This window comes from Myotis yumanensis, unplaced genomic scaffold (assembly GCF_028538775.1).
Source record: "Myotis yumanensis isolate MYYU_CA2020_CCGP unplaced genomic scaffold, mMyoYum1.0.hap1 SCAF_5, whole genome shotgun sequence".
NCBI lineage: Eukaryota > Metazoa > Chordata > Mammalia > Chiroptera > Vespertilionidae > Myotis > Myotis yumanensis.
In genome coordinates, this window is record NW_027223756.1 from 93,560,306 (window position 1) to 93,632,030 (window position 71,725).

At 42.0% G+C, this 71,725-nt stretch overlaps 2 protein-coding genes across 6 annotated transcripts in view; both read left to right on the plus strand.

Annotated features, from left to right (window-relative positions):
* Positions 1-10,851: 10,851 nt before the first annotated feature.
* Positions 10,852-50,182, plus strand: XPO7 (exportin 7). Of its 3 annotated transcripts, none has more exons than XM_070416543.1 (28): positions 10,852-10,953; positions 11,534-11,680; positions 13,991-14,084; positions 14,870-15,036; positions 16,321-16,413; positions 19,243-19,347; positions 21,360-21,525; positions 22,112-22,185; positions 23,732-23,851; positions 25,193-25,339; positions 26,097-26,269; positions 28,655-28,848; positions 29,293-29,398; positions 31,356-31,491; positions 31,997-32,070; positions 33,215-33,295; positions 34,092-34,155; positions 34,491-34,599; positions 35,540-35,646; positions 39,847-39,935; positions 40,673-40,780; positions 43,091-43,173; positions 43,411-43,625; positions 43,837-43,975; positions 45,625-45,785; positions 46,482-46,580; positions 47,025-47,152; positions 48,607-50,182. In XM_070416543.1, exons 1-28 carry the CDS (start codon positions 10,933-10,935, stop codon positions 48,698-48,700), a joined length of 3,294 nt encoding a protein of 1,097 aa, XP_070272644.1. In that variant the 5' UTR covers positions 10,852-10,932; the 3' UTR covers positions 48,701-50,182. The 3 variants fall into 3 exon arrangements, with proteins under 3 accessions (XP_070272644.1, XP_070272645.1, XP_070272647.1); XM_070416544.1 differs by having other exon boundaries at positions 16,321-16,386; XM_070416546.1 differs by lacking the exons at positions 47,025-47,152; positions 48,607-50,182 and having other exon boundaries at positions 46,444-46,580.
* A 10,752-nt stretch (positions 50,183-60,934) lies between these two features.
* The window catches only part of NPM2 (nucleophosmin/nucleoplasmin 2), a 21,498-nt gene continuing 10,707 nt past the window's right edge, over positions 60,935-71,725 (plus strand). The window contains exons 1-4 of one of the 3 annotated variants that reach the window (XM_070414077.1): positions 60,935-61,099; positions 62,422-62,512; positions 62,599-62,684; positions 62,832-62,957. In XM_070414077.1, the coding sequence (XP_070270178.1) occupies positions 61,067-61,099; positions 62,422-62,512; positions 62,599-62,684; positions 62,832-62,957 (336 nt within the window). In that variant the 5' untranslated portion in view covers positions 60,935-61,066. Of the gene's footprint in view, positions 61,100-62,081; positions 62,513-62,598; positions 62,685-62,831; positions 62,958-71,725 lie in introns of those variants that run through there. The other 2 variants (XM_070414079.1, XM_070414078.1) reach the window with 2 other exon arrangements.

The following is a 71,725-nucleotide window of genomic DNA, read 5'->3' on the forward strand; positions in this document are numbered from 1 at the left end:
CCTTTAGAAGTCAATTGTTTGATCATGCTTGCTATGTGGTTAAAATCATTATTAACTTTGTAAGGAAAAAATCTGAGAATAGCAGTAGACAGTATATTCCAATTTAAATTGTTAGAGATGTGGCTTAACACTTGTAACAGGAGTGTTGAACAATTATAGGATTGTACAGATGTGCTTTTAAAAACAAGGTTTCAGGGCAATGGTAATATAGCAGAGAAGTTTATTTACACATATGATTGTTTCAAACTGCAAATTCGTGTTCCCAAGTGTCTGTGTGTTGGATTCCGTTCCTAAGAACTAAAGAACGTCAGTTGTCAAAATGAAAGGGTCTACCGAATGCTTAACACAAACAGATGAAAATTCCTGCTTGGCCTCCATGGTCTGCTCTCTTACCATTTTGCCTTGGTCTTTTAATACTGTCAGCATGACAGAATCAAGTTTCATAAAAGGCATTGCAGAGACAAACTTCTTTTACCAAGAAAGTAGAGGTGACAAAAACCAACTTTATTGTTTTATTTTTTCTAGTTGGAACCCCATAGGGTACAAAAATGTTATGCCTAAAGCTTATTACAGCCTTTAAATGCAGTATTAATTTCAAAGTCATCCTTTAATGTTGCACAACTGCCTTTATCTTTAGAATGTTAGCTTTAAATGATTATGCAGATCTATAGAAAAACTTTCCAAAGTTTAAGGTGAGTTAGTTGAGAGCTTTTCTGTGAACTTCAACATGGATTAAGGTGAAAACTTCTTAACATAAGAACTCTCACCCAGGTATTCTGCCCTGGATGGCATCAGGCATCTTGGTGATGCCTTTCGTGCGTGACTTGTCCCTCAGGCCACTTTGCTTGGACAGGGCCTGGCTCCTCTGGATGAATAGCACACGGTTGTCATCTCCCTTCACCACCCTCCCAGGGATCCCTGATGTTCCTCTCCTGTTTTGTAGTTCTTTCCTGCATCCCATGCTTACATTTTTATGAGATTGCTCCTATTTTGGTGTGAAGCACGGGTGTAGATTCTTGTGGCCTTCCATGCCTGAAATAGCTTGATTAGTTCTTGGCCTGCGTATAGCATTCAGTGTTGATCATTTTCCTTCAGAATCTTGCAGACATTGATTGTTATGTTGGCTTATTTTCAGTGTTGCTTTTGTGTTGTCCAGAGCCATCTGATCTCTCATCATTTATGTGTTACCTGGCTTGGATTTTATTTTTGTTTTTTGTCCAGTACAGCTTATAGAATCTTCTTTTTGTCCCTCAGGTTTCTCAGGTTTCACAGTAAGAGCCTGAGTGTGACTTGATTTTCATCTATTGTGCTAAAAGCATTCGGTAGACAACTTTCTGATATTTTGTCTCTATTGTATTTTTAATTTCTGAGATCTCTTTTATGTTTTTTAAATGTGTATGTTGTTATTGTTGTTTCCTTTTTTGTTTTGTTTTTTCTTTTCAGAGCTTCTTATTATTCCACTGTTGAAATATGTTTTCTTATCTTTTGGTGAGGTTAATATTCCCTCTCCCCCCAATTTATTTTTTTATTTTTTCAAGTTTCCTTCTTCCTGCAGTTTCTCTTTGCTCCTGGTAGGTTGCTTTTGGTGTGTTTGTTTAGATTCAAATTGTTAAAAGATAAGCTGAAGTGTATTTTTAAAAAATTTGATGTTTATTTGAGCAAATATCTATTTCAGTTGGGCAGCATCCAGTCTGGCAGATAGAAAGCTCTGCGGAGCTGTGTAAAACGAAAGACAGACGGAAGAGCAGGAACAAGGAAGTTGTACTAGGCAAAAAGGAAGGTTGGTTAGTGTCAAGTTACTTTCCTGATTGACTGGTTTATGGTTCCATTTCTGGGAGAGCTGAAACTAAGTGTCTCGGTTTGGTGACATGGGGGTTGGCATAAGCAATTTCATTTTGGGTCTGTTGTCTTGTTTTTAACACTATCTTGCATATTAAAGGCTTTCTTCAGATTCCTGGTAATCCTTGATTATTTGCTTAAAATCAAGATTAAGAGACTACAAAGCTGATTGGAAACTCTGAAGTATGGGGGTGAGGCTTGCCTGTTTGAGGCATCAAGCAGATAAGTAGGGTAATTGGACTGTGCCATTTATTGGGTAACCCCTATGTTAGTGCATCTTTTTTAGGTGTTTCCTTTATGACTAATGAGACTCTCAGGGGAAAATCTTCCAAACTCCTGTCTAGATAATAGTCTAGACCCGGGCATTTCTGGGTGGAAGGAACAGAGTAAGGAGAGACTCGGCAGCATGGGATGCTCACGTGGCCACTTAATCAACCTGTTAGCTTATATGATGTCCACGTCCTCAAGTGTGCTTTTGACTGCTGTGGTGAATCCCAGGCCAGAGAAAGTGGGACAGCCATTCAGAGGCGTAGAGTAAGGGAAGATATCTGGGCATCTGCTTCTCAAAAATACTTTCACCCTGTTTTTCTTTGCTTTGGTCACCCCACTTCACCTTAACACCTGAGCATGGAGTGTAAATCGGGTTGATTTTCCCCACCACTGGCAAGGGATTTGGCTTTCTTGAGTCAGTTAAGTCAGTTACTACTGATTTTTCTGGATTCTAAAATTTTGTTGCTATTGACCCCTCTCCTGTCATAATCCTTGTGAGTTTATGACTTTTAAAGAAATTCCTTTAGTGTTGTCTCAGTTAAGTTTGGGAGGGAACAAAATTAGATGTGTGGTCAGTGTGTCATTTTAACACAGAGTCCTTTTAGAAGCTTGTTAAGAGTTAGACTTACCTATTTTTGCAAAACATCTTAATGCAGCTCCTACTGTGTGCCAGACACCAAAGCACACTTCTGTCCTTACATGTATGTGTGCATTAGTGCTCATGACCTAAAATCACAATACATAATCAACATAAATAGCAACGTCAGCAGACATTTGAGTCAGTTGTGCAAGAATTCAAGTATTATGGCCCTAACTGATAAATTCAGTGGTTAGAGCATCAACGTTCGATTCCAGGTCAGGGGCAGGTACCTGGGTTGCAGGTTCAATCTCTGGCCCTGGTTGGGGTGAGAGCGGAAGGTAACTGATCAATGTGTCTCTCACATCCGTGTTTCTGTCTCTCTCTCTCCACCTTTCACTTTCTTTCTAAAAAAAAAAAAATCAATGGAAAATAATATTATTGGGTAACAACTGACCAAAAATAACAAAGAATGTTAGTATTATGGACATTAATATGAAAGTTATATAAGTTAACAAATACCTGTTTGAACAATGCCTGTAATAGTGGCAATATAATCAATTTCTTTGCGGAAATATGTACTAAATACCACCTAGTGATGCCAGAAATACAATTGATCCTCATTATTCTTGGTGTTTGTGTTCTATAAAGTTGTCAAGGAATACTGAATTAGCAAATACTGAACCATTGCCTAGAGCAGTAGTTCTCAACCTTCTGGCCCTTTAAATACAGTTCCTCATGTTGTGACCCAACCATAAAATTATTTTCGTTGCTACTTCATAACTGTAATGTTGCTACTGTTATGAATCATAATGTAAATATCTGATATGCAGGATGGTCTTAGGCGACCCCTGTGAAAGGGTCATTCGACCGCCAAAGGGGTCACGACCCACAGGTTGAGAACCGCTGGCCTAGAGGATATACAGGGTTAGGTTCCTGCCAACCTCTGGTCATAACATTTTCATCAACTAAACTACAACCTTGCCTTATTTAATATTCCTGAATGAAGCTTATCTAATGTATTTCCACACAGCCTTCTTGTTTCTAGGAACACTAGACAGCACTTCAGCACCATGCTTGGAGGCCATTTTTTTTTAAATATATATTTTTATTGATTTCAGAGAGGAAGGGAGAGGGAGAGAAAGATAGAAACATCAATGATGAGAGAGAATCATTGATTGGCTGCCTCCTGCACACCCCCTACTGGGGATCGAGCCCACAACCCATGCAGGTGCCCTTGACTGGAATTGAACCTGGGACCCTTCAGTCCACAGGCCAATGTTGGAGGCCATTTTAAACAGCGAAATTGGCAACGAAAAGCACAAAATCATAAAAACATGGCACTAAATAAAACACAGAAGGATACTTAGACGAGTATGGTATGAGGCCTAAAATGAAAAGGCAAAGCTTTGCCTTATGTACCACAGCTGGGAATGTGTGTGTCAGGCTCCTCAAGCTTTTCACCATTCTGTGCATGTCCACAAATGACCATAATATTGCTGCAAATATTGACTTTGGGGTTACAAATAAATTTTAGCAAGTAGGTAAATTTACAGATAAGGAATTATCCAAGAATAAGGATCAATTGTATATTGTATCCCCAACCCTCTAGCCCTACAGGGAAAGGCATTTATAACCCCTCTAGAAGAAACTGTGGATTCTTATACGCATTTATGTTGTTCTCCAGTTTTTAGTAGCCAATGTAATCGATAACAGCCAGTAATAAAGTCAGTAATTAACACTTTACATACGTTGCCTCATTGACTTTTCCAACCTTGTGAAGTAGATGTTATTTCTATTTAAAAGAAATGAATGCTAGGTTGAAAGATTTGAGTAATTAATCATATTTCCACAGCTAGTAAATAGAGGAGTAGGGATTTGTCTGACATCTGAGGTCTTAACTATTACACTGTACTGACCCTCCACGCCAAAGAAATCCTGTTCCTGCTGCTGGGTCACTAAAGTTGTGAGTAAGCTGCTATGCTACAGTGAGTATTGCCTGATTTCTTTTTTAGTGTGATTCTCTCTTCTAAAAAATTTGCCCTATTGTTTTCATGATTATTTTAATTTTGCTTGTCTTTAAATCTGATTTACTTATATAATTAAAGTAGGAAGAACAGTATATTGCAATCATAGCATTTTAGAATTGGGGGTGTCTTTTAAAAACAATATAATAATACCCATTTATTTTACACATGAGAGAACTAAAGCTCAAGGAAATTAACTTGCCCAAAGTCACCCAGTTAATTACTAAGACCAGTATCCAATTGCTTAATTCTCCATCTAATTCTTTTCTCTGCCTAAATTTTATGTAGCCCCTTGTACTCAAAAGTTCACATTTGGCACAAAGTTAGTACCCAAAGTTAAGCCAAAGTCTGTTGTACTGCCATATGCTCACTGTTTAACTTTGACTTCCCGGAGTAAACCACTGGTTTGAGACAAAATTCCATTCAAGCGAGAAACTCAGATGTCTGCAGTGTCCAGGTGCTTAGGGACTGTGGTGACCTAGAGCAGCCTGCCCAGAGCACTGCCTTGGTGTCATCTGATTAGTGACACTCGAAAATGCAGGTCCAGTACTATAAGATCTTCTCATTTTTAATGGGAAGCTAGAAAACCAGGTGTTAATATGAAATATTGGTAACTATGTTAAACTTTAAATCCAAAGTTTTAAACCAGATGAAAAACAGAAACATGGACCAGTTTGAGGCCACCAGTTTGACACCAGTGCTTCAGAAAATTCAGCTTTCACTACAGCTTGTATTTCTCTGCACCACTAGTGACTATGAGCAGGGACCAAAACCGGTTTCTAGGGACATGTTAAGTGAAACTGTTGAATTAAATTTATAAGTCAATAAACCACTAAGTGACCAGGCATAGTTAGTCTGGCAGTATATATGTGTTTACATGTGTCTTGGTTGCCTATTACCCACAATGCAAAATCATGTGTTTATTACAAATTAGAATTGATTAGTAGTTTGAAAGGTGAATTTTGCAGTCTCATATGTTCGCAGACTTGCCATCCTTATCTAATGCATGCAAGGCTCTTGCATAGCATTATCACTTGCCAAAAATATGTGTTTTATCTTGTTTTACAGCAATACACATTACACAGCATCTGCAACCAAAAAGTTTTACTCACCCTCTTAGTACTCTCAGAAACAGAATGCATCCAAAAGTCCTACCTTATTTATTTATTGCGAAAATAATGGGACTTGTGGTTCTAAACATTCTAAATCTAAAGTGCAGTTGTTGGTTATTGATGAACTTCTTTTCCAAAGTATCAGAAAGAAATAGATGAGAGTAAATACCTGGGGAATGTGGGGAAAACGGTGGCATTCATTCATCCATCTGTTTTTTAAAGCTTCCTATTGAAATAAAATATACAGAAAAATACTCTAATTATAAATGTACAATTAATGGATTGTGAAACCAGCACGCAGATTAAGAAATGAAATATTGCCCTAGCTGGTTTGGCTCAGTGGATAGAGCATCAGCCTGGAGACTGAAGGGTCCTGGGTTCAATTGGGTCAAGGGCACATGCCTGAGTTGTGGGCTGGATCCCTCGGCGGGGGGGGGGGGGGGGGCGTGCAGGAGGCAGCTGATCAATGATTCTCTCCCATCATTGATGTTTCTATTTCTCTCCCTTTCCCTTCCTCTCTGAAATCAATAAAAATATATTTTTAAAAAATGAAATATTGCCCTAGCTGGTTTGGCTCAGTGGATAGAGCGTCAGCCTGCGGACTGAAGGGTCCCAGGTTCGATTCCAGTCAAGGGCATGTACCTTGGTTGCGGGCACATCCCCAGTGGGGAGTGTGCAGGAGGCGGCTGATCAATGTTTCTCTCCCATCGATCTTTCTCAATCTCTATCCCTCTCCCTTCCTCTCTGTAAAAAATCAATAAAATACTTTTTTTTAAAAATGAAATATGTATTCATACTACTATGATGGCTTTCTGTTTGGGAACTATTACATTTAGTGCTGCCATGAACATTCTTGTACATGTTTTTTTGGTGAATTTAGCAAATACATCTACCGGGTGTGTAACTGGGAGTGGAATGGTTGGGTCATAGGGTATCCATATGTTTAGCTTTCATAGATGGCTGCCAGTTTTCCAGTGTGTTTGAACCAACTCAGACTCCGCTAGTAGTGTATGAGTTCCAGTTTCTTAGCCACTTGATCTGGGCATTTTCATTTTAGTCATTCTAATGGATAGCTCATTGTGGTTTGAGTTTCCATTTCCTGATGATAGTTGAGCTGAAGCACCTTTCATTTGTTGTTGGGCATTCGGATATTCTCCTGCAAAGTAGAGATTCAAATCTTGTGCACTGGCTTCATAAACTTTTTTCTTTAACTTTTAAAAATAAACAGTTTATATATGTAAACATTCTCATTCAGAGAGCCATCTACTTTCCCCCTCTGGCCCCACTGCAGTAACATCCTAGAGATCTAATATATGTATAAAACCAAAATAGCTTTGACCTACAAGATTGCTGTCAAAATTACTTGATAAACAAGAGGAAACTTTGCATGGAATGTTATTTTCAGGCCCTTTAAACCATCAACATTTATTAATGGTAACAAAGAACAAAATAAAAGTGGTAATAAACAGACATATTTTTAAAAATTTAGCCTTTTGCCTTTTTGGTTTTATGAATTCTGATTGGAAACAGAGTAAGTTGTTAATTAGAGTTACTTTAGAAGAAGAATGTAACTTAAATTTGCTCAATCTGTATACAGTTGTTGGGTGTGTTTTTTCCTGCTTATAAGTAGTATATGGTTGTGATAAAAAATTACGAAAATATATATAACATAAAAATTAAGTCTCCCATAATCTCACCTCCAGTGATAATTGTTTGGTTTGTATTCATCCACATTTTCATCTGTGAATTTGATAACATATATCACACATGATATACTCTACATACTGTTTTGCCACTTTTTTTTTAACCTCTCAATAATTATTGTTACTGAATTTTTAGGAGTTTTAGTATATCACCTTTTAAACATTACTTGTAGATCTTTAACATGCTTTGTTTTCTGACAGGTTCAGTATACATCTTTTAATTTATTTAACACAGTGTTCTCTAGAACACAGAAAAACTCCAACTAAAGATCTAAATTGATGGAGTTTATAAACAGATTGAAAATGGCTTGATTTTATTTCCCGGCAATTCTTTTTATATTTAAGGCATCCTAATCATGAAAATTCAGCTATTAGATTGGTAATTCTACTCTATACTCTTCATGAGAACTTCTCTGGGTTGAGCCTGCCTTTACACTTTGTGGCTTCTGATCATTCCAGGTGGTTCCGGTAGATGTGCCCTGCAGAGCACCTGCACAGTCACTAGCCATCCAAGGATTGTGCTTGTTTTCTAGTTCAGTAGTTGGCATTAGTGGGAATGTCATCAAATCCTTTTTCAAAGAAAGTAGCCTCGTCTCTTGTAAACCTCCAAGTGGATATTTTTTAAAGCAGTGAGACTAATTTAAAAGTATATACTGTTAGGCTGTTTTAGAAAGCATGTTTTACAAATTAATAAAAATAAATTCCAAGGTATTCTACTTTGTGGGATAGTACATAGCATCTAATGTACAAACAAAATTTTCATTTTCTTCTAATCTAGAGGCAACTCTTCAGATAAATCATTATATTCTGAGGTTCATAGTCTGAACTGGTAGCACCTTATATTGAAAAGAGAGTAATTGAGCTACATTTTCTCTATCCGGGTTTAAAAGACTATATTAAAAAATAATGTTGCTAAACATTGAGGAAGATATATTCTCTTTTTAAAAAAATATATTTTTATTGATTTCAGAGAGGAAGGAATAAGGAGAGAGAGATAGAAACATCAATGATGAGAAAGAATCATTGACTGGCTGCCTCCTGCAAAGCCCCCTACTGGGGATTGAGCCTGCAACCCAGTCATGTGCCCTTGACTGGAATCGAACCCGGGACCCTTTAGTCTACAAGCTGATGCTCTATCCACTGAGCCAAACCAGCTAGGGCAAGAAGATATGTTCTCTTAATACCTTCATTGTAACTATTGCTGGTGAATCGTGTGGTCTAGGCTTGGGGGTTTGATCGCCTTGCGTTTTTTACTAAAGCAATACTTTGTTAGTTGAAGATTGCCTTCCAGTTCTGTAAAGTATTTCACCCCAACCCAACGGACTTTTCTGTTGCAGTGGGACCAGATGGAAGCTTCTCTGTGGATTATAGGTTTGGCCATCTCAGGAATAGAAAATAGGCATTTTTCTCTGGGGGCTTCTGTGTGACTGAACTGGCATCATGTGGTAGCCATCCTTAATAAGACATGGTGAATGGGAGGAGGTTTCATACAGGTGTGACCAAGCAAAAGGGGAAGATGCTGGGTTTGTATCATTGCTACCCTAAATGTAAGGTACTAGTCTTAATAGCTAATCAAATAAGATAAATTATTTTATTCTGTGACCAGAAAAAGGTGATTCAGAATAATCTACTAGGTTTACTTTGGGAACATGAGGATCCAAAACAAAATAATGTAAATGTCTCAGCCCCTCCTTCTATGGGGAGTATGGGCAAATATAATGACTCTCAACCCTGTGGATTTTAGATGTTTCTACTAATTGGGAAAACAAAATTGTTCCCTATTTGTTCTTCTGGAAACAAAGAAGTAAAAGCTCTAGTTCTCCAAACTGTTTGTGTAAATAGTCAAATTACTTTTGTTTTTTAAACATTCTTGTTTCCTGAGCTGAAAACTCATTACCAGACTTACCCTGCAGTATGTTTTTTCTCTGCTAAATTAAAGCAAAACAACAACAAAATGCCCACCATAACCTGCATGTCTGTTGTTAGCAGTAAGGAACTACTGGTGACAGATGCTTAGCCGTTGTGTGAACAACTTTGTTGTAATGAACATAAACAAGAGTTGCACTGGAGGTGCTACCAGGAACTGATTGATCAGACTTTAAGGATATCATTATACCTTAAGCAGCAGGACTGTTTAGGGAATCTGCTCGGGGTGTGGTGGCTGTGTAAGTTATGAGGCTGCTGCTAATAACCAATACCAGATTTTACAGCTGTCTTCCCATTTAGTTAAAATAGTTTTTCCCGTTTAGTTAAAATAATGTGTTTCCTTTCTTTTAAGTGAACCATTTTATAGATGGAGGGAGGAAAAACTTGCCTGCCAGGTTGAAACAAAAACTTTGCAAGGGAGATTTAATCCCTTGCTTAGATGTGGGAATTTATAATTAAACTGATTTGTCGGTAGGGTCTTGGACCAATATTGGCAAGCAGATCACTGCCTTTCATATGTGTTTTATGGAATATTTGTAATTAATTCTTTGTGTTTATAAGCTTTGTGAAAAAAATCCAGATACTACTTACAGAGCTTTATTCCTTGAGATCTTTGCAAGCACAGTTTTCTCTGTGCTTCTGAATTGAAGAAGGTATTAAGTGTAAGTCAGAGAGGAACCAATTAAACACAGGCCTAGTCAGAGCCGAGATGTTGTGACGGGTGATTGGTTTGTTTTATTGTTTTGCTGTGTTCTTAGGGGTCGGGGGACTCTCTGACGTGAAACTGGTGATCTTGGAGTGTCAGTATTTGTCTTTCTGGTTTTCTTTAGGTTAATGTTTGAAATTTATTAATCATGTTGAGTAAAATAGGTATCCTGCCCTGAGAGCTTTCCTGCTTAGTGGGAAAACTGATTTATAGTCACAGCCTAGTGAAATAACGTGGTAATAAGTCTCGGGCAGACTGTGGCTGTGCAATATTATTTTAGGCTATTCACCCAGGTTGGTTTGTTAAAATATTTTTTTTCTTATCAGAATTGTCAATTCTAGTAGTGAGATTCTTCGAACTGTTTAAACCACATCGTGCTTGCTACTGTAGAAAATAGGCATAGATTCCTTTTTAAAGTCCAAACCATTCCTTTAAACACTAACAGATGTTTTTGCCTCCTCTCTAGTTAGGGCAGGGTGATATTAAGTCAACTCTTACTAGTTCTTTCCTCTGCTTTTTAACACCGAATTAAGTGGAAGTAGATTTGTTTCCCTCTGGGGTTTGACCAAAGCACACGCCCATCCCCTTCCTGCTTGTTTGGAACTGGTTCAAGATTTGGAGAGAAGGGTTTATTTGGGGGCGTTCCCCTTGTCTTATCTCTGTGTGAGCATATGCGAGGGTTGAATTTATTTTGACCCTGCCATTTAAATTTGGAACCGAAGCAGGAGTTTAAAGTACAGCAGAAAAGACTCCTGGCTGCGGAACTTTAGCCATGAGGGACCCAGGGAGGAAGGTGCGTATGTACATACATTCTGAAGTTTTCTTAGAGCGGTTGGTATCTGTATGCATGCACATAACTGTAAGCTAATAACTACTTGGCAAAGGGAAAATATGTAAAACTATGTAAAGATATATGTGACATTTATAGTATGTGTTTATGTGCCTCATTTTACAGCAGTGACTCTAGTATTCATAATTTTGGCAAATACTAAATTTTTATTTGAAAGCTTTTGGGTAAAGCTTAGGAGAATGGGTATTTTCAAGGAAAAAAGGTATCATTTGTGATTGATTTTTAACAGTAACTGAAAAAAATATATAGATTGATTAGGCATTCTATCATTTTGTCTTCTAAAGCATCAAATAAAGAGCTATAAATTATATATATATATGTATGTGTGTGTGTGTGTGTATATATATTTATATATTATATATTATATATTATATATTATTAGATAAAGGTCACCTGGCTTCTCCTCAGAGTTGAGAAGCAAGTCTCTCTTCATTGATTATTTCTTTTTGTCCAGTAATTTCAAGTATGGTTTCTTGTTTATATAGTAGGCTGTACTGATTTCTTTCTTGATGATCTTTTCCAGAGCCTGGCCCAGTTAGAGAATCTGTGCAAACAGCTGTATGAAACCACAGATACAACCACTCGGCTCCAGGCAGAGAAAGCCTTGGTTGAATTCACCAACAGCCCCGATTGCCTGAGCAAGTGCCAGCTACTCCTCGAAAGAGGAAGTGTACGTAAGATTTGAAAAATCCTAAAGGATAACATGTTTAAGAAAATACATTCTTGTTTAGGGGTGGATTGGGATTCTTCTAGGTGCCTTTGCCTCCTTAATTTTACTTTTAAAAAGCACCATACCTGCCAGATTAGCCAAAAAAAAAAAAGAAGAAGAAGAAGGAAGGCCATATAGCCTTTTCAGTAAAATTTCATTGAACATACCGAACATATATATTTTGTCCTGTCATTTTTTATGTTGTCTAGTTCCTGGGACTCCTTTTCTGTTTTTTACTCTTAAGTACTACCTCCTTGCAAAGAAGAAAGGGCTGTATATAAATGACTTCTTATCCACAGAGTCCATGTCACCTTACAAGTTCCCCAGTTTGTTTTCCTCCTCTGTGCTATAGCTGCTGCTTCTTGCCTTAGAAATATAGGGGAAATGGTCTTGACAATGAAAATTATTGGAAGTTACAGTTTTAAAAATGGAATTAGAACCTCTTCCAGCTAAAAATAGCAGTGCAGTGATCAAAATAATACTTTTAATGAGACATAGTTTGATAAATATTTTTGGCAAGAAGGGGGTTTGAGGAAAGGTAAAAATCCAACCATCATGAAAGGGCATTGAGAGAGTCAGAATCCCAACCAGACTTAGCAGCCAGTACTATACTTAAGACTGGAAGGAAATGTGAAAAGAACGAAAGAAACTAATTTGTTGAGAGGGTAGAATTCTGGGTGACTCCATTTTTACATTTTCATTAGCAGTGTTACAGTATTATTCAGTAAACAGAACAAATTACAGTCTAAAAATTATCCTTCAGTAGTTGGAGAAGCTAACTCTTTTTGCAAGTATCTGAAGGTTACAGAGTCATGGTCAGAGATTGCATGGTGCTCTGTTCTGTTTTCATATGTATTGTTTTATATACTTCCTTTCAGTCACTTGATCTTAGGATTGACCCACTTAGATTTGTGCTGTGGAAGATGCACAACTAGCTTTTCCACTTGACTCCCTCTCTGACACTATGCTAACTGGAGACGCTCCTACTGACAGTGAGCAGGCTGCAGTAGAACAGGAACTCTGCAATACTAAAAACACTTCATCATAGTGGATTCTTCCCTGTTAATCTATATTGACTTCTTAGTGACTTAACAGATTTATTGGAATTATGTGTAGAGACCGTTTGCGTGTTTTGTAGTGTATAGTTATACACCATGTTACAGTAGCCTCTCTTACATTATTAGTGATTTGACACACCCACTGTAATCAGTTTAAAACATGTTCAGGGGTGTTGAATAAAAGTCACATGTCAAAGTCACTTTTATAGATTTTTTTCTTAAGCTTAAATTTTTTTTATAACTGGTGGTATAATATAATGCCTGTAGATAGCCTACTGTCTTAAGGACTTTTAGTTTTATAGACAATTTTCCTTGATCCTTGATTAAATTATTTTAATGGTTCTGGGTCTGTCTCTGTTTATGACGTTATGTAATACAGTCACATGGAGGAATTCGCACATGGCTCCTTCTTGCACATTATGATCAGATAGATAATTCTGATTCTGTATAAGGTTAAAATTCATTAAAATCCACACTTGAGAATATGATAATGCTACTCCATTTCTGTGGCCATAATTTCTCTTTCTCATAAATAATTGTAATGAATTTACTTTAAAACTAGCATATATTCTCCAAAGCTGTAGCTGATTGATAGCTGTGCTGGTGAAAAGACATACTAGTAATTTGGGGGTTAACTGTACAGTATAATGTGGATATTGGAGTATTGGAGATAGTGGATTCAGTTTGATCAGGCCTTTTACTTGCTTTTCTTTCTTTCTTTCTTCCTTTCTTTCTTTCTTTCTTTCCTCATTTCTTTCTTTCTTTCTACCATACTAAATAAATATCTTGAGGTGACTTTGGGAATATTTTTGAGGTGACACTTTTTGAGACATCACTTTAACAAGGCTGTTGATGGAAGGAGAGTTCTTGGTTTAAATGAAAAGAGATTTGTCTTCTGAAAACCTTAGTACCTTTCTGAAAAGACCCCTTCTCCCATGTGCCCCCTTGAAGTAATGGAAATACTGGATTCAGTTTGATCAGGCCATTTACTTGATCTTGCCCCTTGTTCCTGACTGAAATCAGCCAAATTGAGCACATGCTATATTGGCCTCTTTTTCTTAGAATGATAGACGCTCTAAAATCTAGAAGATTTAATATAGCAAAACAATTTTTTCTTGAATCTGAGCACATATCTCCAAATGAAAAAATCTTATGACTGACTAACTCAATAAAATCTAATTCGACGTTTCCCTCCACCCCCCTCTTTTCACAGTCATCGTACTCCCAGTTACTGGCAGCTACATGCCTTACAAAGCTTGTATCACGCACAAACAACCCTCTACCATTGGAGCAACGAATAGATATTCGTAAGTAAAGAATTGTCTATTCTCTCTTAAAGAAATTAGTTTGCTTAGTAACGTGCTGGTGGTAATAGTTAAATTTATATTGCTTGTTTGATAATGTCCTGAAATTGCTAAGCATACAGAATATCTGGAATCTAGGTTTCCCCCCACCCCCAGAATTTTGAGCTTATGAAAGTGAAGAAGGCCCAGAATAATTACTTCTAAATAAGCCTAAGTAACCCCTTTTGTTGTCAGAAGGTTTCTTTAATTCAGTCTTTTTTTTTATTTTTATATTTTATTGATTTTTTACAGAGAAGAAGGGAGAGGGATAGAGATTTAGAAACATCGATGAGAGAGATCGATCAGCTGCCTCCTGCACGCCCCCCACTGGGGATGTGCCCGCAACCAGGGTACATGCCCTTGACTGGAATCGAACCCGGGACCCTTGAGTCCGCAGGCCGACGCTCTATCCACTGAGCCAAACCGGTTTGGCTTTAATTCAGTCTTTACTGCCACTAATAACTAAGAAAAACATTGTTAAGGATTTTGAATTCTGTGCAGACTGTGTGATTTAACCATCTAGGAGTAGATTCAAGGCTGCCATACTTCGGGTTCCTCATTGTGACAGGTATAACATTCTCAATTAGAAAGCCTAGTCATCTTACACTCAAAGTCCCATTTCTCAGTAGCGTGAAGAAGTAAGGGAGTTTAGAGTCAATCGCATAATTTTGCCATTTCTTGGACATTTAGTACATTTAAAGATGTATGCCCTTCCCTGACAAAGCCTTATGTCATGTGTTACGTTATAGGGAACTATGTGCTCAACTACCTTGCCACTCGGCCAAAGTTGGCTACTTTCGTGACACAAGCACTTATTCAGTTGTATGCCAGAATCACAAAGCTGGGCTGGTTTGACTGTCAGAAGGATGACTATGTCTTCAGAAATGCAATCACAGATGTCACAAGGTTTTTACAGGTATGATGTATATATTTAATGTAATAAGAATGGGAGAAGCAACATGCATATACTTACTTATATACAGTTCTACTCTCTAGAAAGTACACAAAATAGAATTATTTGATATGTTCTTGTCTGTGTCTTTTTTACCCTTAATGTGTCTTGGCTTTGTATGTTTACATCAGCACAAACAAACCCTCCTTCATTCTTTCTAATGCCTACATACTATTCTGATCTAAAATACCATACTTTAATTAACTGATCTCTTAGGGGTAGGCATTAAGTTTGCTTCTATATTTGACTGTTAAATAAACACTTCAATGACTATCCAAATAGGTAGGTAGGTAGATCAATTTACATATATATCTATCTTGTCATACTTTGAATAAGTGTATAGGGATTATTGGAATTATTCAAGCAAACGGATATGTGTATTTTGGCTTTTAAAGATATTTCCAAATCGCCCCCCAAAATAGTTTCTTCCTCCAACAATTAGAAGGTGCCTATTTCCCTGTGCCTCCACCCTGAGAGCTCAGCTGTTGTATTTTTCCAATTTAATAGGTAAAAAGAATTGGTATCTCAGCATTTGAGTTATGAATAGGACAGAACAATTTCTCATAGGTTAATTTACTACTTAATTTTTGTTTTTCTATGAACTTCCTGCTTATATCTTATGTACATTTTTAAGTCGGTTTCTTTGCCTTTTTCTTGTTGTATACAGTTTCTTTGAAAATTGTTACACATTCATTTGTAATTTATCTTTTTTTATATATATATATATATTTTATTGATTTTTTTACAGAGAAGAAGGGAGAGGGATAGAGAGTTAGAAACACTGATGAGAAGATCGATCAGCTGCCTCCTGCACGCCCCCCACTGGGGACGTGCCTGCCCCCCCACTGGGGACGTGCCTGCAACCAGGGTACATGCCCTTGACCAGAATCGAACCCGGGACCTTGAGTCCGCAGGCCAACGCTCTATCCACTGAGCCAAACCGGTTCGGCTGTAATTTATCTTGTGTGTTTTGCCACTTTCTCTCTTTATAATGAGCGTGGTATAATGCTTACGGTTATTTTTAAATTATGAAAGGTTTCAATTTTGATGAAGTCAGATTCAGCAGTCTTTCTTATGGCAGTTAGGTTTTATGTCCTGCAAAGCAGCAGTTTTGAACTACAGTTCCTTGCTACCTTGTCTAGGCAGTGTTAATAGCAACCCATGATTCTGTCATTTCCAAAGTGTGACTGCATTTCCAGTGCTGAAATCAAACTGCACACACCAACTCTTTTTTTTTTTTTAAACCAGGATAGTGTTGAATACTGCATCATTGGCGTCACAATTTTATCTCAGCTAACCAATGAAATTAATCAAGTAAGTGCTACAGCCTTCCTCATTGAAGTAAGTGCCATATTTTTCTTAGTATTGGTGTTTTCTGCTCTGTGTGGGATGATCGTTTTGGCAGTTGTGTGCTTTCGCGGTAAGTGATTAATGCCCTTTTGAAACAAAATAATTGCATTGGGTTTTCCTCTGTAAGTACAACCTACCTTGCTCTTCTTGTCGTGGTCCCCTTCTATCTCCAGAATATTTTACCCCATCTCAGCTTTCCTCACTGGTATTAATGTTCACTATTAGAGATACGAGCAATGGTCCTAAGTCAAAAGCTTAATGAAATAGTTTATTTATTTATTTATTTATATTATTTTTTTATTTTTTGAAATAGTTTATTTATTAATGAAAAAGAATGAGTTTTAAAAAAGGAATCACAAAAGTGGAACCAGCATCATTTGTGTGCCCCTTCTGCTGCATACATTAATACATGTTTATAATCATTTAAAAATAAGTTACCACGTCCGATTATTAAAGATTTTGCTGGCAATCTTTTCAGAATGCATAAAACATTCTACTAAATAACAAACGTTTTAAATAGTCGTTGATGATACAGATCACTACAGAGGAAACACCAGTGGCTTTCTTTTGCTCTGGCTGTTATTTTTTCAGTCATTTACTTTTGTATCCAGCTAAAATTTATAATTACTAAACAGGCCAGTATTAATATTAGTTATAATATCTCACCCTTCAGTTGTCAGCTAATAATTACATTGGCATCACTTTTGCTGTTGCTCATAATTGTACAGACATTTTTATTAACCCATGAGAGTTTTAACTGTATTGTTACTATTATAAATACACTTGCTTAGCCTATTAAAATCTGGAGGCTGTACGTGTTCTCCGTCACATACAATCCTCATTGTGGTCGATAATTATCAAAATAATAGCTTATACCTTTGAGTGATTTTACTGTGTGATAGGCGCTATTCTGAGCACTTTACTTGTATTAACTTATTTCATTCTCACAATAGTCCTAGAAAGGTACTGTGGTTATCCCATTTTCTAGAAAAGGAAACTGAGGCTAAATAAGTTGTCTAAGGCAGTGGTTCTCAACCTTCTGGCCCTTTAAATACAGTTCCTCATGTTGTGACCCAACCATAAAATTATTTTCGTTGCTTCTTCATAACTGTAATGTTGCTACTGTTATGAATCGTAATGTAAATATCTGATATGCATGATGGTCTTAGGCAACCTCTGTGAAAGGGCCGTTTGACCGCCAAAGGGGTCGCGACCCACAGGTTGAGAACCGCTGGTCTACGGTGTCACAGTTAGCAGGCAACAGTATCTGAATTCAAATCCACAGTCTTATTCCAAAGACTGTGCTTTAATAACTTTTTTAAAAAATATATTTTTATTGATTTCAGAGAGGAAGGGAGAGAGATAGAAACGTCAATGATGAAAGAGAATATCATTGATCGGCTGCCTTCTGCACGCCCCCCACTGGGGACTGAGCCCACAACCTGGGCATGTGCCCTTGAGCAGAATCGAACGCGGGACCCTTCAGTCCGCAGGCCAACACTCCATCCACTGAGCCAAACCAGCTAGGGCTAACTACTTGTTTAACTACTGTTACCTTTGTAGTCGGAAAGCGAGCATTAACTAAGTGCAAAGATTGTGGGATTCATGTTCTCTCCTTGTGAAGCTTGGCCTCACAAAATACATCAGTGTTGGTATAAAAAACACTTAAATTTTACTTGTCTTTCTTAAGAAAACAATAGAAATGTGTAACATACTTAATGTAATTATTCTTGGTATTAGGATCAGCATAATAGATTATATGTGTTATAGGATGTATAATCCAGCAGTAGCTTATTTATCTAGGACACTTATGCTAACACAGTGACATTGAAGCTGGAAATGAGGAATATTTTGAACCTCTATATAACTTAATTTGCTGTGGGGCTTTTTAGTTAGGGAGTTGTCAGATTCAAATCAGAAAGTGTATTTCTGTTACCATTCCTATCTGAGCTTAGAAATAAAATCAGGAGGGCCCATAACTTGGCTGTCTGTCAGAAATCTTGCCTCATTATTCTTTAATGTCCCAAAAGCAAAATGAGCTTCCTCTTGGATGAATTGGTCAGTGCATAGAAAGATTTAAGCTTTCTGGTGGAAAAAATGCCCTGACAACCTTAACATTTTTTTATTCCTCTTATTGAGTACCACCTACTTATTGAGCAGTGGCAGGAATAGAGGACATACTAAAGAAGTAAAAGATTTAATCCTTAACCACAAAAACCTTTAAAATGTGGCTGAAAAGACGAAAAAGAGGAATAAGTGAACAATACAACCATTTAATTAAAGTGTTCACTCCTGGGGTCTGGACTCCACGTAGAAACAAATAGGTTAGAGAAGGAGGAAAGTATTTGCAGGCTTTTGTCATTCATCTGAAGTCCATGGCTGCTGGTTAATGACTGTTTTTGGAAATTCTGCAGTAACTTCAGCCCAGTGGATTGTTTACCAAAACCCAAGCCATGCTACTATGTGTTTTTGAAACTAAACCACAGGGCAACATAATAATAATTTTTAGCAGTATCTGCCAAAAATTTGTTAAATTTTACCTAGGTGTAGCGGAAATTAAAACTTTGCAATGGAGATATTCATTCCTCCTTCTGTCTTCCCTCTGTAAACCTTGGAGACATGATATTCTGGCTGTTAGCAGCTTATTGTCCTTTGCATCCTCTCACTTTATATGATTTTATAGTAATTTAAGTGTTTAAAATGTATTTTGTATTTATGTTGCTTTTATTGGAAATCTTTCTACTTTATTTGAAGTCTGCATGGAAAAAAAATTTCTTTCCATTTAATTCTAAAACCTGCATTGTTTATTTTTCTGCACAGGCAGACACCACCCATCCTTTAACCAAGCACAGAAAAATTGCCTCTTCTTTCCGAGATTCATCATTATTTGACATCTTCACACTTTCCTGCAATTTACTAAAACAGGTGAGATGGTAGGCTGGATCCTGCTTCCCTGTTTATTTTGAAAGGGTGACAGATGAGTGACCCCATAGTATTTATGCATCTCTTTAATCACCATCAACACCTCTCACATAATACCCCTCTCCAAGATGCTGAAGAAACTTGCCAGCCTGAGCACTGGTGTTGGAGAAAGGATGATGATTCCCTACGGAAGAGCAGTGAGAGAATGTTATCCTATGCTCCTATCTTCAAGGAATCAAGTTTACCACAAAGTTTGAGATTCTGTTGTTTGTTCTTTTTATACCCACATAAAATTTTCCTGTGTGGAGCAAAGGCATGTTAACTATAGTGCTCTGAGAGCAGACGCAGACAACATTGTTAGCACACTAAAACTCTGACTCCCTGTCCCCTGCTGAGCTAAAAGCAGCCAATAAACAAGCAACATCTGTAAGGAAAAGCAGATTTTGGAATTTTAACATCCATTTAGATTTCATAACCTGAAGGGGTAGACAGTATCACATAAGGAAATTACCTGTTTTAAAATAAAATAGTTGGTGTTTCCATTCATTTATTGATAGAGTTGAACTAAGAAATGTTAACTTACATGTTCTACACATTTATAACAATGTTTGGCTGCTTTGTCCCTATAGAAAGATAAATGGGATTAGTCTCTGGCTCTTTGTTCATTTGGGGGACTTGGGGGTTTTTTGTTCTAATTCTCATTTTCCAGTATATCCAGTTTTAGTTTTATTATTATTTGTTGTTATTGTTAATCCTCACCCGAGGATTGATTTTTAGGGAGAATGGAAGAGAGAGGGAAAGACAGAGAGAAACATCAGTGTGAGAGAAACACATCGGTTAGTTGCTTCCTGCACGAGCCCTAACCAGGGCCCGAGCCGGGGAGGAGCCTGCAACTGAGGTGCGTGCCATTAACCGGAATTGAACCCGGGACCCTTTGATCTGCAGGCTGATGCTCTATCCACTGAGCCAAACTGGCTAGGGCCAAGTTTTAGTTTGAAACAAGTTTGGATTCTTTGTCATTCCACTTAATGATGTCCATCTTTTTCCTCAATTTCCCGCTTATCTCGGAATTCCCAGACAGTCCTCAGGTTGGGTGAGCTGCCCAGAAAAAACTGTTGTACCCCTAGAGGGGAAAAGCTTTTGTGAAAACTAAGGTTTGAATCCTCCTCACTGATACTATCAAAAACAACTAGCTTCCTGCCGGTGTGGCTCAGTGGTTGAGCATGGACCTGTGAACCAGGAGGTCATGGTTCAATTCCCAATCAGGGCACATTCCTGTATTGCAGGCTCGATCCCCAGTGTGTGGCATGCAGGAGGCAGCCGATCAATGATTCTCTCATCATTGTTGCTTCTGTCTCTCTCCCTTTCCCTTCCTCTCTGAAATCAATAAAAATATATTAAAAAATAAAAACAATTAGCCAGCTCTCACCGAGTTCATAGCTGGTATGAACTTTGAACATGAGAATCCCAGGAGCTATGGACCAGTATTGAGCTACATACAGGCAGGTAAACTGCCAGTGAATAAATAAAATTAAGTGGTGATTTGTTTTAGGTTTGGTTTGAAAGATTTTTGTTGATTCTGATGATAGTAATATTAAAAAGAGGAAGGAAGGTAGGACAGGATATAAAACTTACTAGAACTCCCTCCCAGAATTTAATTCTAGCCCTGCCTAGACATAGCTAGAATTTCACATGCAAATGAAGTAACCACACATATTGCTTCAGGACTCCCTGTGGCCACCATGTCTACATGGAAAGAATAAGTGTCAAAGGGGGGATTTCTTTAAATACCGGCTTCATGTTTTATGGTAAATGTGTTGTAATAGTAATGAGGAGCTAGGGTTTTCATCGTGGCATTAAGGTAATAGAAGTGCAGCATCTTGTGGCAAGGGAAACATCACTTTTCTGTGTTGAAATGTAGTCCTCCCTTTCTGGCTCAACAGCCTGCTTGTGAGTCTAGTAGCAAGCTTGGAAGAGGAGTGGTTGCTTGGGGCTCATTATGGTAATTTTTACAGGCTTCTGGAAAGAATCTAAACTTGAATGATGAAAGTCAACATGGTTTGCTCATGCAACTGCTCAAACTCACTCATAACTGCCTAAACTTTGATTTCATCGGCACATCTACTGATGAGTCCTCAGATGACCTGTGCACAGTACAGATTCCCACCAGCTGGAGATCAGGTAAGAGCATCGCCCCACCTGAAACAGGCTGCTGCTCAGCTCTGCGCAGTATCTGTAGGATGGTCTACAGGACCCCTGGCGTCCCTGTTTATTGTACAAGAGCATTTATCATTTCAGCATCTGTCTCTATAAAGTGAGGGAAGGTTCTTGGAGACCTTATGGATCGCCCAGCCTGGAAGAACTCTTAATTACTGACAAGTGTGACTTTGACCTTCTTACATTAACCACCTAGAGACTTCCATTAGGTTATTCATTTGAGGTAATGTCTAGCTTTAAAAACAAAATCAAGCAAGAGAACATGTGCTTATGTTTGTATGTTCCTAAGGATAAAAATTCTTGCTATGAACAGAGTCCTATTGTCTTAAGTTTCTGAGAATCAGAAGAATGAATCTATTTCTCAGAAGAGCTAAAAACTACACCTTAAAAAGGAAAACAAAAGGCCCTTATTAGCTTATCACTTTCAAAGGACATAAGCAGCGTGTAAGTGAAGAAAGCTGGAAGATATGCTCCAAAACGTAGTGCCAGCACTCAGCCAGTGGCAGTGTGCAGACATGCTCAGTGAAGTGCTTTTGTGTCTTTCTTTCAGCATTCTTAGATTCTTCAACTCTGCAGCTGTTTTTTGACCTGTATCATTCCATCCCTCCTACATTTTCACCTCTGGTGAGTCAGTTTCTAAAGCAAACCTATTTCTGGAAAATAGCAATGGTGAATGAGCCTTATGTTCACTTTGTTGTACAAAATCATAGAACTAACGCATGGAAATACTAGGGTTCGTTATCTAGCCAAGGTCAAACTTATAGCTTGAAAGTTCTTGCAATAAAGTCTTAATTATTTTAAAATTATTCCTGTTTAATGACAAATTGCTGCAGATGTCAAGCTCTTTTGGTCTCATCTTTACTTTTTACCTCAAATTGTCAAGCTGAAGGTTGTCCTGACTGAGAAGTTTTAAAAATCCCTCAAACATAAGTGATAAATGGAAGCTGTAATAAGAAGGCAAATTTGCATACTTATTTCTAAATAGCATTTGAAAGCTTTTGGGAATGATGCATTTCTCCTTTAAAGCAATAAACTCCTCAAATCACAGAACTCATTCAAGTCCTAAAAGATGTTGGCCTGGTATTTCAGATGGTTGGGGTAAAATACCATTGTGCAAAACATAAAGAAGACACAGCATAGTAATGGGTATTTGGTGTAGTGTTTCTACAGTGGACTACTTTCCTGGTCATTGTACTTTTCCAAATTAATGTAGACCTTTCTTTGCTTTAGCGAAATATGAAATCAGTGTTGTTTGTATCAAGTTAGGAAAAGGTAATATACTCAATAAGGGTAATTAATGAAAAGACTGTTTATAAAGGTGTGGGCCAAATGAAGGGAATCTAACAAGAGGTGATGACTGTACCCCCTGGGGTGAGCAGTTGTGGGAAGCTTCAAGGGGCAAGGTAGGAGCTCAGGAGAAGCTGAAGCTGTGGCCTAGGGCAAGGCTGTACAGCAGAGGTAGAGACTGCCAACCGTGGGCCAGCAGGAGGTGGCACTTCTTTCCTCCTGCCCTGATCTCCTTGCTGGTACTTTCCAATGGTTGAAGCCAACTAGAAGCAAGAGGGCAAGGGAGCTGGGCTGCTGTTAGTCACAGAGGTCAGCCTCCCAGGGAACAGCAGGGTGGTGAAGGGTAGAAAATAGATCTGGTTGGGCAGAGAGTATAAATACCTCGCACAGTAGGGAAAGGGTAAAATGCTTTCAGCATAAACGCTGGTTTTTTCATGGCCCAGATATTTCATTGTAGCACTACATACAAAGCCTGATTAGCCAAAAGGTCTTAATAAAACAGAAAAAACAAAATCTAAAACTTTATTTAAACTATGAATTGCCTGGTGTTTTCAAGCCTTAAATATGTATGTTAACAAGAATGAAGGAAGCCATTGGGGTGGTCAGAGAATATGCCTAAGTTTAGGAATTTCCATAGTGTGAATTTAAGTAGTTGTTATGATCAGATTGGATGTAATGCTCTTTTTTTTCTTTTAATAAAGTTGTTTTAGATATCGTAAGCTGTATCCTCTTTGATCTTTCTATATTATAATTGTAGCAGGGGTTGAAAGAACAGAATTAGAGGCATATGTAAAGAAGAATATTATAGGAGTGGAAAAGATCATGAAAATAGCTGGACAATCTTTTTAATATGAGCTGTGTTTGGGTTGTGCCCTGTTTTTAGGTATTATCTTGCTTAGTACAGATCGCCTCCGTTAGAAGATCCCTGTTTAACAATGCAGAGAGGGCCAAGTTTCTCTCTCATCTTGTTGATGGTGTTAAACGAATACTGGAAAATCCACAGGTAAAATTTGAGGATTTGTATTTATTTGAATAAATATATGATTGCTATCTATATATGTATATGTGATATATATGATTCTGTGTATGTGTGTGTGTGTGTGTGCGCGCGCGCGCGCGCGTGCACGCACCTATCTGTTACAAGTCAGAAGGATCCCTTTGCTCAGGAAAATAAGGTTAGAGCTAGAGTCATTTCCCCCCAAGAAATTAAGAATTTAAATTTGTTTTTGTTTCCATTTTTTTGAATGTACGTTGTTTATTTAACTACTAGAAGCCCAGTGCACGAGAATCATGCACTTGGTGGGGGGGTGGTCCCTCAGCCTAGCCTGCGCCCTCTCGCAGTCAGAAAGCCCTTGGGGGATGTCCTACTGACAACTTAGGCCTATGGGGAGCGGGCCTAAGCCGGTGGTTGGACATCCTTAGTGCTGCCGCAGCTGCGCTCACCAGCCATGAGCCCAGTTTCCCACCAGGGGACAGCTCCTGCATTGAGCGTCTGCCCCCTGATGGTCAGTGCGCATCACAGCAACTGGTCATTCCACCATTTGGTCAGTTTACATATTAACCTTTTATTATATAGGATATAGAACAGCTTTTAGGTGGGAAGGGAGAGATTTCTCATTCAAATATTGTTCCATAACTCAGTAGTCCTTTTTGTCTTTTTCAGTCCCCAAGATTTTGTAAACACCTATTTTTTTTAAAGTATCACTTCTCTACACTAGGACATATCATAAAAACAGTTCATAGTTCATTCATTCAACAAATTTTATGAAACACCTACCATGTACCAGGGATACCGTGGTGAACAAAACAAGATCTGTCCCCCTATGCCAATAGAGGACGACATATATAAGGAAAATAAATATGCTGGTATTATATGCGAATAAATCAAAAGTTTGATATAAGTATAAAATATATAAACATAGGAATAGATAAATGTATTTTTTATTATTAAATGTTTAAATATATAAAACATTTGCATAACTTTGCTGCCGTGGTTTATTGTACTTGATAAATTTGACAAATGTGAGGATGAAAATTTCTTTTATCTTTCTTTTAATTGATGAGAAGCAAGCAGACTAGTTACACCTTAGATCACGCCCTTTTTTTTTGCCATTTATCAGCTTTACAACCTTAGGGTCATAGTGTGATCCTTCCGGCTTCCGTTTTAGACTCTGTCAGTTGAGGCTGATGCCACAGGTGAATGTTTGAACATTACACAGACGTGTCCTGAATGAGGATTCGCGTCTTACAAGTTTAAGTAGATTCCCCCTCCCCTGAAGCCATCCCTGTCATTCAGAGTGAGTGAGTCGCATTTCACATTCTATTCCCCCTGTGCTGCCCCCAGAGCTTGTCAGACCCGAACAACTACCACGAGTTTTGCAGACTGCTGGCCCGACTGAAGAGTAACTATCAACTGGGAGAACTAGTCAAGGTGGAGAACTACCCTGAGGTTATCCGATTGATAGCTAACTTCACGGTGACCAGCTTACAGGTTTGTCTTTGGTAGCTTGACTCTTTCTTCCTAGACATTGGAACCGCTTCTCTTGCTCTCTGGGTTTAGCCTTCTAAGAATTTTTTTTCCCCCTTGGCAAAAGTGAATTATAAATACATGTATGGTAACCTTGCAGAGTAATTACTGTGGTCGTCTACTCAATGTGTATTACAAAAGTGCAAGGAGTATTGGGAGAAGAACATGCGGTAATTGCAAGGCAAAGAGAATCCCCTCAGAATCACACACACACACCCAATAGGCAAGAGTGGAACAGGGAACTAGACAGAAGAGTAAAGGGTGAGTCAATGCCCTCTCTTATTCATGTAGTAGAGGGCTCTGGCTCTCAAACGGTATGGCTTGCATCAAAATCATCTGAGGAGCTTAATGAAAAAGGCAGGTGCTTGGATCTTACCCCCGTAATTTCTGGTTCACTAGGTTCAGGGTGGAGGCCTGGTGTCTCTATTTCTAACATGCTCTCTAAATGATTCTCATGCATACTAATGTTTGAGAACCACTTATGCAAGGTTTTTGTTGTGGCAAGGTTTACTCATCCAGCATAGAACAGCTCTTCTCATTAGATGCATAGTCTCTGAAATACTAATAAACATATTAGACTAGTTGCCATACACAGAACAAAGCCCATAAAAGATTTTCATCTTTTTTTTAAAGTCTTTATCCTTTGTGTCGAGTGGCATGGGACTAGTGTATTGTGTACAAAAATAAGAAGTATGCCTCCTGCTCTTTTGGTTTTCCTTAGCACTGGGAATTTGCCCCAAATAGTGTGCACTATCTCCTGAGCCTATGGCAGCGTCTGGCAGCCTCTGTGCCATATGTGAAAGCCACAGAGCCCCATATGCTGGAAACTTATACTCCTGAAGTCACCAAAGCCTACATTACATCCCGTTTGGAGTCTGTGCACATCATACTGAGGTAAGGACATTGGGACAACCTTCCCCCAGTAGCCTGGTGTTAGACTTGCCAGAGATCAGACACCCCATTGGCAAAAAAAAATTTGATAGTAGTCTTTGATAGGGGTATTTGATAAGAGTCTTATTGGAGCTGATACTGTTAATGGTCATTCTTTTATGTCAGCAGAATAGCATAACATCTGAAAGAATAGTCTTTAACATCCTATTCGTGTCCTATTATTTCCATCGGTAGCAATATCTTTGAATACAAAACATAATGTTTGTCCTTGCCACTGATTTTCCTTATATAGGAGAGAAACATTTATAGACTATAGATTATAAGAATTATAATGTGTAAGTTATAGGTGCTTAATGTGAACTCCTAAAATATTAAATAGATAAAAGGGATTACACAATTCAGAGTTGACTAGAAGAAATAAGAATTCTAGGCAACTGATCACTGATTGTATTACATTAACACATGGTTTCTGTCTACCCTGTTAACTGTACCAGAAACATATAGCTAAAGGAATGTCAGACCCCTGCAAAAATGACCTGTTTGGAGTTAAGTTATTTGGTTTAGGAACCTTTCTTGCTTGTGGTTTGGGTTGTTGTTTGTTTTTCCTCACAGTTTTGGAGGCTAGAAGTCTGAGATCCAGGTGCCAGCAGGGTTGGTTTCTGGTGATGCCTTTCTCCTTGGCCTGCAGATGAACATCTTCTCTCTGTGTCTCACAGGGTTTTTTCTGTGTGTGTGCACGCACATATATGTATGTTATAAGGACACCAGTCCTATTGGACTAGGCTTCCACCTTTAAGATCTCATTTAACCATTTTTTTTTTGGAGGTATAATTGACATAAAGCATTCTATTACTTTCAGGTGTACAACATAGTGCTTCAGTATTTGTATATATTGCAAGATGATCACAATAAGTATGGTTAACATCCATCACTATACATAGTTAAAATATTTTCTTGTGATGAGAACTTTTAAGACTACTCTTGTATATTTTTTCTTTGGCTATCTTTTTTTTTTAATTTTTTAAAATATATTGTTTATTGATTTCAGAGAGGAAGGGAAAGGGAGAGAGAGAGATAGAAACATCAATGATGAGAGAGAATCATTGATTGGCTGCCTCCTGCACGCCCCCTGCTGGGGATCGAGCCTACAACCTGGGCATGTGGCCTTGACTGGAATCGAGCCCAGGACTCTTCAGTCCTCAGGCCGACGCTCTATCCACTGAGCAAAACCAGCTAGGGCTTTCATTGGCTATTTCTCAGGAGAATTTACTTGGACTCTGAAGATCTGGGTTTTTTGAGTTGGATTTTTAATTTGCTTAGAGTCAAATGCATTTACTTATCATAACAGTTCATTGTCTTAACTGTTAATGACTTTGAATCATTTCAGAATTTGAGTATTTTTGAAGTCCACAGGGAGGAGTTATTTTATTAGCTGCTTAGTTTCTGTTCTTGAGGAGTCAGCTGGTGTCAGTGAGACCATGTGGGGGAGTGGTTACATGGGTGGGCCCTGGGCCCAGAGAGCTAGTTAATGGCTGTGTACTCTTGGGTGAGGTTATTATAGGGAGTAATTTACTGTGTCTCCTGGCCCACTGTGTGGACCACAGTAAACACACAACTATGAGCTGCTAGTGGTAGTGATGGTGCTGCTGCTGCTGGGTTGTCATTCTGTGATGTAACAGTAGATAGCTTGTAATATGACAAGATTTTCAAATGTATGAAATAGTAGAGAAGGTAAGACCTGGTATAAATCCACAGAGCCCCATCTGTAGTTCTGAAATCCAAGATGTGAAAACTAAATTTTCTCATAAGTTTGGCACCAAAATTCATTTGGTGGCAAAATGAGACATGCACTGATATGAGACCCTTTATGGTCTTTTTAAATTCTACTTGGTGTGACTATTCATAATATTCTGCTATAGGAATATTGTATTTGCCACACCACAGAGCCCGTTGAGGGTTTATATTACATGGCAGAAATACCATATTGTCTCCCTAAAACCTCAAGATTTCTGAATTCCAAAACACATCTGGTCACAATGGCCTCACTCAGGAGACAGGATACTTATCATACCAAAGTTTACTATGGTCGAGAACAAACGAGAGGCTAAGAGGCTGGGGTGGAGAAACATAGGAATGAGAGGATCAAGGCCAACAAATGTTAAGAACTGGAAATCCAGATTGAAAGATTGGACACCAACAAGCAAAATATTCCTAAGGGAGACTGGTGCTTAGGTTGAAGGTGTCTGCCTTCCAATTTTTTATATTCCTTCCTTGATTAAAAGTAGTGTTGAGATATGGGCCTCTACTGTTGGAAACAGTGGGTAAATGAAGAAGAAGGAGCTGCTCGGATGGGGAAATCAATAGGCATATTTCTTCCCTTGGGAGTAGAGATGGAATGGAAGATCCTCTGGAGGACACAGGTCTGGTCCAGCAGCAATTGGACCAGCTGTCTACAATCGGGCGTTGTGAATACGAGAAGACATGTGCGCTCCTTGTGCAGTTGTTTGACCAGTCGGCCCAGTCCTATCAGGAGCTGCTGCAGAGTGCCAGCGCAAGCCCAATGGATATTGCCGTGCAGGAGGGTGAGTGGACAGTGGACCAGGCCTGTACGGAGGTGATGTCAGTACCCTTCCACCCATTGCCACTTCTATCCTCTCTTTCCTTCAGAAGGATTCTTCCATCATCAGTTTCCTCTGTGCATGCAAAAGAGTGTTTGTTAAGTGCCACAGGGGACTAGGGAAGAGTAACTGAAATAATTTGTAGTGGTTATGTGTAAGTTCTGCACTCTAAAAATAATGACCTTGTCTGGTAGGGGAAACTTGGTTATCTGGTGAGTTTTCCCCTTGCCATCACCCTTACCAGAGCAGAGTAGTAGCTATACACTATAAGCAAAGTAAGGCTTTGTGGCTTCTCCATGGTGTTCTTAAGATAAAGGAAGCTCCTGTTAAGAAGTGATCCTCCCAGTGAGCGATTTCTTTGTGAAATTATTACTGGAGGTGACATTAATGGGTTTTCTCCTGTTGCAGGAAGGCTGACATGGCTGGTTTACATCATTGGGGCAGTGATTGGTGGCCGGGTCTCTTTTGCCAGCACTGATGAGCAGGATGCTATGGATGGTGAGCTTGTCTGTCGGTAAGTGCTCCCACGGGGGCTTCCTGTTTCACAGCTGCAACCCTTTTGGGTTCTGAGACCACAGGAACCTGACATGCTTCTGTTAATGCTTTTCTCCCTATTAATGGAATATAATCTCATGAAGCTGATTGCCCATGAGAATGAAGGACTGTTACAGGTCCAATTTCAAACCTTTTATACGTATAGCAAGAACTCTGACTATCAACCTTACTTGAATTCGGCAAGGAATTGGTGAATACAGAATTAGGAAAATTAGACTGAGGAGTCGCTTTTAGTTCTGTTTAAGGACAATCCCTGAAAGTTAATAAAATGTGGACTGCTTTTGCCGTACCAGAGCAAGTCTAGTAGAGAACTGTGGTTCTTCCAATATCCTCCAAAGATAGAATTATATAGTTTCTGCAGCCTTTCAGATCTCTTCACCATATACTTCTCCACCTACAGGACTTCAGGTTATTTGTATCTGTGTGATTCTTATATTACTAAAGCCCATAAATAAGCATTTAGTGATTTCTAAAAATTTACCATAGAAATAAAATGGTGGGCTATTTTAATACCCTACAGCAGAGGTTCTCAAACCTTGAGAACCTCAGAGAGCCTTTGTTTAATGTGAGACACATCTGTCAGTGTTTATCATATTAGAAATAAAACAAAAAAATTTTATAATTCATTTTAAAGTAGCAGTAAGCCAAATTACATCTCAGCATAAATAATATTTTTAATAACTTTTTCCAAAAAAAACTAATGAGAAGAGTGGCTTTGTTCTAATGTCTGGCATAGAAGTCAGCTGGATTCTCAGACCTGCTTCGGCGTTCAGTCTTGTGATCCCATGGTCTTGTAGCCCCTAGGAAACCGCACCTCACCCTCCCATGAAAATTTGAGCAAAAGGGCAAATAGTGTGGTAGTATTTTTATGAAAATGGGTTATTGACCTTTCAGAGAACTGCTACCCTGAAGGGTTCTAAACTTTCTGATGTCTCCTTAGAGATAAATACATTTTAACAGGGTGCCTTAGAATTTATTGCTCCCCAGATATTTTAATCCATAATCCTTATTCAGATTCTGAAAATCCCCGTTTGTCTCTTTCTACCCCCATTTTGTTTGTCAGATGACCACATCACATCTTGTCACACTGGCATTTTTTGACGAGTCGAACAAAGGTTTACTCAGGATGACATCTAATACTTCTTTGAGTTTGCAGCCTGGTGTGATACTGTGTGTGCCACATGTAAATTGAGTTCAGACAGTCTCTTCTATACCAGTTCTAGCTGCGTGTTGCTCCACAATGGCTGAATCTAATTCACTCATGACATGTCACACATAGTTTGTTACTTATTCTCACAGTATCAAAGTGTCGGATGAGTCACTTGTAATAACATTATTCTTATTCGTTCACATTCATGCACTTGCATTCCAGTATGCTTTCTTTGGTGAGGATGGGTCCAGGGAAAAGGGATGAAGTCACAGGTAGTATTTCTGCTTTTGGTCCCTGGAAGTGTTGCCACCTGTGACCATTGTCCTTCATGTGTCTTCATTTTTTTCTTGGCTCTGTGAGAAAAATGATTGAGAACCATTGGTTTCGTCCAGTCTCCCTCATTTTTATAAATGAGGAACAGAGACTCAAAATAAATTGCTTTACTCAAGGTCTCACAGAAGTTTCAAGGAAAACCATTACTGTAGTACAAGATGGGCTTTTTCCCCCACCATCGTTAAGCTGATTACAAGTTCTGCCTCAATCTACAGTCTCAGTGGACTGGAACTTTTAAACATCTCACTAGTCATTCATATTTATTCCTTGGCTGTGGTTCCTGTGGGGCAGACTTCTTAGTCCCTCCCCAGCACTTAGAGCCTGCGGAGAATGCCTTTCAGATAGTATGGGGAGGAGAGGAGACTTGTACGACTCTTTCTAGAGTGACTGAGATATCCTGCTGTTGAGAGAACCATTGCTCTTCTTCTTCTAGGGTGCTCCAGCTGATGAACCTAACAGATTCTCGCTTGGCTCAGGCAGGCAACGAGAAGCTAGAGCTGGCCATGCTGAGCTTTTTTGAACAGTTTCGTAAGATCTACATTGGGGACCAGGTGCAAAAATCCTCTAAGGTAACAGACTCTCTGTTGGCTCCATTGGTTCTCCCTTCTGTTTGTGGAATTGCTGTTCAAGGAAACAGCTGCTAACAGTCCCACAGTCTCCAGGTTTTATGTATCAGGATAGTCCAACTGTCTCCTCTTAGTTTATAGAATTTTGGGAGACTCATCAAAGAATGGGCCCATTTCTCTAGTGCTCCATATACTTAACAAATACCTGTTGGTGTTCCCAGAATTGTCAGTTCTCAGTCTCTGTTCATGAATTGATGTTTAGAACAGCAGAAGGTTTCACAGTCTTTTTGTAAATTCAGCATTTGAAGGGACTATAAGAGAGCCTAACACCTACCCAGTATTTAGTAATACTTAGAGCCTAGCTTTTCACGTCAATAAAGGCTTTTTCAACATTGTTGTCCATTCTTCTTCCCACATCTTACCCCATGAATAACGACATAACAGTACTGGGATGTGATTTTTCTAATCTATGTTTTCTGGTTACTTTCTCTTCTCAACACAACACCAGCTGTACCGCCGCCTCTCAGAAGTTCTGGGCTTGAATGATGAGACCATGGTCCTAAGCGTCTTCATAGGAAAAATGTAAGTGTTGTGGCTTGCCATCAGCAAGAGTCCCTTGCAATCCTATTGCAACTGTAAAATGTGATCTTGGCATTGTGCTGCCAGTGCCTTGGTATTCCAGCATTGATGGTTTGCGTCAGAAAACTGTGCATTTTGAGTGTGTGACAAGCTGTGCTTAGAGATATGGCCCGGCCCCAGAGCATTCCAGGCTTGTACAGGCAAGGATTTAATTTTGTTCATGTGGCATCTCATCCAAAGCCTCTGGAATCACAGGTCAAACCCTGTCGTGGCATTAGCAAAATGGCCCTCCCTCCCCAGTGATTGGTGCTCAGCCTCTCACTCCATCACCCTGCTGCCAGGGGTGCCCAGAGTGGGCACTCGCCTTCTGGTGCTGATTTTCACTAGGCGGCCCCCTGGGAGGAGAGCCCCACTTTAAAACAGTCTATTCCTCTCAAGCATCACACCCTTTGAGAGTTTCGAATCTCCAAAATCTAGTGCTATTGTTTGACTTGTCTTCAGAGTTGGAAGGAAGAAAGCTCCTAATTGGCCCTTTGGTTGTTGTTGTTTTTTTAAGTTGTGCCCTTTGTTTGCATTTTCCCCTTTTTAGGAGCTTAATTTTTCAAAGCACACATTGGAGCCAAATTACCCAGGGCTGTGTGCAAAGTGACATTTTGCCTCCTTCCAACCATCCCAATCCTAAACACTCATATCCATGAGCTGGTTGGTAATTTAAGATGAAAAAGGCAAAGGGGGTCTACAGGACTCTGCCAGCCAAGAATCCAGAAGCAAGGGCTACTAGAATTCTGCAGCTGACAGTGGATGGTGCAGGTGCAGAATTGCATACGTCTGCATGTTATCACTGCCGCAGAAATCTCTTACCCTTGCTGCAGAAATCAGCCCTGGAGTGCCCCAGAATTCCAAGGGCCTGGGTATGGGCCAGTGTAGCTTTGGAACCAAGTAGTGAAGATTATCTGAAGGATAATTTTTCTAGTCAACCAAATGTAAGTACGGAGATTTTATACCCATTTTTTGTGGTTGTGATGTCTGTGAATTGGTGATGCAGATGTGTGGTGATTCGTGATGGTTGATTTTCTAATCCCAACCCTCAAGGAAAACAGGCAAATCAAAAGTGTCTCCTGTGTTGTTTTTTCTTTTTGTCCTCCAGCATCACCAACCTCAAGTACTGGGGCCGCTGTGAACCAATCACCTCCAAGACACTACAGCTTCTCAATGACCTCTCCATTGGATATCCTTTTCTAAGCCAGCGTCTGTGCACCACAGGAATTGTGGTGTGCACCCTCTTGGAAATCATGGCTGCCTGCTGTTTCCACTTTAATTTAGCTTTATGGGTATTTAAGTGTCTTCCATTCTAGGAGCCAAAAGCAGTGCCCACACAGAATCCAGGAATAATTCCAGGCCCCAGAAATGAGGCAACCCACAAGCTGATAGTTTACTACAGATTTATCCCTGGCTATCTCTAGAAGCAACCTGATTACAAGCTTCGCAGTAAAAGCAGTGGCTCTGCTTCCTCTCCACTTGGTCTAGGTCTGCTGCAAAGTTGGAACCGCTCTAAGACAGCCTCTCACAAGCCGGAGTCTGCAAGAAAAGTAAACCTTAAAAATATTGAGTGACTTTTCTCAATTCTCCCAAAGATTACATATAGCTAGTACCCTCCTAAACGCATAGGAGAGGAAGGTAATTCACTACACACAATGGACCCTTTAGGCAGGGCCTGAGGGCTTAATTATCTCTTAAGCTTCCTGGAGAAAAGCTGCTCTAGGATGTTCATGGTTCTTGGGGGAAACTGCTGGGTTTTATCTATTTTCTTACTGTTAGGAGTTTGGTATGGGTGTTCTCATTGCTCAGTTAAACACTGCTTAGAAGAGTACACATTTTTTCCCCTTTTGACAGTGTTATACTCAAGTGGTTAAGAAAAATAATATCTGGATATGGAACTGTACTTAGGATAAAGTAGTTTCATTCTGCATTAAAGATTCTTGGTTTGCCTCACACTTTCCTTGACCTTCTTCTTTTGCCTGCACATACAGTAGTGTAAGGAAACTAGTGAAGCTGAGTGCGGTACAGTTCATGCTGAACAATCACACGGTGAGTGGTCTTAGCTCTTTTCCTGCTCCTCTCCAGCCACACTGTTTCCGACCCCCAGCACACTGCCAGCTACACTTAACTGTCGTCACAGCTGCTCTTTGTGCTCCAGATGGTCTGAGTTATGGTGAAATCGCCAGCTGTATTCAGACCAAGATAAATTAGTTGTAGGTAACAATAACAAATCAAAAAATAAATTCTTAATACCCGTCATATCCTTAAGGAATGATGATGTAGCCATTAGTTTGAAAGGGATCAGTAGATCTAAAATTACTGGCTTGCATTCTGCCTCTAACCCATGTTTTTATCATTTTAACTTGTTTTTTCTTTTTCAATAGAGCGAGCACTTTTCATTTTTGGGCATTAACAATCAGTCCAACCTGACAGACATGCGGTGTCGGACTACCTTCTACACAGCACTTGGGCGTCTCCTCATGGTGGATTTAGGTACTGCAGTAAATCTTAGACACTGATGAAAGTAATCTGACATTGTTCTAGATTTTCACTTGAGGATAGAAAACTAGGTGTGGGGGCAGTCTTTTCTGTTGTTTCAACAGAAACAAAACTATCCGAAATAATAGTCTGAGAGTACATCACACTATCGGGGCCCCTGTACCTGAAAGAATAGCTGTATGCGTCTGAAATTTTCAGCTGATGTGCAGTGGTTTTAAAGTACTGTCCATATTTCTCATCTGTAAAATAAGGAATTGGGAATTGAGATTCCTAAATACATCTTGTTGGTCATATAACCCCATCCACCCCACATAGGGGTGCAGCAAAACCTTTTATTTCCCAATTCATTAGCACATATGAACCCGGAGGGCTTACACACCTTTCTAGCTCTAGCTGTGATATTAGCAGTTTGGGATCAACTAATAACTAAAGCAGAATGGCATCATCATAATTTTGAGCTATTTAAATTTGATCCTACTACAATGACATTAAAGATTTTTTTTAGGTTTGTGAAAGGTTACTAAAAAAAGAACACTGAATAAAGCCTCTACACACACCTGTTTCAAGCTTGAGTCTCGTCTAGTTCTCACACACCAGACTCAGTTCTCTCTCAGCTGACTATAGTTCTCACTTAAGGAAAAACAGATAAATATCAGAGTGCCTTATACACATACATATGAATCTCTGATATTGTAACTCAGTATGGAAAAAAGTTGAACCTATTTGGATAAGATGATTTCAGCCATTTTCTAGCTTAAAAATTGTGTGTGTGTGTGCGTGTATATATATATACACATTTTATTCTGAAATTACTACTAATTAGGGTAATACAGGCCCCTTGATTTCCCTTGGACCTGCTCGTCTTTCATTCTCTATGCATACCCAGCTTTGAGTTGTGTATGTTGGGGTCACATCCTGCTGGTTTCCCTTACAGGAGAGGATGAGGATCAGTATGAGCAATTCATGCTGCCACTCACAGCAGCGTTTGAGGCGGTGGCCCAGATGTTCAGCACCAATAGTTTCAATGAGCAAGAGGCAAAGGTGAGTCCTTCACCCACTGACTGGTCAGCTTCTGGTTGAGGGAGTCCCTGATAGAGACTCGATTAGCTTAACACGATGGTCGGCAAACCGCAGCTTGAGAGCCACATGCGGCTCTTTGGCCCCTTGAGTGTGGCTCTTCCACAAAATACCACGTGCGGGCGCGCACGTACAGTGCGATTGAAACTTCGTGGCCCATGCGCAGAAGTCGGATTTCGGAAAGGAGATAGACGAAACAAGTATACAAGATGAGTGTGGATGGGAATTGGAAGGGGTCGACCTCAGCAAATGTACCTCAATCAGATTGAGGACGTTTTTAGCAAAGGCCAGCTTAGGAGTACCCTAATTAAGATAATAACAATGTACCTACCTATATAGTTTAAGTTTAAAAAATTTGGCTCTCAGAAGAAATTTCAATCATTGTACTGTTGGATATTTGGCTCTGTTGACTAATGAGTTTGCCGACCACTGGCTTAGCAATACAGAAAATAGTTCTGACCCATAAATTTTCCACAGAGTTAGCTTTTTATTTAAACTCCTCAACTCCTGGGGTCCTGAAATACAAGAGCCAGTATGGATTTATCAACTCTATATTTACATTACAGCGTGTTCTTAAGCAGCAATTAGGGTTTTTTTATCTTAAATTTTTCAATGTATGAGCATGAAGTTATTTTATGTTTTTGCATTGCCTTGTTAATTGTTGTTGTATCTTTAGTTTCTGTCTCTTTTTCATTTTTAATACTAATTAGTACTTCCTCTTTTTTTCTATCAGTCCTACAGAGCTTAGTTTCATTAGTCCTTGTATTTTTTTTCTTTGTTTTAGCTCTATTTTACCCATGTTTTGTATTTCATTCATTTCTACTTTTAATCTTTATTTTCGTATATTTTTGTTGGGGTGATGCTATTCTAACTTCTTAACTTTTCAGCCCTTCTTTCATAATGTAACCATTTAAGACTATAAGTGCCCCTCTAGGTATATTACTCCAGAAGTTTTGGGGGGGCTCTTTAATATATTTTTATTGATTTCAGAGAGGAAGGGAGAGGGAGAGAGATAGAAATATCATAGATAAGAGAGAGTCATTGATTGGCTGTCTCCTGCACATCCCACACTGGGAATCAAACCCACAACCCAGGCATGTGCCTGGACCAGGAATCGAACCATGGCCTCCTGGTTCATAGGTCGATGCTCAACTACTGAGCCACGCCAGCTGGGCCAGAAGTTGATTAACTATTTAAAAAAATAATAATAACATGAAATGTACAGTGTAACCATATTTAAGAGTACCATATTAATTTCAGTGGTATTAAGTATGTTCATACTATTGTGAAACAGGTCTGCAGAATCCACAAGTTTCGAAATGTAACATTTTTATTATCGTTAAATTTCTTGTATTTTCTAATTTCCATTAAGATTTCTTTGGTACATGAGTCATTTAGAAGGGTTTATGAATTTCCATATATATGGAATTTTAAAGTTACCCTTAGTTATTGATTCCTGGCTCTCAAAATTATCATTTTTATTTATTTTTAATGTATTCTTTTTTAATCCTCACCCGAGGATATGTTCATTGACTTTTAGAGAGAGGAAAGGAGGGGAGAGAGAGAGAAACGTCAATGTGAGAGAGAAGTACACCCCAACCGGGGATTGGACCCAAAACCTTTTGGTGTATGGGACAACGCTCCAACCAATCGAACCACACCAGCCAAGGCAAAATTGTCATGTTTAGATTTTTGCTTCCCTCTTGTTTTTACTTCATGCACATCAGCTCTCCTTACTTACAGCTCTCTGTACCAAAACCAGAAGACACTGTGCTATTAATATGTGTAGGACGTTTTGTAGTGTCCATAATGACATTGAGGCTGAATTCTAGAGCTACCAAATGGCCAGGGGTTTTGCCCCCCAAAATGCCAGGTTTTACCTGACATTCTAAAATTCTCCTTTTTATCTTTAGAAAGCCTCTGTATTTTCTATCTCAAAGTCAGCAGGGACGTCAGAGAGCAGCACCACTTGGTCCATCTCTCGACGTCAGTGTTTTAGGACCTGAGATGGGTACCATTCAAAGCTAAGTTAGCCCAGCCGGTTTGGCTCAGTGGCTAGAGCAGGGGTGGGCAAACTTTTTGACTCGAGGGCCACAATGGGTTCTTAAACTGGACCGGAGGGCCGGAACAAAAGCATGGATGGAGTGTTTGTGTGAACTAATATAAATTCAAAGTAAACATCATTACATAAAAGGGTACGGTCTTTTTTTTTTTTTAGTTTTATTCATTTCAAACAGGCCGGATCCGGCCCACGGGCCATAATTTGCCCACGGCTGAGCTAGAGCGTTGAACTGCAGATTAAGGGTTCTGGGTTCAATTCCGGTCAAGGGCACATGCCTGGGTTGCAGGCTCGGTCCCCAGTAGGGGGTGTGCAGGAGGCTGCTGATCAATGATTCTCTCTCATCATTGATGTTTCTGACTCTCTCCTTCTCCCTTCTTCTCTGAAATCAATTAAAAAAAATTTTTAAAGCTAAGTTAGTGTTGGACATGGCAGTAATGTACAGTGACAACCTGCTAGCACCAAATATAACTGAGGGATATTGGGGAACATCAGCCCTTTCCCCATCACATTAGTTCTGTACAACGCAAATCAAGTTCATGAAAGAACCATCTGGCCTTGAACTACCAGTGTTGTTACGCCTAATGTAACAAGTCTTTTAGATTGTCCGTGTCTTAGACTTGAACATTGAGCTCACAGTATCAGTTTAGGAATAGAACTGCTTGCTTAAAGCAGGCTGTCAGCAGAAGTACAGTCATTTTTTTTTTTTTAATATATTTTATTGATTTTTTTACAGAGAGAAAGGGAGAGGGATAGAGAGTTAGAAACATCGATGAGAGAGGAACATCGGTCAGCTGCCTCCTGCACACTCCCCACTGGGTATGTGCCCGCAACCAAGGTACATGCCCTTGACCGGAATCGAACCCGGGACCCTTCAGTCCGCAGGCCGACGCTCTATCCACTGAGCCAAACCGGTCAGGCAGGACAGTCATTTTTAACAAATGAGACAGGATACACAAATGTGCTACCTCCTTGAGCCTGCTGGTGACGATTAGCTTGTAAGAGCAGTCTTACTGCTGTTCAGTAAAGGCTCCATCGAGAAAGGCAGCATTGGATTTGGTGTCTTGGTGCCATGAGTCCTAATCCTGGCCCTCTTGCCACATGGCATCATGGCTGCAGGCAAGTTATTTGACCTCTGGGCCTCGGTCTCTTTCTGAAAAAAGCACAGCGTAGTGCTTTTTTGGCTCCAAGATGTGACACCTGAGTCTTATTTCCAGGAACCGTGTCACCTCCTTTGTCTTCCCCTGGCAGGGTCTGCATTTGAGGGGCAGAGGCACTGCTGGCATTGTTGTGTCACTAGGTGTGGTACCAGACTTTCAGGATATGTGACTCTTCTACCGCCTGTTTTTCCTTTTTCAGTGTTTACGTGATTGATCACATTAATATCTTAAAACTTCATCAGCCTCTATTTTGCTGTGATGAGACTGGGACCATCCCTTTTTCATAATATAACAAGGTTCTAAACCTAACTTTCCCAGGGAAAGGATGCCATTCTAGTATGGAAGAGATTGATTCCGAGTATTTGGGAAGAAATGTATGTTTGTTTGTTTGTATTTACTGGGATGACGTTGGATTGCAAAACCATACAGGTCTCAAGTGTACAACTCAGTAAAGCATCATCTGCACACTACATCGTGCCGCCACCACCCCAAGCAAAGTCGCTTTCCATCCCCATTGCCCGCCCACCCCACCCCCACCCCCCCCCTTTGACCTCCACCTAGCCTCCATCTCTCTTTCCTTATGTATATATGTCTTTTGGCTAATCCATTCACCTTCTTTCATCCAGTCCCCCATCCCCCTCCCCTCTTGACAGCTGTCATTCTGTTCCATGTATCCATGCCACTGTGTCTGTGTTGTTTGTCAGTTTATTTTTGTTCATTAGATTCCATGTATGAGTGAAATCATATGTCTTTCTCTGACTGGCTTACTTCACTTAGCATAATCTCCAGGTTCATCCATGCTGTCACAAATGGTAAGATTTCTGGGAAGGAGTAATTTTTGAAAAATGGGAGGAAGAATTTGATTACAGATATGTGAAGTCCCCATCAGCTGGTTATAGGTTTGCTTTTTCATTGCTTTTAACATATTTTTGCCTTCTTCTACAGCGAACTCTAGTTGGCCTGGTAAGAGACCTGAGAGGGATAGCTTTTGCCTTCAATGCCAAGACCAGTTTCATGATGCTGTTTGAATGGATGTATCCTAACTCGTGTCACAGCTGGCCTTAACTGAAGTTTGAATGAGTGATGGGATTATGGGGAAGGAGGCGGGGGGAGGAGTGAGGAGGCAAAGAAGGTGAAGAGTTACCCAGAAGACCTGCCATAGCTGTCTTACAAGCTGCCATTCCAGCGTGGTTTAATGACATAACGCTGTCTGCTCTGGTCACTGAGGGCGGGAAATGAATGAGGTGGCTCCCCAGCTTTTCTCGGAGCCCCAGATGTAAGTGGCCGTGGAACTGTCCCACTGTGGGATTTTGCGCATGAATTTTGCCACACTTAGGAAAGAGAGACATTTCAATCTACTAAAAAAGGACAGCTTTACTAGGGATGATAAAGCCTAATCTTGCTGACTTGATAATTTGAACAAATCATTTCCAGTTGAGTGCCTCTGTTTCTCCAAAGTTATGTAACAGAAACAGCTGATTCCCTATCATACCACAAGTGCTAAGAGAATAAATAACAACATGAAATGCATTGTGCTCTTCAGTAGAAAGGCATTATGTAAACTTCAATGTATTATTAGATGCCTATTACAAGTTAAAGGACACACAATCACTTTAGCACCTTCTGGTTAGAAAGACGAAGATTAGCACAGCAAGAGACAGGAAGTTAGAGAATTTTAATCTGACAGTGTATGCTTGGCCAGAGCTGAGAAATCATTTCAAATTCTGTACCTCTCTGAATTCGGAATTCTTCCTTAGCTTTTCACTTACAGATACCCATCCTACATGCCAATCCTTCAGCGGGCAATTGAGCTGTGGTATCATGATCCAGCCTGCACCACACCTGTGCTGAAGCTGATGGCTGAATTAGTTCATAACAGGTAAGGAGGAAGAAGATTTTTAAAGGGCACAACTGCCTTTTATCTGGGAGAGTCCTAAGAGAATTTGCTTTTTCTAGTGTTTTCAGCAGATTGTGGAAGATGATATGGTTCACTGCTATTAGGATTTGAAAACTTCTAAAAGTTTACGGGTATATGTTTTTGTTTGTTTAGAAGAAAGGTGTCCCAGCCACACAAAGCCGTGGCTGCTTGCAGGAAATAAGTCACTTTAAAGAGGCTCACTGTACACATTCTTATGAAAAGTGAATTTGGCAACCAGGATTCTCATTTCCCTGCCCACACATACAAGTTAACATTTGGAAATGATGCCGTGCCCATCAAGTTTCATGGAGATGGTTAAGAATGATACAGTGCACATTAGAACATCCTTTCTTTTTAAAAAAAAAAAATGTATATATTTTTATTGACTTCAGAGAGGGAGAGAGAGAAATATCAACGATGAGAGAGAATCATTGATCAGCTACCTCCTACAGGCCCCCTGCTGGGAATTGAGCCCGAAACCCTGGCATGTGCCCTGACCAGGAATCAAATCCTTACCTCCTGGTTCATAGGTCGGCACTCAGCCACTGAGCCATGCAGAACACACTTTCTTACAAAAGGTATTTGTTAGGTAGATTATAGCTGGATCAATAAAGATTTACTTTAAAAGAAAGTGAGAACAAATTCCCAAATACAAGATTGTTAGATTTGCCCAATGATTTAGGGATGGAGGAAAAAGAAAAATCCAGCACTTTGACTCAACTAGAATTTCAGATCTGTGTATCTGCCTCTCGCAGCACTCCTGAGAGAATAATTTTTAAAACTTCCTTGGTGCCAAACCAGTTTGGCTCAGTGGATAGAGCATCGGCCTGCGGACTGAAGGGTCCCAGGTTCGATTCCTGTCAAGGGCATGTACCTTGGTTGTGGGCATATCCCCAGTAGGAGATGTGCAGGAGGCAGCTGATCAATGTTTCTCTCTCATCGATGTTTCTAACTCTCTATCCCTCTCCCTCCCTATCTGTAAAAAAATCAATAAAATATATTAAAAAAAAAAAAAACTTCCTTGGTGAGGGAGTCTATAATATTCAAAGAGGATGTTGCCTCCCATGGGGCTTATAGTTAAGAGTTATTCACTTATAAACTATATATTTGAGAGCATCTACTCTTTGCCAGGCAATTTCCTAAGCTATTGTGCCAGCCAAACCTTAGGTGTAACATTCTGAGGGGAGATGGACAGTCATTTCAAACAGTGGAAAGGGCTAGGGAAAAAATAAGGTACTAAAACAAAGGAATTGAAGGAGAGGGGGTCAGAGAAGGTGATATTTAAGTTGGGTTCTGAATGACAAGAAAAATTCTGGGTGCCCTGCAGAGAAAGGGGCAAGAGCATTCTAAAAATAACTGCGGAAGTCTTGAGAAGGGGGAGCTTGCCAGGTCTTGGACAGAAAAATGCCACTGGAGCGAGCATGTGAATGGGGAAGCCCTGGTAGACAGTCAAGCAAGGGACAGAAGCTGATCTAACAGGACCTGGTCCCGCAGTAGTGAAGAATGGGCATGTATTCTCATTACAGTGGGAAGCTGCTGAAGTATTGTAAGCAAGGAATTAAAGTGATCTCGTTTATATTACTTAAAGGTTCCATTCTGACTACCACATGAAGAATGAACTGTCCAGGCAAGAGTGACAGTAGAGGGCCGTAGAAGTGGAAGGATTCAGGGCATATTGTAGAGTGAGATCTTGATGGGATCAGTGTGGGAGGGGAGGGAAAAAGGATTAAGAAGGATTCCTGGGGGGTGAGACCTTACAACTAGAGTCAGTGAAACTCATTAAAAGGTAGAGCAAACCAATGAAGAGTTGCTCTGGTTTAGGGAACAGTCAGGAACTCAAAGCTCGGGTTTTTTTTAAATGTTTGCCTTCCTACCTGATTTATGTAAGAGCAGTCCCAGTCCCTTTGCATTTCTCTCCTTAAAAAGTGTAACGATGCGTGTGCCTCCCTTAGTTCCTCCAAAGCTGTAAAGATAAATGTAGGTTAATGTCTAAAGGCTGTGAGTTAGACATTCTGGGGGGAGACAGACAATAAAACAAGTATGGACAGTCATTGCAGACCGTGGAAATGCTAGGAAAGAAATAAGGTACTAAAACCAAGAAGTGATGGTGGTAGAAGCTCTGCTTTCATCAAACAAAACAATTTTAAGAGTAATTTTATCTACATATCTCAGTGCGAAAAGAATCACCCCAGGTCCTCAGATGAGAGCCTGGGGTACCCAGCCTTCGGCAGCATACCTCTGACTGTCTCTCCTTCTGTGTTCTCTGCCCAGATCCCAGCGGCTCCAGTTTGATGTCTCTTCCCCCAATGGCATCTTACTCTTCAGAGAAACTAGCAAGATGATCACAATGTATGGTACGTGCTTTAGAGGAGCCCAGCCCGACATGACTTCCAGCTCCATCCCAGCTGCTGCATGTGGGTCTCGGGCCAGCTCTGGCCGTACCCAGGACAGCACTGCCACGCGGCTGTGTCGCTCAGTGTTGGGGTCACAGTGCCAGCTGGCACCGGGGCCTTTGGAGCAGGAGGATTGAATTGATATATAAACTACAGTTGTAACGTGGTTAAATAAGTATATGTCACATGTCTACTCAGGCAATCGCATCCTGACACTAGGAGAGGTCCCAAAGGACCAGGTCTATGCACTGAAGCTCAAGGGCATCTCCATCTGCTTCTCCATGCTGAAGGCTGCTCTCAGCGGGAGTTATGTCAACTTTGGAGTCTTTCGTCTCTATGGAGACGATGCTCTGGACAATGCTCTCCAGACCTTCATCAAGCTGCTCCTCTCCATTCCCCACAGTGATCTCCTGGTAAGCCTTAAGCTTCCTAGGCAGGCCCAATCCCTCATGGCAGTCTTCTCTTGGCCTCAGACTATGATTGAACCATTCTCTGCAGAACTCTCAGCCAGCTCTAACTTTCGTTTTCCCATCTGAAGGGACTGGGCCCTTTTATTTAAGATCTTGCTCCCCGTGAGCTGTGCACAGCGCCTAGACTGATTTTTGTTTGCCTCTTCTCCCACAGGATTACCCCAAGCTCAGCCAGTCTTACTACTCACTACTGGAAGTCCTGACGCAGGACCACATGAACTTTATTGCAAGCCTGGAACCTCACGTCATCATGTACATTCTCTCTTCCATATCTGAAGGACTTACTGCACTTGGTAAGCACCTGGAGTAGTCGTCTTGTTTTTACCACTTAACAGAAAGAGAGAATCCTGCCCCAGTATCCAAGGGATTACTGTTTCAGGAGTTGGCCCATCAACAGAGCACATGACTCCTGGGCCATTCTCATCCAGCAAATACTTACTGATCCCCTCCTAAGGACCAGGCACCTGCTAGGCACTGCAGATACAGTGATTAATAACACTTGGTCCCTGTCCATTAGGAGCTTTTTATCTGAGGATTAAACAGACACATAAACAGACAACCACCTATTCCCTTGCCCAGGACAGTAGTGGGAAGTAGAAGCGCTATGGGAGCTCTCAGAAAGCACCCCATGCCGAAACCAGTTTGGCTCGGTGGATAGAGCGTCGGCCTGCGGACTGAAAGGTCCCAGGTTCGATTCCGGTCAAGGGCATGTTACCTTGGTTGCGGACATATCCCCAGTGGGAGATGTGCAGGAGGCGGCTGGTCAATGTTTCTCTCTCATCGATGTTTCTCTCTATCTCTCTCCCTTCCTCTCTGTAAAAAATCAATAAAATATTTTTTAAAAAAAGAAAGAAAGCACCCCTGAACTCCTGGGTTCAGGAATGGGGTCAAGGAAAGCTGACAAAAGAACTGGTATCAAAGCATAAACCTCAAAGCTAAACAGGTGTTACCAGGTTAGTGGGGGAGGCTTCCTAGCAGCAGGGACCACAAGTACTGGCACGTAGAGGCAAGAAAGAACCAGAAGTCCAGATGTCTGTACCCCCGTGCAGAAGAGAATGAAAAGGAATGAAGCTGCAGAGAGAGGCAGGCGGGGGCACACTTGGGGATCACAAATAAATGGAAGGTTAAATCAACTGCAAAGTAATCATGATACATTGCAAGTGCATAGAGTGACTTTGGGTTGTCAGCCAGCTGCACAGCCATAGCTAGGGCAGTCCAGCCAGGGTAGCACACCCTGCTTTGGAAGGCTGCTTTATCGCTTCTTAAAAATGGAGGGGCCTCTGCACAGACAGAAACAGAATGGTTTGCTCTTGTAAGGGTTCATCCTAGCCAGGCCAGCGCTTGGTTCACAGGCTGTGCTGCAGTGTCATCTTTGTGAAACGCACAGCGGAGTCTGCAGCCCACTAGCACACTGCAGATGCTGATAGGCTGCGCTAAGCCGGGTTTAACGCCATCCCCCAGGTCACTCCGAGTATGGGCTCATGGCTCCAGCTTCTTGGCTTCTAATCACTAGCAGTGTGATTCCCCAAACTTGCGTTTACTCATTTGTCAAGTAGAATGCCTATCTCCTGGAGTTCTCAAGAGAACAGATTAGAGAGACTATCTATAGAGTCCTTAGTACAATAGAAGTACTTGATACGTGTGAACCATTTATTTTTTGTGAAGCAGAAAACATGCATCCGTACTACATTGAGCCAATAATTTCAATAATATTTATTTATAGTGTTATCACACACTCACTTTCAAACTTAGAATTTGACCTATGTTTAAGGGTGAGAGGCTAACAAAAAGCATCCCAATCCATGGTCTTGGCTGAACTGGTCACAGTTCCCGGTCTGTCTGGGCACCCCTGGGGTCTCAGCTAAGGGCAGTTGTGCTTGCCCAAGTCCCATCAGCAGCTCAGTATCTCTGCTCTCTTCTACCCTGGCCCTCTTCCTTCTAGACACCATGGTATGCACAGGCTGCTGCTCCTGCCTGGACCACATTGTGACGTACCTCTTCAAGCAGCTGTCGCGTAGCACCAAGAAGAGGACAGCACCCCTGAACCAGGAGAGTGACCGCTTTCTGCACATCATGCAGCAGCATCCAGAGATGATCCAGCAGGTAAGGACACGAGGGTTCGCAGGCAGCGCGGGGTGTCCCTCTTCAAGACAGGAGGCCAAGCAAGATAATGAGTCTGATAGCTCACCAGACTACTGCTGCCCGGTGAAGTTTATATCTTAGAATTGTGATGGGTTTTGAGTGTGCAAAGTAATCATTGGATATAGAAGTTCTAGTGTCACAACAGCCCTGTGCTTTGGGCCTGTCCCATGACAGTGCCTTGCCTCCCTGTGACTATGCATGGAGCATGAGTTAGCAGTATGCACCTGTACAGCTTGTTCTCCCATGCCTCGTCTCTGTCTACATTATTCTCTAAGGAGGCAGTAAAATAGTGCACAATCCATCACATCTCCAGAAATGTTATAAAGTTCTCTCCTCTGAGATAAGTGCAAGGAGCTAGCGTGCAAAGTGATTTTGCACCATCATCATTTTCTTGACTGATCCCATTTTCCACAAATCAGGGTGAACTGGGAAGGTTCGTTTTAAAATGAATTAGCAAGCCACTTTAAAGAACAGGAAATGAAATGTCTTAGAAGAAAAACTTACCTTGTAATAGAAGATTAAAATGAAGCTACATAAAATACTTGTCTGGTTTACCCTAGACAGAAAAGGCTTCCACCCTAATAAACTCCTCTATTTGGAATCTAATTAGTTTGGGTAGCGACCACTAGGTCACTGCCTCAGATTCTCCATTTCCAGATGTTGTCAACGGTGCTGAACATCATCATCTTTGAAGACTGTAGGAACCAGTGGTCTATGTCCCGACCCCTACTTGGCTTGATACTGCTTAATGAAAAGGTAAGCGAGCCATCTCCCCGATGCCCAGCACCAGGGACAGGGGCAGGTGCACATTTTTCAGGACACTGTGAGCAGCTCAGAAACATGCCACAATGAGAAACTCGTGCTTTGAACAACACATGATCACCTACCTAGTCGAAGTCAGCACGTGTGGCAGGTCAGACAAAAGTAAAGAATGAGCAAGTGTTACAAGGGGAGAACATACTTGGAGATCAGAGTACCAGCTCTTCCATGAACAAGCATAAGTCAAGAGTCCCATTAAGGAACAGGTGATTAAGTGAGATAAAGATATATTATCCTCCAAGTGCGTGCTTGAAATTTAAAAAAAAAAAAAAGTATCCAATTTTAGTAGCTATTCCATCCTTCGACCCTGCAGATGATGGAGGGCTGATCTGCTCTTCCATCTTCTCTCCTCGCCCTGCCCTGTCCCACTCCTGCCCCCAGTATTTTTCTGACCTGAGGAGCAGCATCGTGAACAGCCAGCCCCCAGAGAAGCAGCAGGCTATGCATCTGTGTTTCGAAAACCTGATGGAAGGCATAGAGCGAAACCTTCTAACGAAAAACAGAGACAGGTGAGTTGAGTGTGGAGGGCCCTGCCAAGATATCCCCAACGACTGTGTTTCAAATCCCTTGTCTTTACAGGCCATGTAAGCAGTGCTGTCCAATAGAAAAGCAAGGCGCATGCGTAGTTTTTGAGGGTTTTTTTCGTTTGGGGGAGGGGGGGTTGTATCTTTGTATTGATTTTAGAGAGAGAGGAAGAGACAGGGAGAGAGCAACATCAATCAGAGAGAAGTATGGATCGGCTGCCTCCTGCAATCCCCCTGTTGGGACTGAGCCCACAAGAGAGCCCACAACCCGGGCGTGTGCCCTAACGGGGAATTGAACTGGTGACCTCTCAGTGCATGGAGTCAACACTCAACCAACTGAGCTACACTGGCTGGACCCACATAAGTAGTTTTAAATTTTCTAGTAGCCACATTAAAATGAAAGAAAAACACAAAGTTTATTTTAATATACTTTCGTTAACCCATTGTATCAAAAATGTTGTCAAGGTGTAATTAGTATTTAAAAATAGAATTTTAACATTCTTTTTTTTTTTTTTTTTTTTTTTTTTTAATATATTTTATTGATTCTTTACAGAGTGGAAGGGAGAGAGACAGAGAGCTAGAAACATCGATGAGAGAGAAACATCGATCAGCTGCCTCCTGCCCATCTCCCACTGGGGATGTGCCCGCAACCCAGGTACATGCCCTTGACCGGAATCGAACCTGGGACCCTTCAGTCTGCAGGCCGACGCTCTATCCACTGAGCCAAACCGGCTTCGGCGAATTTTAACATTCTTTTTATTGTACTAAGTTCAAGATCCTGTGTATTTTATACTTACCAGGGCATCTCAATTCAGATGCTAAATTTTCATCAGAAATATGATTTAGATTTAGATTTCATAAAATTTACAGATGACAAAATAGATTCCCCATACTGAAGTTGTTCCAAATGCATGTAGAAATTCTCCCAATAACTGAATGGAGATTTTTCTAAATTAAATTTTAAAGTTTATTTTACTTTAACTAACTTAAAATATAGCATTTCCATTTCGTTTCATTTGAATCAGGTCCTCAGTTGCCCTGGGCATAATGCAAGTGTTGAGCAGGCACATGTGGCTAGTGACTATCATATTGGACAGCATAGCCATAGGTCTCTTAGGCATTAAGAAATGAAATAGCTTCATCCTCATCCTCATCCTTCCTGCCTCTGTCAGGGAGGTTCCTTTGGGCTGCCGTGAACCCAGGGTGGCCCTCAGCCCCATGTAATGAGCAGATCTGAGGCCTGCCCTGAAGTTGCAATTAGAAGGGGCACAAACTAGCCCACCTTTCCCTGAGTCTTAAGTCTGATATTTACTGACCTTAGAAACACCACCCATCAGTCCATCGCTCTGCCTCTCAGTAGCCACTTGTCTGCTAGAAACCTTTAGGCAAAGACCTTTCCCTTTTACCTTACTCCCCCACCGACATGCATCCTCTCTTAGGTTCACCCAGAACCTGTCAGCATTCCGTCGAGAAGTGAACGACTCGATGAAGAATTCCACTTACGGCGTGAACAGCAATGATATGATGAGCTGACACTTCCTTGGACTCTACCTACACAGAGCAGCGTCCTTTTGGTCTGGCCCCAAGGGGCAAACAATTACAAAGGAGAGGGCCTGGCTGATCCCGGCTCCCTCCTCCAAGGGTGTGGGAAAAATGGCAAAGGTCAACTCGCTGTTTCCCCAGGGAATAGGATGTGAGTGCACTCACTAGGGGCAGGGCGCTGCTGGTTCTTGGGGGAAGGGGTGGGAAGGGTGGTGGGAGGAGATAGAGACACAAATATGTGAGACTCCAGCCCCCTCCTGGGGCCACCCAAAGGCGAAGAACCCCCAGTGTCCTGCCACAACCTGCCTTGTAAAAACATGTACATTTTTTCATAACATTTTGAACAAGGTTTATATTGACTCAAGTTTAAAAAAAAAGTGTGACTGAAAAATTTTTACAGAGTCTAGTGCACCAATGCTGATGTGAGGGTTGTGTATGCGAGTGAGGAAATGTGTATTCTGGTGGCCTGGAGCTTTACTGAGAGGATGTGTGGACATGCAGAGATATATTTAGTGACACAGTGTAGAGAGGCAAAAAAGGTAAAAATTCCAAATGTATATTTTTTCTTATTGCCCTTTCCTTGCCCCCCCAATTATCACTTCTTGTTACTGTATCACCCTTGTTATTAGGAACTCTAAGCCATGCGGAGCACCATCCCTCCCCCACAACCCCAGATGCTGCCCTAGGTCCCCGGTCTCTTGCAGTGCTGCCACTCCAGCTAAAAGTGTTTGGTGTTCTGAGCTTCATCCTGTTTCCCCACTTTGCTTACCCTCATCCTCGGACAGATGCCTCTTGCTTCTAAAAGTCAGATATAAGTCTATGATTAGGGTTCCTGGTCTCCGTAAAGGTAGAGACCAGAGAAAAGGGATTGAGCCGGTTGCTCTCCTATGGAGCGATTTGGATGAGTCCACCAGAGACCCAACTGCGCGTGGCCAACAAATTTCGGTCTTCCCCAGCCCTTGAGGCAGTGTGTGTGGGTGTGTGCGTGTGGATATTTATATGTGTACCCTGCACTCGTGAATGTATGAACTGGAGGGAGTTACTAAGTGGAGGGGTTCTTAATAACAAGGTCTGCCTAGCATGAAGTATTTAACATTCTCCCATCCCCTTAAAAATATACATTTTTATAAAATGAAAACCATAATAAATGTTTTGAATATTTAAAAAAATTTAACCTACAGAGGAAATGAATGGAGAAAGCTATTTGCCTTGTACTTTTCCACAATTGTTGCTGCTAGTTGTACACATCTCTAGTTCAGCTCTTGCCCATGGGACACTCATCAATTAGGTGTTATTTTTATTTCTCTCCTCTACCCCCAGAAACAAACCTATTAATTTTTTCTTCCTTCTCCTCTGGCGACTGTTTGGTGAATCCTTTCTTGCGTGATCAGGTTGCGGATAGACTTGTAAGGGTGTTTGCTGCATACAGTGTAAGCATTGTGACCGCCAATAAACTTCAATGGTTTCTACTGACCTGGTTTCAGAAATCAAGTCTAGTGTTTCTACAGGAACGTCTCACTCTCAACACATGAAGAGGGTTGAAACCTGCATTCTTAAAAGCCAGGACCCCTCAACTTTGTGAAATTACTTTCTCATTGCACTAAGTCTGACTCAATTTCTTCTAAGAGTATGATTGGTTTGGTTGATACACACACATACACATACACATACATACATACATACATACCATTCAATCTGCGGTAAAGAATGTACATTTTTTTCATAACTTTTTGAACACAGTATATATTGACTCAAGGTTAAAAACAAAAAGTGTGACTAAAACATGTTTCCAGTCTGGTGTGCCAGTGCTGAAGCGACTGAGGTTACATATGTGCGTGAGGGAAAAGTGTATATTTACACATACATGCTGTTGTCCACAACCATAAAAGTGAAGCCACTCTATCTCTTTACTAGTTTCCAGGTGATAGCATGGCAACCAGCAGAGAAATAATGATTTCAGAAAGCCCAGTTTGTGACTGTTGTGACATCTCCTCTAATGCGGATTAGACTTGACAAGTTCAAGGATAAAGTGTTAGCTCCTAAAATACTTGGCAGACCTCCTGGGCCAGAATTATCAAACGAAGGCCACTGTAGTTACATGGACCACTTCTCGTCCCCATACTATGCAGAACCTCGGTCTGAAGGGGACATAATTGCCAGAACATTGGAAAGCATTAAAGTACAGATAGGAATTGTGCTTGATACAGATTTACATCCAAGAATTCACAGACTCTAGAGTGCTGCTCTTGTCCACCTTATCCAGATGTACCCTTGTCTGCTCTCTGTCTGCTGGGTAACTTCTTGGTGCTAAGTTATTTCAAAGGCCAAAAAAAAAAAAAAAAAGAGTATCCTAATGGCTAAAAGGCAAATTGAAGTAATTCATCATAGTCAAGTTTATCCCTAAGCCTGGTATAATCCTAATATATAAAAACCCAGGGTCTGTAATGTCCAAAACGACTGAAGGCTCGACCAACCAGAAGTCAGTCCTGCAGTCAGTGTTTGACTGCCACCACTGCGGGCTAGGTGACCCAGCATTGACTACCGAGGGGCTGCTGATAAAGCTTGGGAGAGAGAAGCAGGGTCTGATCCTTAGCCTCCGTGGCAGCTGTTGATCTGCCCTTGCCTCTCTCTTTTTCTCTGGGCCTGGCCAGCAGCCACGCCTCTCTAATCAGGCCTGGAGACACTGACTGGCATAGAAACTGACCAATCAGAACCAAATCTGGGTGAACTGTGAGGAGCCAATGGCTGCCTAGGAGGATATGCTTTTGACGCTGACTGGCATAGAAACCAACCAGTCAGAACCTAATCTGGGTGAACTGCAAAGGTAGAACCTAAGGTGGGAGCTGAGGAGGGGTTTTAAGGGCAACAGCTGTTTGGTATAAGATGTAAGAAAGCAGTTCAATTTTTTTTAATGACCGCTTTGGCAGTATAGTGCATATGGCTGGCTATCAGTCCAGATATAGGGATTATGTATTTTTGTCTGCCAAGAGCATCTCTTCCTGCTGAAAAAGGTTTTCCCCATTTAAGCAATCCTGTCCTATATAATCAGTCTATACTAATAAAAGGGTAATATTCTATTTAGACCAGGTCAATCGGCCATCTTCTGGATGTCCGACTTCCTTCCAGACAAAGCCATGGTGGTGGGGGCCGAGGCAGAGGCAGTTAGGGGTGATCAGGCCGGCAGGGGAGGGCAGTTGGGGGCAAAATCAGGCCGGCAGGGGAGGGCAGTTGGGGGCAAGATCAGGCCGGCAGGCAGAGGCAGTTAGGGGCGATTAGGCAGGCAGGTGAGCGGTTAGGAGCCAGTGGTCCCAGATTGTGAGAGGGATGTCCTACTGGAGAGGGTTCAGGCTCGGCTGAGGGGGAACACCCCCCCCCCCCCGCCACCGTGCACGAATTTCATGTACCAGGCCACTAGTGTGTGTGTGTGTGTGTGTGTGTGTGTATAGATGATTGATAGATCTCTATGTGACTGATGACCAGTCGACCGGTTGCTGTGATGCGCACTGAACACCAGGGGGCAGATGCTCAACGCAGGAGCTGCCCCCTGGTGTCCAGTGAGCTCCCATAGCCAACCTCCCATGGTCCCTCCCTCTGGTCCCAGCAGACGGAGGGACCCCACCTGTGCAAGAATTTTTGCACCAGGCCTCTAGTAGAAATGTAAAATGGCCAGGCTCCATTAATATGCAAAATATTCGTCACATTGCTTCAGTAACCTGGATTCTAATTCTGTAGTGAATAAGACAAAGTAACTTTCACCGGTACCTGAAGACCCCCACCCCAACTATCCTGAGACGCTGGTTGATACCAAAACCACAGACCCCTCCCTTCCCTTCCACAAAAACTATTTCAGAAAACTCATCAGAGGTGGTGGTCTCAGTGCAACCTGAGCGCAGTCCAGTCACGACAAAATGCCATAGTTAAGATCTCCCTCAACCACGTCAAGTTTTTTAAACAGTGAAGCTGTTCCTTGCTTAATTGACAATTATAACAGGGCAACCCAAAACCTTGCCTTTATTCTGGCCAGCAGTTTCCTCTTTCAACCTAATGTGAAAGCCAGTTCTCTTTTTTAAAATATGTTTTGATTTTTCTAGAGGGAGAGGGAGAAAGAAATATCAATGAAAGAGAAATATTGATTAGTTGCCTCCTGCACACCCCTTACTGGGGATCGAGCCTGAAATCCAGGCATGTGCCCTGACTTGGAATCAAACCAGCAACCTCTTTAAACTTCAATTCCCACAAGAAATCATGTGGAGGTTTTATTCAGTTAAAACATGCGTTAGGCCCCAGCAGGTTTGGCTCAGTGGATAGAGCGTTGGCCTGCAGACTGAAGGGACATGGGTTCGATTCCAGTCAAGGGCACGTACCTCCGTTGCAGGCTCGATCCCCAGCCCTGGCCAGAGCTCGTGTGGGAGGCAACTAATTATGTCTCACATCAATGTTTCTCTCTCTGACTCTCCTCCTCCCTTCCACCCTCAAAAAATCAATGGAAAGCCCTGACCAGTTTGGCTCAGTGGATAGAGCGTCGGCCTGCAGACTCAAGGGTCCCGGGTTCGATTCCGGTCAAGGGCATGTACCTTGGTTGAGGGCACATCCCCAGTGGGGAGTGTGCAGGAGACAGATGATCGGTGTTTCTCTCTCATCGATGTTTCTGACTCTCTATCCCTCTCCCTTCCTCTCTGTGAAAAGTCAATAAAATATATATTTTTTAAAAAATCAATGGAAAAATATCCTCACATGAGGATTAACAACCGAAAAAAAAAAAGAATGGTTAATTTTAAAAAATTGTTTAAAACATTACTTTGTTTGTTTCTAAGCTGTCCTGGGCTCTATGGTCATCAAGTCAAGTGCTTTCGACTGTGTTCCCTACTAAATTAGACCTTTGGCAAAACACCTAAAGTCTTTACTGAAGATTATTTTAGCATGTATGTGTACGTATGTATTTATTTTGTTGGCTCTGCCAAAATAAGGGTTCTCTATTCCCACTGAAGTATAAATCAGACAAGGGATTTGACCCAGGATCAGATTTTAGGTTTTTTGACTTTAAGGAGTAAGGACTTTAAACTAAGTGTCAACTTTCCAATGACAAGCCTACTAAGAAATAATATTTGTGTTCTTCAGACATGAAGTTATTCTTTTTTTTTAATTGAATCTTTATTGTTCAGATTATTACAGTTGTTCCTCTTAAAGTTATTCTTAAGAAGTTTTTTATTCCAAGTGAAAAAAAGTATTCTTATGAAATTTCAACCAAGTGCAGAAAGACTATCTTCCAAAATATTTCTGGTCATTGGGTAATATAAATTGAATCTAGAGAGCCAAAACACTTGCCCAAGTGCCAAAGCAACAAAAGAAGCCTGCAAAAGCCATGAATCTTATAACAAAGCCTTGGAAAATGTAAATAGTTGTAACTATTTAACAGTCCTGGTTCTTTAAAAACTTTAAATTGGAAAGGGTAAAAGTGTAGTCCCCAGCCATAATTAATACAACTGCAAATGTGGACCTAAATAATGTCCACGGAGTCTTGCCTCTAGCTGGGCCCTGGGTCCATTACACGGTCTTGGGTTTCTTAGATGCCCGGGAATTCATTGGTCAGCCCCGCCTTCCTCAGAAAAACCCTTACGATTTTCAGGACAGGCTGTCTGTCCATTCATCAAACACTTAGCACCCACTATAGGCCAAATACCTTTTTGACAGCACCAGAAAAGTAGACCCAGCATTTGCAAGGCAAATTCATTGCCATCATTCTGCCTGAGGTCCCTCACCAGTACAAACTGACTGCAAAACACAGTGAACAGTACTTTACAAGCATCATACACAATTATATTTTAAATTCTGCTTGATAACTATGAAGACAGAAACAGGCAAGCATACAGCATCGTCTATGTGGTCCAAACCATCCCATTATTAGTTCACAGATGAATAAAAGTGATTATCAATCCCTGTCAGCCAATGGGTAGCAATTTAAGCAAATCCATGCATGTCTGGATTCAAGGTCTGGTGGACAACCAAGCTCAGGATAAGAACTGATTAACTGGACAACAGAAGTGGCCTTATGTAAAGCTCAGAGGGGCCACGGTCCGGTCGGATAGTTTAAAAGGGTGGGCAAATGTAAGAAAGCAGTAGTCCGGAAGTGAGGAAACCCAAACCATCTCCCCTCGGCTCTTAAAGGAGTGATTATTCTGTGCAATGGAGGTAAAGCATCCTCTCTTAATTAAGAATACAGCAGGCCATTGTCATTTCTATTTCTCAGAATACCGATTCCCCACCTTCAACAGCTTGCAGTCTGGGGCTCTCGTCACAAAGCAAATCCAGTTATAAACTACCAACCAAGCCTCAAGTGCGCAGTGGAACTCTCCCCTCCAACCACACAGCTGCCCCCTGCCATTCACCATCTGCAGACCCTCCTCGGGCTAGAGCTGCAGGTCCTTTGCCCACCTGCCCTTTTCAAGACAGAGGCCCCTCCCGCTCCGAAGCCTCCCTCGCCGCCCTATTTGAGGGAGCCCTTTCCCCATTCCCTCTCCAGTCTCTGCAACCAACATGCGCTCATTACGAGCTGGGCCGGTGGAAAGGAAATGTGTCTGGGACGGTGGCAGGGCCGGCAGATGGTAGCTGGAAGGTAGAGTGGCTGGATCTGATTTGGAGGGAGCCCTTGCAGGGAGCCCCGGCCGTCTGGCTTGGGCGCGTTAAACTCACGCCGTGGCCACAGCCCTCCACCAAAAGGGAAGAGCAGAAACCACCGGCATCGGGCCCCGACCCTGCGAAGGACCGAGGGAACGCGGCCACCCCTGCCCCGGCACTACTTCCCTTCTAGCCGCCGCGCCCCGGAACTGGTTGCGCGCAGTGTCCGAGCGTCACCGCGACACTGCGCACCCAGGCGCGCATCCGACCTGCGTCTGCCTCTGGCCGCCGCTCGCCTCGCCTCCGTCGCCTTGCGCAGGCGCAGTTATGACTCCTCGAGGCGCCGACCGCCCGGCAGTGTCGCTGTTTGGGGCGGCGGGTTGCGGGGCGGGGGGGGGGGGACGGTTGGGGATGGGAGGCGAGGTTGACAGCTGGACGGCTGCGCTCTTGGGGAAACCCGACCTGGGCTCCTGCGGGGTCGGACCCGCACGAACCTGTGCGGTAGAGGTTGGACTTCACACGCACCGTGGCCTCACCCAGGACCCGCGGCGGTGCTCCCTGGGGCGCAGTTCCCGGACTTGCCTCTGGCCGGGAAGAACCAGTGGAGTGGACCGGCCTGCCGGCAGGGATGGTCATGGCGCGGCTCATCGTGCTCTGCGGGTGCGAAAGAGGAGCCCTAAGCTGAGTCCCGCCAGACGAGCCCGTGGGCAGAGGCCGGGAAGGGCAGAAGCTCGGCATGAAACGCGGTGCCTTTCAAGGAGGCGCAGAAATAGCGCTGACTGAGGGGTGGGGTACAAGAGCTTGCGATTTCATCCTAAAAGCCAGAAATTTCCACCAAGGGCACTTTGCGAAGCAGTCTAGTGACCAATCTTTTTATATATGTTTTTTTTTTATTGATTTCAGAGAGGAGGGAGAGAGAGAGAGAGAAACATCAATGATGAGAGAGAATCATTGATCAGCTCCCTCCTGCACACCCCACACTGGGCATGGAGCCCACAACCTGGGCATGTGCCCTGACTGGGGATTGAACCCTGACCTCCTGGTTCATAGGTCGATGCTCAACCACTGAGCCACGCTGGCCGGGCTAGTGACCAATCTTTGTTTAACCCATCAGCTAGTGGGTAATAAGGACTTGAACCAAGACAAGGGCTGTGGGGAGTTGGGAAATACTGGGGGAGAAGGTGTCAACAGGACTTTGTGACCTATTGGATGTGGAGAGTGAAGGGAAGAGGATTCTAGTATGATTCCCAGCTTCCAGGACAGAGCAGAGCAAGTCCTATGGGACAGTAAGGAGATGAGGGCAGCGTGCCCTGCACCAAGGAGACAGACGTCCCTGCTCTTGCAGTCAGAGCACCTGAAACTGCACAAAAATCAGAAAATAACAGAGGAGGAAACACTTTCCCAAACATTTTATGAAACAAACATTTCCCTGATAAAACCCTGATAGACAGACATTAAAAGAAAAAAAAAACTAGACTAATATCCCTCATGAACATATATGCAAAATTCCTTAATAAAATACAGGCAAATCATTTTCAGAAATATGTATCAAGGATATCATGACAAAGTGGGCTTGATCCTAGGAATTCAAGGTTGGTTTAACATTCAAAAAATCAATACATGCAGTTCACTATATCTATACTAATAAAAGTGTAATATCTAATTAGACCGAACAACCTTCTGGACGTCATTCTGATTTCTTACAGAGAGGAAGGGAGAGGGATAGAGAGTTAGAAACATCAATGACAGAGAAACATCTATCAGCTGCCTCCTGCACACCTTCTACTGGGGATGTGTCCGCAACCAAGGTACATGCCCTTGACCGGAATCGAACCTGGGACCCTTGAGTCCACAGGCTGACGCTCTATCCACTGAGCCAAACCGGCTAGGGCTAGCCAAAACATTTTTAAAAAGAATAATAGGAGAACTCAACTACCTGATTTCAAGATTTACTATCATGCTACAGTAATCAAGATAGTGTGGTATTGACATGAGGGTAGACAGATCAATGGAACAGTATAAAGTCCAGGAACAGACTAACATATATGGTTGATTTTTTACAAAAGTGCCAAGGTAGGAGAAACCAAGATAGCAGCATAGGTAAACACCGGAGATTGCTGCCTCACACAACCACTTCAAAAATACAACTAAAAGACGGAACTGACATGATCCAGAACCACAGGAAGGCTGCTGAGTGGAAATTCTACAACTAGAAGGAAAGAGAAAAGCATACCAAGACTCAGAGGAGGTGCGGAAATAAAATACAAAGGTGCGGAGAGGGCTGGCAGCTGAGGACACGATTGTCTTTTTCAATCGGGAGGGTGTCTCAGGCTCTGAGCTCCAGTTCCGGGCGAGTCTCTGGGGACCCAGACTCATACAGGAGAAACGGGACTGCCTGGCATCGTTCGGAACTCGAGGCCCTCACAGTGATTGCCCGGGCCTCTGAAGGCAGGACTGAGAGCAGCCATACTGCTCGCTCCACCGGTCCTGTTGATCCCCTGGGACCCCGCCCCGCCCAAGCCAAGCCACAGGGAGGCTTTTGCATATGAAAGGCCTGGCCCTTTGTAATCTGAAAATAACTTAACAAACTGCAGCTGCCCCAAGGCCCCAGGGCAACTTGCATTGCTTTACAGCTGGCTTCTGCTGGGTAGCCTCAGGCGGAGGCTAGATTAGCACCTCCTTAGATCCAAGAGCCAGTGTACCCAGTGGTCAGAGTGGGACCATCCAATTACAACTCCTCAGACCCATAAGGGACACACTCAGGGGGCAGACTCAGTGAGCACCAAAGCCCCACTGAAGCAAGTCTTGCCCCAGAAGGGTGTCTCCAGCACAGAAGTTCTCCCACCGTGGACACAGGTGATTCTCACAGCCAATTGGCCTGGAGGTCAAATCCTCCCAGTGTTACCTACAACAATCAAGGCTTAACCACAACAAGGCTGTGCACAAAGCCCACAAGGGGGTGCACCAAGAGTGTCTACCTCAGGTAATTGGGGAGGCTGAGCCACTGGGCCCTAGAGGACACTTAGCACAGAAAGCCACTCTATCGACACAGCGAAGCATAAAAAATGCCAAGACAAAGAAACAGGACACAAATGACAGAAATGGAGGAAAGCAAACTACTGGATATAGAGTTCAAAACCACACTTTTAAGGTTCTTCAAGAACTTTCTAGAAATCGCCGATAAATGTAATGAGACCCTCAAGAAATCTAGTGAGACCCTCGATGTTGTGATAAAGGACCAACTAGAAATTAAGCATACACTGACTGAAATAAAGAATATTATACAGACTCCCAATAGCAGACCAGAGGATCACAAGCATCAAGTCAAAGATTTGAAATACGAAGAAGCAAAAAACACCCAACCGGAAAAGCAAAATGAAAAGAATCCAAAAATACGATGTTAGTGTAAGGAGCCTCTTGGACAGCTTCAAGCGTACCAACATGCCAGAAGAAGAGAGAGAGCAAGATATTGAAAACCTATTTGAAGAAATAATGACAGAAAACTTCCCCTACCTGGTGAAAGAAATAGACTTCCAAGTCCAGGAAGCACAGAGAACCCCAAACAAAAGGAATCCAAAGAGGACCACACCAAGACACATCATAATTAAAATGCCAAGAGCAAAAGACAAAGAGAATCCTAAAAGCAGCAAGAGAAAGAAACTCAGTTACCTACAAGGGAGTACCCATAAGACTGTCAGCTGATTTCTCAACAGAAACTTTGCAGGCCAGAAGGGAGTGGCAAGAAATATTCAAAGTGATGAATGCCAAGAACCTACAACCAAGACTACTTTATCCAGCAAAGCTATCATTCAGAAGTGAAGGCCAGATAAAGAGCTTCACAGATAAGGAAAAGCTAAAGGAGTTCATCACCACCAAACCAGTATTATATGAAATGCTGAAAGGTATCCTTTAAGAAGAGGAAGAACAAGAAAAAGGTAAAGATACAAATTATGAACAACAAATACACATCTATCAACAAGTGAATCTAAAAATCAAGTGAATAAATAACCTGATGTACAGAATGAACTGGTGATTATAATAGAATCAGGGACATAGAAAGGGAATGGACTGACTATTTTTGGAGGGGAAAGGGGTGTGGGGGGTGCGGGAAGAGATTGGACAATAATCGTGCACCTATGGATGAGGACAGTGGGTGGGGAGTGAGGGCAGAGGGTGGGGTGGGAACTGGGTGGAGGGGAGCTATGGGGGGAAAAAAGAGGAACCAATGTAATAATCTGAACAATAAAGATTTAATTAAAAAAAATAAAAAATAAAAGCTAAAAAAAAAAAGTGCCAAGGTAATTCAGTAAAGAGGGAATAGTCTTTTTCCAAAAATGGTGCTTGAAGAAGTGGATGTCCACTTGGGGGTGGGGGGAATATCCATGACCCTTGCCTAACACCATCACAAAAATTAACTTCAGATGGATGACTGATGTAAGAGTAAAAGCTAAGACTACAAGGCTTCTAAAAGAAAACTCTCACAACCTTAGGTTAAGCAAGATTTCTTTAAACATCAAAAGCACAAGACATAAAAGAAAAAAATAATCATAAATTTTTTTTTAAATTTTGCTCTTTAAAAGATATCATTTTTTACAATGAAAAGACAAGCTATAGACAGAAGTGAAAAATCTATGGAATACATATATATTTGACAGAAAACAGGTATCCAAGATATATAAAAGAACCCCTACAACTCAATAAGAATAACCCAAGTTAAAAATGGACAAAATATCTGAACAGGTATTTTACAAAAGAAGATACACAAATGACAAATAAACACTTGAAAAGATGCTCAACATCACTCATCATCAAATGAATACAAATAAAAGCCAGAAGAAATGTCACTATACACATCCACTACAATGGCTACAACTAGGAAGACTGACAATTCCAAGAGTTGGCGGAGTTGTAGAGCAGCTGGAATTATTATACATTGCTGGTAGGAATGCAAAATGTACAAGAAAATAGTTTTATAGTTTTACATAGTCTGGTAAATGCTTACCAATGATCCAGCAATTCCACTCCTAGGCACGTATCCAAGGAAAACGAAAACATACGTCCAAGCAAAGACTTGCTCTCAAATGTTCGTAGCATTTGTATTCAGAGTAGCCTAAACCTGGGCTACCCAACTATCCATCAGCAGGTGTATCAGTCAGGCATGTATTACAAGGAATTGGTTTAGGCAACTATGAGGGCTGGATAGGCAAGTCTGACATCCTCAGCGCGGGTCTCCAGGCAGGGCCTGCTGGGGCTCTCTCACGGACCTTACGCTGCAGTCCACAGAACTTCAGGGGAATCTGTCCTCCCCTCAAGGCCTTTAAATCGATTGAATCACCCCCACCCACATTACTGAGGGTCACCTTTACTTAAAGGCAACTGATGGCAGATGTTCAGCATGTCTACCAAACACCTTCGCAGACACGTCTACATTAGTGTTTGCTTTAACTGGATACAGGAGCCTCGCCAAGTTGGCAGCTGACCAGCAGGGGACTGGATATACAGATTGAATACTACCCAACAAAAACAAACTATTGATACCAGCAGCAATGTGGATAAATAAATCCCAAACACGTTTTCTTCAGCAAAAGAGGGCAAACAGTTCCTATGATTCTATTTGCGCATGAAATTCCAGAAGAGTCGATGCGAATCTGTAGTGTCAGAAAGCAGGCATTTGCCTAATACCCATAAGGCATGAAGGGGAGGTGACTGACTGCAAGGGAAACAAGAAAATCTGGGGGAGTGATGGGAGTGAGGGCTGCGGTGAGGACGACACAGGTGAGTGAGTACATTTGTTAAAATTCATCTAATCAGACACCTTAAATGAGTACATTTTTGTATGTAAGTTATTTTTTCTTTTTCTTTTTTTTTAACCTTGTCTTTATTTTTTTTTTAAATACAGTTTATTGATTTTTTTACAGAGAGGAAGGGAGAGGGATAGAGAGTTAGAAACATCGATGAGAGAGAAACATCCATCGATCAGCTGCCTCCTGCACGCCCCCTACTGGGCATGTGCCCGCAACCAAGGTACATGCCCTTGACCGGAATCGAACCCGGGACCCTTCAGTCCGCAGGCCGACGTTCTATCCACTGATCCAAACCGGTTAGGGCTGTAAGTTATTTTTTCAATAAAATTGACATTTTAAAAAGAAAAAAAGCTGGTTCCCGCACAGCAGAAGCTCCACCCAGGGTTCCAGAGAGAGATGTATCCAGCTACGCCCTCCAGCACCGCTCCGGGAAAAGACTATCCCTTCCCGGTTGAATTGCTGGCACCTCCGTTGAAAATCAGCGAAACTTACCGGAGGGTGCGGAGCCGGGGCGGGCGGGACGGATGAGAATGCGCGGAGAGTTCCCTGGGGGCTCCGGACGCTGCGCGCGGCTGTTTGTTAATGACGGGCCCTGACAGCGTCGCTCTCTCCGGATTCCTCACCAGCGGCCACCCCCTCTCCTGGCCGCGGGACAAGCCATCCTTCTGGGAACAGGGCTCTCCTCTCCAGGGACTCACACCTTGGGGGGGGGGGGGGGGGAGGCGGGAAGGGGGGACAAGAAGAAAGCGGTGAGCACAAAGAGTGCCAGGGCTTCCCCCGGTGGCCAAGCCTCTCCAAACGGGGCGGCGGGCGCGGTAGACCCCGTAAGCGCCGTGATCCCGCGCGTCCCGGAGCGCAGCACCCGCCTCACCTGGGAACGCTCACAAGTGCAAACGCCTGGGCCCGGGCGGCCTGCTCAATGGGGAGCCGGCGGCGGCAGCACGTGCGTTTTGACGGGCAGTCCAGGTGCCCCGAGACTCCGGGCACAGGACGGCAGGCGGGCGGGAGAAAGGCCTCCCTTTAGGGCTGATTGGACACCACCGTGCCCTCCGCAGCCTCATAACAGCTGCGGGGCAGCCGGCGCGGCGGGGTTAGGCGGTGAGAGCCCGGAGGGAGTGCTCCGAGGACCGGCCCGGGCGACCCGCGCCCGCCAAGCAGCACAGCGAGGCCAGCCGGCCGGGGCGACGGGGCCCGGGAGCGCACGACGCGCACTTCCCCTGCGTGCGGGGCGGGCAGCGGGTGGCGGGTCCTAGCCGCGCTCTGGGCCGCCCTGTGCGGGCCTCTCCTCCCCAGGCCCCACCGCAGCGCACCGGCGGCTCCCCCGGCGCCATGAACCGCAGCCGCACCAGCACCCCCGACAAGGCCGGGACAGCCGCGCTTTGGGGTGAGTGCGCACGGGCTGCTGGCGCGTCCGCCGGGGGAGGGCGGCCTGGAGGACACGGCCCCCAACTCCCTGCCTCTCCCTTCCAGGCTGTGAGTTAAACCAGGAGAAGCGGACCTGGACCTTCAAGCCACAGAAGGAGGGCAAGCAGGACTGTAAGGTGTTGCTCAATACGGTGGGTGCCCCCTCCCCCACCCCAAGGCGGGGAGGAGGGACTCAAACCACTAGAGGGGAGCGGGGAGTCGGATCCCTACAGAGGCAACAAGGTTTCCCCCCTCTGCCCTCGGGTGACGAGGTGCCCGCCTGTTGTCCACCCGCTCAGATTTGCCTGGGGGAGAAAGTCAAAGAGGAGATGAACCTCGTGGAGATCCTGCCCCCAGCGAGCCAGGAGGACAAGAGGACGAAGCCCATCGTGGTCGCCTCGCTGCAGGCCTCTGTGCTGCCCATGGTGAGTCTCGCCGGCAGGCGCGGGGACACTGCTGCTCAGCTCACCCGGGGTGGGCGTCCTGCCACAGCGTCGCCATGCTAGAGAGGGGGTGCGCCCATGCCCAAAAGCCTGGACTCATCCTGCTTCCACCCCAGCCCACCTTTATTAGCTGCGGATGGTGGCTAAATAGCTTCTCTTCTAAATCACATATTTTAACTGCTTACTGATGGTGTCAGGACTCTGTTGATGACTTACCTATTGATTGTGTATCCAGAAATGCTCTCATTTCTAATCATTTATCTTGTGTTTTCTAAGCAAATTGTCATTGTGAATAATGGCAGTTTTTGTGTCCCTTCTTAAAATCCTGCTACACTGGTTAGGACCTCCAGTACCATATCAGATAAAATGATAGTGGTAGACACCCTTGTTTCATTCTTGGTTTCTTTCTAAAGAAATGCTTCTAAAGTTTCTCCATTAGGTCTGACAGACCCGGCAGACACCCTTTGTCAGCTTCAGGAAGTACCCATCGCTTCCCGCTCTGCGTTTAAAATTAGGTTTTCTTCTTTTTAATCAAGAGTGGTTATCAAACGCTTTTCTACTCAGATGATCTTGGGTTCTTTTCTTCTTTAATCTGCTAAGTGGTAAGTTATATTAATAGAATAATATTCAGCCAACTTTGCATTCCTGAGATAAATACAATTTGATCATATTATAAACGGCTAGATCTACTTTGTAAGACTTTTTATAAAAAAAAATGTATATATTCATAAGTGAGGTTGGCCTATGAATTCCTTATCTGGGTACCAAGGCCTGCTGGCCTCATGAGCTGAGGGTGGAGTGTGCTCTTCTGTGTGGTGGGACAGTGAGTATAAGACTAGGATTATCTGTCCTTGACAATCTGGGAGACTGTCCGTGTAAACCTGCCCTCAAACCGTTTTTTTTCCCTCCCTCTGAGATCTCCCGAGATCTCATTCGTTCCCATGGTTTTAAAGACCATCTGTTCAAAATGAATACTCTGAAATTTATTTTTATAAACCCAACCTCTGAATATATTCAGGAGATATCTAAGAGATATCCCAAACATAACAAATCTAAATCCAGATTCTTGATTTTTACCTATAATCTCTTTCCCTACCCCAACCGGATCCTCTCCCGGGGCATAGTTCCTCATTCGTCAGGAACTATGCAATCCTTCTGCAATCTCCCAAGTCTGATCCACCAGCAAATCCTGTTGGCTCCACCTTCCCCAGTCTGACCACATCCCACTCCCCTGCTATACCTGGTCCCGGGGACCATCTCTTCTTGCTCAGTTTTATTGCAGGGACTCCTCACTGGCCTACCTGCCTTAACCCTTTGTCCCCTGTAGTCTAGTCCAGAGGTTGACAAACTACAAGGTGAAATCCAGCCCACTGCCTGTTTTTGTAAAGTTTTGTTGAAACACAGCTAATCCTCCTTCATTTACATATTATTCATGGCTGTTTACATGCAGTAACAACAGGGTTGAGTATTCTCCACAGACCATAGGGTTTACAAACTAAAATATTTACCATCTAGCCCTTTCCAGATGTTTTCCAACCTTCTATGCACGGCCGCCAGCAAGATTCTTTTATTTTTATTTTTTATTTTTTTAAAAGCTTACTTTGTTTTTATTGTTGAGAGTATTACAGGTGTCCCTTTTTATGCCTTTGATCCCTTCCCTCCCCCTCCTTCCTCCCCCTCCCCTCCCCTTCCTTCCCCTCCCCCTCCCTTCCCCCCACAGCAAGATTCTTTTAAACAAAGTCAGGCTGTGTTGCTTCTCTGCTTAGGTCCATGGCTTCCATTTCACGGAGAATGGGATCCAAGATCCTTTATGTTCTGGCCCTCAGCATGCGCTCTGGCCTCCACTTTCGCTGCTCTCCCCTCCCTGATCCTGCTGAAACCACACTGGTTCACTGACTATACCTTGAAAACTCCCAAATACCCCTCCTCAGAGTCCTTGCATTTATTGTTCCCGGGGACAGGGCTACGCCTGTCCCCTACTTCCATCTGGTCTTTCTTCGAATGTAACCACAGCAGCATCCCCTCAGCTTCCCAGCCCACACTCCCCTTTTCCCCCATAGGACCCACCACTGGCATCAGTTTTCGTGTGTGCCTTCTCCCTCCCTAACCATAGCCTCCAAGAGAGCAAGGACTTGGCCTCTTTTGTCTGCTGCCTTCCCCACACGTCTGTCTAACAGGGCCTGGTATACTGTAGGAACTCGATCTATAGTGAAGGAGTGAGTGAGTAAGTAAATGAACTATGTGGGACTGGTTTGTTTTTAAGTTACTGCGATTTATTTAAGTTTATGATCTCAAATGTTTCTATTTCTTGTTTTTAATATATTTTTATTGATTTCAGAGAGGGCGAGAGAGATAGAAACATCAATGATGAGAGAGAAACATTGATTGGCTGCCTCCTGCATGCCTACTGGGGATTGAGCCTACAATCCGGGCATGTGCCCTGACCAGGAATTGAACTGTGACCTCCTGGTTCATAGGTCGACATTCAACCTCTGAGCCACATCAGCCGGGTTACTTCTTTGAGTCAGTTTTTTTACCAGTTTTATTGAGATGTGATTTAGAACAAGACTCACCAATGGTAAATATACAGCTCGATGCATTTGACAAATGTTTATACTTGTGTAACCACCACCGCATTTAAGCCTCTTTGCAGTCAATCCCTTCCACCTGCCTCTGCAACCATTGATCTACTTTCTGTCGCTATAGTTTTACCTTTTCTAGAATTTCATTTAAACGGAAGCTTGCGATACATAGTCTCTTGTGCCCAGCTTTTCCTACCTAACATAATGCTTTTGAGATTTATCCATGTTGTTGGTCAGTGTGGTCCTTTTTTATATCTGAGTAATATTCCATTCTATGAAAATATGCATATATATATATACATATATATATATAAATTGTTTATTCATTCACTTATTAATAATGCACATTTGGGTAGTTTTCAATTTCATACTATTATGAATTTAAGTGTAGGTATTTGTATGGACATATTTTTTCATTCTTGAGTAAATACCTAGGAGTGGAATTGCTGTATCATATAGCAAATGTGTGTTAAACTTTGTACAAAACTGCCAAACTGTTTTCCAAATTGCATTCCTACCAGCAATGTAGGAGAATTACAGTTGCTCTACATCCCCACCCATGCACTGTCAATCTTAATTTTAGCTACTCAGTACCTAGATAGTGGCATCTCATTGTGATTTTGATTTACATTTTCTTAATAACGTGATGTTGATCATTTTTTAAAATGTGTTTTCTTTTTGGGGGGGGGCGGGAAGGGGAGAGAGAGAAAGAGGGAGAGATGTGAGAGAGAAACATTGATCGGCTGCCTCCCACACATACCCCAGCTGGGGATGAAATCTGCAACCTGGGTTTGTTCCCTGACTGGGAATCGAACCAGCCACCTTTCAGTGCACAGTATGAGCCATACCAGCCAGAGCAATATTGATCATTTTTTAAATTTGTTGTTTGGTCATTTGTGTATCTTCTTTTTTCAAAATGCCTGTTTAGATGTTTTGCCAACTTTTGTTTTTTCTTTTTAAAAAAATCTTTATTGTTAGGGTTATTACAGATGTCCACCCCTTCCCTCCTCCCCATTATCCCCTTCACCGGTTCCTGCCCCACCCCAGGCCTTCACCACCCTATTGTCATGTCCATAGGTAACGCATAGCCTATATAATAAAAGCCTAATATGCTAAATGTCTGGTCATCCAGTCGACCGTTCAACCAATCAAAGCGTAATATGCTAATGATATGCTAAGCCCGCTCAACCGCTCGCTATGATGTGCACTAACCACCAGGAGGCAGACGCTCCAACTGGTAGGTTAGCTTGCTGCTGGTGTCTGGCAGATTGGGACTGAGCAAGACAGGCAGGTCACACCCTGGAGTCCTCCCATGGTCCCTCCCAGGCTGGCCAACCTCCCGCCTCCCTCCCCAGCCCTGCTCATGCACCAGTGGGGTCCCTCAGCCTGGCCTGCGCCCTCTCGCAATCTGGGCCCCCCTAGGGGGATGTCGGAGAGTCAGTTTCAGCCTGGTGGCGGAACAACCAGGCTCTGTGATGTGCACTGACCACCAGGGGACAGATGCTCAGTGCAGGAGCTGCCCCCTGGTGGTCAGTGCACTCCCACAGGGCGAGCACCACTCAGCCAGAAGCCGGGCTCAAAGCTGGCGAGCGCAGCGGCAGTGGTGGCAGCCTCTCCCACCTCCACGGCAGCACTAAGGATGTCGGACTGATGCTGCCGCGGGCCTAAGCCATCAGTCAGACATCCTCCAAGGGCTCCCGGACTGCGAGAGGGCGCAGGCCGGGCTGAGGACCTCCCACCCCACCGAATGCATGAATTTCATGCACCAGGCCTCTAGTATGCTTATAAGTTCTTTGGTTAATCTCTTCCTTCCCCCCTTTGCCTGCTTCCCTCTGAGATTCTTCAGTCTGTTCCATGTTCCCATGCCTCTGGTTCTATTTCATTGATCAGTTTATTTTGTTCATTAGATTCCTTGTTCATTTATTTTGATTTTTAGATTCAATTGTTGATTGTTTTGCCACTGTTTAAATTGAGTTATTCTTATTGAGTTGTAGGAGTTTTTTATGTATTTTGGAGACATTGATTTATCAAAAATATTTATTCAAATATTTTCTCCTAGTGCATGGCTTGCCTTTTCATTTTTGTAATAGTGTTTTTGGTTTTGCTTTTTAAATATATTTTTATTGATTTCAGAGAGGAAGGGAGAGGGAGAGAGAGAGAGAAACATCAATAATGAGAGAGAATTATTTTTTTAAAATATATTTTATTGATTTTTTACAGAGAGGAAGGAAGAGGGATAGAGAGTTAGAAACATCGATGAGAGAGAAACATCGACCAGCTGCCTCCTGCACACCCCCTACTGGAGATATGCACACAATCTAGGTACATGCCCTTGACCAGAATCGAACCTGGGACCTTTCAGTCCGCAGGCCGACGCTCTATCCACTGAGCCAAACCGGTTAGGGAGAGAGAGAATTATTGATTGGCTGCCTCCCACACTGGGGATCGAACCCGCAACCCTGGGCATGTACCCTGACTGAGAATCGAACCATGACCTCCTGGTTCATAGGTTGATGCTCAACCACTGAGCCACACTGACTGGGCTGTAATAGTGTATTTTGAAAAGCACAAGTTTTTAATTTTGATAGTCCAATCAAACTTTTTTTTTCTCTTACGGTTCATCCTTTTGGTGTCCTAAGAAATCATTACCTAAAGTCACAAATGTTTTCCTCTAGAAGTGCTATTGTTTCAGCTCTTATATCTAAGTCGATGATCCATTTCAAGATCATTTTTTTTTTGTACGGTATGAAGTAAGGATAAAGGAACTTTTCCCCCCAAAATGATATCCAGTGCACTAGCACCATTTTGAAAAGACTATTTTAGCATTTTTGTCAAAAATCAATTGACTACATATGATTGCATATATTTCTATACTCTGTTCTGTTTCATTGCTTTATATGTTTACCCTGTTTTCAATAATAGACTGATTTAATTATTGTAGTTTTATAGTAAGTCTTAAAATGAGGCAAGTTGACTATATTAATCTTCCAACTTTCTTATTCTTTTCCAAAATTGTGTTGACAATTATAGGTGCTTAGCATTTCCATATAAATTTCAGAATAGGACTTCTTTTAAAAATCACATGCAGCACTAGCCAAACACTAATCTACTTTCTGTCTCTGTAGATCTGCCTGTTCTGGACAGTTCATATAAATGAAATTATAAGGTGTATGGTCTTTTATGACCAGCTCTTTTCACCTGGCATACTGTTTTTAAGGCTCATCCACGTTGTAGCATGTATCTGTGCTTCACTTCTTTTTATTGGCAGAGAATATTCGTTGCCTGGATATAGCACCTGTCACTTATCCTTCCAGCAGGTGATGGACACTTGGATTGTTTCGACCTTTTGGCTGTTATGAACGCTGTTACGAACATTCATGTGCAGAGTTGTTAGTGAGCACATGCTTTCATCTCTTGAGCATCTACCTGGAATGCAGTTGCTGGGTCCTGTGTGGTAGTTTTATATATAACATTTTGAGGAACTACCAGATTGTTTCCCAAAGTAGTCACACTGTTTACAATCCTACCGACAATGTACGAGGACTCCAGCATCCTCCCCAGCACTTGTTATTGTCTGTCATTTTGATTAGTCATCGTAGTGGGTGTGATCTGGTAGCTCCGTGTGGTTTTAATTTTCATTTCCCCGATGACTAATGATGTTGCGCATCTCTTCATGTGCTTATTGGTCATTTGTTTATCTTTTTTGGAGAACTAGCTATTCAAGTCTTTATTCATCCCACAAGTTTTGTCAAGTATGGTTTTCATTTTTATTCAGTTGAAATCATTGTAAAGTTTTCCTTCTTCAGCCCCTAGGGTATTTAGAAGTATGTATATTTTAAATTTTCCGAGTAATAGGGGTTTTCTAAGACTCTTTAATTGATTTCTAGTTTAATTCCATCATGGTCTGAGAACATGCTCTATTCAGTATAAACTGTGTTGTGACTTGTTTTATGACCCAGAGTGTGTTATCTTGGTGAATATTTCATTTACACTTGAAGAAGGTGTGTTCTCATTTTGTTGGGCGTGTTGCTCTATAAGTGTCAATTATATCAAGTTGGTTGGTTGTTTTGTTGGAGTCTTCTATAGTCTCATTATCTGTCTAGTTGATCTATTAATTACTGAGAGGAGAATGTTGAAGTCTTCAACAATAATTGTGGTTTGTCTATTCCTCCTTTCAGTTACTAGTTTTTACTTCAAGTATTTTAAAGCTCTTATTAGGCACATACACTTCTAAGGTTGCTATATCCCAGTGGTTCCCAAACTTATTTGGCCTACCGCCCCCTTTCTAGAAAAAATATTACTCAGCGCCCCCTGGAAATTAATTTTTTTTTAATTTTAATAGCAATTAAACAGAAAGATATATGTATTAATGTTTCTACCTTTTTCGTAAAATATAGCAAAGAAAGGTGTAAATTAGAAACATTGAAGTTTGAAATTATGAAACTATTTATTGAACTCAGAATAGAAAGGTAATACAAAAAAGTTAAAACATATGCACCTGTGGCCATCACCGCCCCCCCTGGATCCCTGCAGCGCCCACCAGGGGGCGGTAGCGCGCACTTTGGGAATCACTGCTATATCCTCTTGGTTAATTGATACCTTCATCATTATGAAATGCCCCTCTTTATCCCTCGTAGATATTGTGACGTCCACTTAATCTGGTTAATATAGTCAATCTAGCTCTCTTTTCATTCGTGTTTCTGTGGTGTTTTTTCCTGTTTTTTTTTTTTTTAATTATGTTTTTATTGATTTTAAAGAGAGGGGAAAGGAGAGGGAGGGGGGAAAAAATCAATCAACCCGATCGGCTGCCTCTTGCACACCCCCTACTGGGGATCGAGCCCACAACCCAGGCGTGAATCCTGACTGGGGATCGAACAAGCAACCTTTTGGTGCATGGGACAACACTCAAATCAACTGAGTCACACTGGCCAGGGCTTTTTTCCTGTTTTATTATTTTGTTATCATTTTACTTTTAACCTCTGTATCTTTATGTATAAAATGGATTTCTTCTAGATACCATGTAATTCTTTTTTATCCAAACTGATAACTCTGCCTTTTAATTTGAGTATTTAAATGATTAATATATACTGTAATTATCAACAAGATTCGGTTTAAATCTATCATCTGGCTATTTGTTTTTCTATTTGTTCCACCTGTGCTCCATTTTTCCTCTTTTCTGGCCTTTTGGATTAACTGTTTTTTATTATTACATTTTCATTTCTTCTATTGGCTTATACTTCATTGCTTTGTTATTTTTTAGTGGTTGCTTTAGAGTTTACAATATACATTTTTTACTTAATTAAAACACTATTGTACAACTTCATGTATGATGAGTCTCTTACTACAGCATACTTTATTTCTCACTTCTCTTTCTTTGTATTATTGTAATAACTTTTTGTTATTGATTTTAGAGAGGAAGGGAGAGGAAGAGATAGAAACATCAATGATGAGAGAGAATCATTGATTGACTGCCTCCTGCACGCCCCCCACTGGGGATAGAGCCCACAACCCAGGCATGTGCCCTTGGCCGGAATCGAACCCGGGACCCTTCAATCCATATGCCGACGCTCTATCCACTGAGCCAAACCAGCCAGGGCTGTAATAACTCTTGATTCTACATATGCTATAAATCCCTCACTATAATGTATTATCTTCGCTTTAAACAGTCTATATTTTAAAGAGATTAGAAATTAGAATAAAACATTTACATATTTACTATTTCTGGTATTCTTCGTTCCTTTGTGTAAATTCAAGTTTCCATTTGATATCATTTTTCTTCTGCTTGAAGGACTTAAACATCTCTTGTAATGCACGCCTGCTTGTGATGAATTCTTTCAGCTTTTGTATATCTGAAAAGTCCTTATTTCACTTTACCTTTTTTTTTTTTAACTCTCAGTTGAATTTTATTTTTGTTGATTTCAGAGAGTAAGGGAGAGGGAAAGAGATATAGAAACATCAATGATGAGAGAGAATCATTGATCGGCTGCCTCCTACATGCCCCCTACTGGGTATCAAGCCCACAACCCAGGCATGTGCCCTTGACTGGAATTGAACACAAGACCCTTCAGTCCGCAGGCCGACGCTCTATCCACTGAGCCAAACCAGCCAGGGCTTCACTTGACTTTTGAAAGGTATTTTTACTGGGTAAAAAACTCTAGATTGAGTGTT

What these genes read in the sequence shown, in the direction of transcription:
- XPO7 (XM_070416543.1), top strand. Translation starts at nt 10,933, where the DNA reads ATGAGGGACCCAGGGAGGAAG. An exon ending in GCTGAATTAGTTCATAACAG is followed by an intron (nt 40,781 to 43,090) that starts GTAAGGAGGAAG and finishes TTCTCTGCCCAG; the next exon opens with ATCCCAGCGGCTCCAGTTTG. An exon ending in TGATACTGCTTAATGAAAAG is followed by an intron (nt 46,581 to 47,024) that starts GTAAGCGAGCCA and finishes TCCTGCCCCCAG; the next exon opens with TATTTTTCTGACCTGAGGAG.